Genomic DNA, 72089 nt, shown 5'->3' with positions numbered 1-72089 from the left:
GTGGATGATCCTTCCAGCATATGCAGAGGGCATGCTGCAAATGGTGGAAGGAGCCACCTCTTCCCGTACAGTGATGGGAAGGTCAGGCTTCGCAACCACCAACACCCTTGGACTCGCCTTGGGGATTTGTGATGCCATCTCTTTAGAAGGCAGAGTTGTTTGCTGTGTTGTTGATGACAGCTTAACTCTCTTAAATTTATTAGAGGGTTGGGGAGGAGGAGGGCTTAGATCTTTGGGTGAAGCTGAACCACTAGTAATGAACACGGGCCAGGGCCTAAGCCGTTCCTTGCCACTCTGTGTCGTAAATGGCATATTGGCAAGTTTACGTTTCTCCTCAGATGATTTTAATTTTCTTTTTTTGCTAATTTTAGTGAACTTTGGCTTTTTGGATTTTACATGCCCTCTTCTAGGAGATTGGACATCGGCCTTGGAAGACGACGTTGATGGCATTTCATCGTCTATGTCATGACTAGTGGCAGCAGCTTCAGCATTAGGAGGAAGTGGTTCTTGATCTTTCCCTACTTTATCCTCCAAATCTTTGTACTCCATTATAGTTTAATCTCTGGTACTAATATTTCTGGACTGCAGGAACAGTGAACGTAGTTTAATCTCTGTTACTAATATTTCTGGACTGCAGGAACAGAGAACGTATTTATATATTGCAGTACTAATATTTCTGGACTGCAGGAACAGTGAACGTATTTATATATTGCAGTACTAATATTTCTGGACTGCAGGAACAGTGAACGTATTTATACATTGCAGTACTAATATCTCTGGACTGTAGGAACAGTGAACGTATTTATATATTGCAGTACTAATATTTATGGACTGCAGGATTTTTTTTATAGTTTTGTTATAATTTTTTAATAATTTGTTTTTATTATTATTGTATAATTTTTTTACAATTTTTTTTTTTTTTTATATATTTTTTTTTATAAATTTTTAATAACAATGGACTTAGCAGGACAAAGCACAGGACACAGCACCACTGGACTCAGCAGGACAGAGCACAGGACAAAGCACCACAGGACACAGCAGGACAGAGCACAGGACAAAGCACCACAGGACACAGCAGGACAGAGCACAGGACAAAGCACCACAGGACACAGCAGCACTAAAAAAAAAACAACCTCCCTCTTCCCGGATCTGAGCCAGACTGAAGATGTGTCACTCACCAGACTGTGAGTGTTTCTTCCCGTGTATTTAGGAACCGTGGCCGTCCACCATCCTGAGGGTCTGCGCATGCGCAGCCCTTTCAAACCTTTAGTACCTGTTCCTTTTAGTTAATTGGCTGATCAGGCAACACTCCCTATTTAAAGCACCTGAGTTCCATACCTCGTTGCCTGATCTTGGAGTCTCATTCCCCATGAGCCTCTGAAGGTGTTCCTGTGTTTCCTCGTGTATTCAGCGCTGCTGATTCCTGTGGTTTCCAGACCACTTCAACTCTCCTGTGGTTTCCAGACCACTTCAACTCTCCGGTGTTTCATCGTGACTGTATTAGCTGATTCCTATCCGCTGCCTCCGTGCACTACAGTCTTCAGCTCACTTCAACTCTCCTGTGTTTCATCGTGACTGTATTAGCTGATTCCTATCCGCTGCCTCCGTGCACTACAGTCTTCAGACCACTTCAACTCTCCTGTGTTTCATCGTTACTGTATTAGCTGATTCCTATCCGCTGCCTCTGTGCACTATAGTCTTCAGCTCACTTCAACTCTCCTGTGTTTCATCGTGACTGTATTAGCCGATTCCTATCCGCTGTCTCCGTGCACTACAGTCTTCAGCTCAACTCAATTCTCCTGTGTTTCATCGAGACTGCACCAGCTGATTCCTATCTGCTGCTCTCCGTGTACCTGCAGAGTCCTGCTGGCTGCTACCCCTCAGTTCTACTCGTGTCTGCAGCAGCTGATCCGCTCTCCGTGCTTCTCAGTGTTCCTGCCTGTGTCAACTCGCCAGTCTGCATCGGATCTACGCCTCGCTGCTTTCATCTCGTCTAGACCATCTCTACTCTTCAGGGTTCTCCAGGAGTCCAGTTCTACATACTACTGCTTCCTGAGTATTTGTTGCTATCCCTGCTGGTCTACCTACCTGTGCGCTGCACCTACTTGATTACCGCTTCCACCCTCCTGGGACTTCGCATCCTGTCGGCCTCCAGCCGTTCAGGTATCTCTGCACTCCTGTCTGACAGCCTGCTCTCCTGAACCACGGTATGCATACTTCTCATTGACTGTGCTTGTGTATTGCATATCTTGCTGGACTGAGTTGTTCTCTTCTGGAGTTTACTATCCGCTGAGACTATTGCCATCATTGACTGTGTTATCTTTTGCCCGGATAGTTTCTGTGACTTTGTATTATTGTGCAGTGCTGTTCAGTCATTACTATATTGTGCATGTCATCGTGGGATCAAGTTCAGGGTGCCCGTGTATCCTCTGTATTGCAGTCTCTCCCCGTGCTAATCCTCACATATATATTCAGTGGTACAACTTGCTAGAGGCAGACCACTGATCCCTGTTTCCTGAGTCACCTGTTCCAGTATCCTTACACATAGCAGTGGTACAACTTGCTAACGCAGACCACTGACTCCCCGGATACCTCCACCTGGATTCCATTCCTTCACCTAGACAGCGGTACAACTTGCTAAACGCAGACTGCTGACTCTCATCACCTCCTCGTTGCTGCTGGACATTCCTCCTCACTATGGCAGTGGTACAACTTGCTACCGCAGACCACTGACTACCCTCACGTTTCCTTTGTCCATTCAGTTCCTCGTGTACTACTACTACATATATATTACCAGTGCTGCTAGTCATAGACTTTTCACGAGCATCTCTATCATCTGCTGTCTCCTGTTCCGCGATCACCCCGCTACCAGAGTACCATATTACCATCTATACTGCTCTGGTAAGCCCATCACCTGGTGATCCCTGGGTAAAGACTCCTAGTGCCCGTGAGAAGATGGCGGCGGCAAGCGGGGAATTTATAGAATCCGAGTCTCGCGAGATCCGACGGCGGGATTTGGAGCTCAGCCTCGCTTTCAGTGTTTCTCCCCGCCGGAAATACCCGAACAGTGTTCGGATCACCGTCGGATCCGCACTGTTCGGGTGGGCTCGGATTGCGATAATCCGAGCCCGCTCATCTCTAATATTAACTAATATGTGTATGTGTGCGTGTGTGTGTGTGTGTGTGTTCACATTTTAAAACAATACAACGAACAACAAAACAAAACATAGATTTGTCAGCTGTCACATAAAACCCTGCCGTCTATTTGACAGCTATGTTCACCCTGGTGTGACAGCCATGTATAGTCGTGTGTGTATAAGTGTGGATTTTGCTAGCAGCTACTTCAATTGGTAACTGTGTCACTGTATCAAGTCCTCTATGCAGTGTCCTACTCATGTGCTGGTATTGCTATAAAAAGATTTTTCAGCACCTCAATGTCGCCCCCTAGACTAGGAAAATGATTCTCCCTCTGCCAACTCACATGCCATTTTCAGTACCCCATGTTCAGCTACTTGGCTAAGTGGGAAGGGCAAAGGGGTCTCTCTCTATAACACTTTCTTCAAATATAACAGTATCCAGTACATGTCTGTCAAACAGTGAAAAAATATATTTCACATTATGTCATATCTTGTGGCAAAAATCCTACTCCAATGTTCTACACAGAGATGCATATCTGTATGTCTAACCTCCAGCAATCTCCTAACCACCCTTTGTGCATACATATAAAGGCACATTTTTGTACAGGAGGCACGAAACACAAAAAAACCCCCAAAAACAAAACAGATATGCAATCTATAAAACATGAATCATATTTCCACAACAAAATCTTTCTGCTTAAAAACCAGCATTTTCTATACACATAACACCAAATCCCTGTTTCTGTGACTTATGTCAATCTAGTGTGTATATCCCTGAGTCCGTCTTATGTCACAAATGTCATGAATGAGACCATGTCTACGTCTTTTTGTACCTCTATACAAGAGAAGAGTGAGATACTAACAGAGATGTAAAGAAATGAAGAATAGGAGAGCAATGAATAATAAGAATACAAAGATTTGAAAACAAACAGAAATGTAGAAAAGGAGATTTTTACAGTAAACATGACAGCTGGATTGGACACTATGGGAAAATGGCTCTATTTTATTCCACTAATCCCCTCAGCTATTCGCTAAACTATGACCCCTCCCCATACTTAACTAGGGGGTCTTACGTCAACCGTGCAATCCAGTGTCATCTGTCGTTAGCTCATATGGAACTCAGTATGTCATGACTATAATGGAGAAGTGCAAAGTTTACCCATTGTGACACATACTTTATATCTCTCATGCGTGTCCTCTTCAAATACATAAAACAACATTAGAGCACAATTCATTTTAAATAATGAATCTAAACTAAATATATTATCGTAATTTGTCTTTCAAGGGAAAGCTTTGTACTTCTTCCGTAATCCCCATAACTAAGTATATATACACTTCTTTCTTTGTCCTTACCTACAAAAGTAAAAACAAAATAAAGTCAGTTTCAAATAACAAAAAAAAAACCAAACATGATATTTCTTTTTGCTTTCAATCCTTATCATCGATCTGTGACAGGAACCTGAACACAAGACAACATAAAACAAACAAACCAAAAAACAAAACTCTCTGTCTCTTCATTTATTGCAGAAAAACTCCTTAGCAACGCTATCTCCAGTCTTTTGTGTATTGTTCTAAGGCTATATAGCCTCATTACAGTCAGGGTCAATTAACTAAGACCATTTGTCTGGAGACAATGGATATCTCTCACCTACATGTGAAACCTGATTATTTTTTTTTCTAGGATGCCTGAATCTAATCCATTTGCATAGATACAACAAATTTATTTTGTTACACTTCTTTTTCCTGGCTGTACTTTATGCATGGAATAAAAAGAAAAAAGTTTCTTCAGACTGTTTGAAAAACCTGGTCTTTTTTTTTTTTGTTTCTCTATTTTCCTAAATTCAATCACACCCACCATAAAAAAATAAAAATAAAAAAAAATAAAATAAATATACATTTAAGTTACTCAGCTTTTAAACCTGAATAGTTACACAGATAGTTACATTTGCTATTTTTATAAAAGTTGTTTTTTTTTAAAATTATATTCGGTTTTATACTTTCCTGCTTTGCGCTTGCATCTCTTCACTTGACAACGCTTACTTCCGCTATGCGCGCACTTTTCGCCATGCCTACTTTCGCTGTGCACGCGCTGCCTTGCCATGTGTTCCCCTCTAGTTGCCACAATTTCAAACAATCATCATGTTCGATTCTCGTTTTTGTTGATTTAATCAACCGCACTTTATCTCGAACATTATTTAACATACGGAACCTCGCCGAACCAATTGGTCCTTCCTTAGGCAGCACAACATCAACCATCTCTAGCGTTTACTTCACACCCATTGTGAAAACAACCTATTTCCCAATGCTACGCAAAAAGGGCCTCTTTAACTGTTCTCTTTTCAAACAAAGCCTATTTGTGGACCGTTTCACAGGCTACATCCCACACACACCTCCTAACACAGAAATATCACTATGAACAACTGAAATATCAGCTCCTTGAAATCCTGGCTCTCCACAAAATCTGTTGATCTGTCGACTATATTACTGAACTGGTAGCATTGGAGTTTACCCGCCTTGCCAGCGTAATTGCTCCCGCAGCTTAACCCAAGTCACAATCACGGTTGCACAATAAACCATGCGGTCCGATCGCACCGCTTAGCGATACTAGCTAATCGCTAAACTTTGCTACTACTATTAGGGAGTACGTTTCAAAAGCCTCTTTAACTGTTCTCCTTTCAATCAGAGCTTTTGCTGCCAGTATACCTGCCGTATATACCTAACCTCGGTTGTCCAGCCCGCCTCGTCAGATGGCAACAGGTATCCCTGTATTTTTCAACAGTAAATCAACTTTCACTTCAAAATCATACAATCATCATCATCATCAACATTTATTTATATAGCGCCAGCAAATTCCGTAGCGCTTTACAATTGGGAACAAACATTAATAAGACAATACTGGGTAATACATACAGACAGAGAGGTAAGAGAACCCTGCTCGAAAGCTTACAATCTATAGGACAATGGGAGTTAGAAACACAAGGGCATGTGCTACATCATATTGCACAATGGACCAGCCAGACTGCAAAGGTAAAAGTACTGAGTGGGCTATGTGTGTTGCAATGTTGGTCAGAAGGTTGTTGACTTGCGTTAGCAGTGCGAAGGATGGTAATAGGGTAATCTAGGGAAATTAAGATGATGGTTGAGGAATATCATAACCTTGTCTGAAGAGGATGGTTTTCAGTGAACGCTTGAAGGTTTGAAGACTAGAGGAAAGTCTTACTGTGCGTGGGAGGGAATTCCACAAAGTAGGTGCAGCCCGGAAAAAATCCTGTAACCGAGAATGGGAGGATGTGATGAGAGTGGAGGAGAGACCTAGATCTTGTGCAGAACGGAGGTGTCGAGTAGGGAGATATTTTGAGACAAGTGAGGAAATGTATGTCGGTGCAAATTTGTTGATGGCCTTGTATGTTAGTAGAAGAATTTTATATTGGATTCATTGAAATACAGGCAGCCAATGTAGAGACTGACAGAGTGGCTCAGCAGAGGAATAACGGTTTGTAAGGAAAATCAGTCTAGCCGCTGCGTGCAAAATAGATTGTAGGGGTTCAAGTCTGACTTTGGGAAGACCAGTAAGGAGGGCATTGCAATAGTCGATGCGGGAGATGATGAGTGCATGAATTAATGTTTTTGCGGTGTCTTGTGTCAGATATGTGCGTATTCTGGAAATGTTCTTTAGGTGTATGTAACATGATTTAGATATAGAGTTGATGTGGGGAATAAACGACAGTTGTGAATCAAGGATTACACCTAGGCAACAAGCTTGCGGGGTGGGATTTATGGTCATGTTATCAACAAAAATAGAAATGTCAGGCAGGAAGCTTCTGTTTTTGGGTGGGAATATTATTAATTCAGTTTTTGAAAGATTGAGTTTGAGTTGGTGAGAAGACATCCAAGATGAAATGGCAGAAAGACAGTCAGTAACGCGAGACAACACAGATGGTGAAAGATCAGGAGAGGATAGATAAATTTGTTTATCATCCGCATAGAGATGATACTGAAATCCAAAGGAGCTTATTAGTTTTCCAAGAGAAGTGGTGTAGATAGAGAATAGCAGAGGACCTAGGACTGAGCCTTGTGGAACTCCAACTGTTAAAGGAAGCGGAGCAGAGGTGGATCCAGAGAAATTAACACTGAAAGAGCGATTAGATAGATAGGATGAGAACCAAGATAGGACAGTGCCTTCAAGACCTAGGGATTGTAGCGTTTGTATGAGGAGAGAGTGGTCAACAGTGTTAAATGCAACAGAGAGATCCAGGAGAATTAGAAGAGAGTATTGGTTATTATTTTTTGCTGTGATCAAATCATTGACAGCTTTGGTCAGCGCAGTCTCTGTGGAGTGTTGAGAGCGAAAGCCTGACTGAAGAGGATCCAATAGGTTTTCTGTAAGAAAGTGTTTAAGGCGTGTGTAGGCAATTCTCTTGAGAAGCTTGGAGGGGCATGGGAGCTGGGAGATGGGGCGGTAATTTATCAACAAACACATACACCTTAGTTTTCTGTGCAGAAAATAGATTTCCCAAACAATGGTAATATATTTTTCAGAGGCTTTAGCAAGTCATTATACTATACATATATAGCAGACTATGAACACTATTGTTTACACATGTGGCAATAATACCGGAAGTAGACATACACTAAGCAATGCAATACATTTAAATCGCAAAATGACATGAAAAAGACACAGGTTTTTTTCTTGTCCCTAGATTCTCACTAGCACCCCATAGATTGCACAAAGCGGATATTCGATTTAGCAACACTAGATGATATAAAAGGCATACGTTCTCATCCCACCCTTTGTTGGTAAACCGAAATCCGGCAGTTTTGTGAATCTTTGAGCAATGTAGTGCTTTTCGAGCCCCCAAAATGGTAAAGTAATTTTATCGTTTTCCAATAAGCATTGTCTAAGCGATTTGTGTGGTTCCGAAGCACAAGCAATTTATTTAGCAAAAGCAATTTGTTTAGCAGTTCAATAAATAAGTACAATACAGTACAATATAGCCGATACATGATACCTATTAAAGATGTTACATTAAAGCAGGAAAGTATGAAAACACTGAATACATTACATCTTCCTTATAGGGTTCACTCAGGTTCAATGAATGCAGCCATGCGGTCACATTTCCAGCTTCAAAGAGAGAGAGAACAAAAACCAGCGTGCTTGTATATACTTGTCCAGCTAACACTTAGTAGGGTCTTCATTGGTCCAGGGGTTAATGGCATTCCAGTTCCTTGCAAGTTATAGGTCAGTTCATTTAATCCTTGAACTTCCCCCACCCTATTGTTCCCATGATTTGACTCTGAATGACCAGTTCAAACTCACCCTCACAAAAGTATTTTTTTAGCATTAATCTCATCTTGCTTGTATATTGCGATCGCTAGATGCCATCGCTATTCCGTCCACACCTGGTTCATGCTGGTGAAATAAGCTTTAATATGAGACCAAACTCTTTATCTTTTAATACACCTGAACCATAAAAACCTTTACTACAGTACTATATATGAATAAATATATAATCTAATATATTTTACTAATAAATTAATGTGGATTGGAACCTTAATAAATATGAAATATATAAATAACTGAGTATGAGAGTGCGAGTGTGTGCGTGCGTATTTTACCGCGTGATCACACCATGCCACGTGTTACGTGGCATACTGATCGCAATCGCACGGTAAAACAATATTAACCAATATATTTTCGTTCATCCAATTATACGACTTCGACAGATCTCCCCAAACCTACAAGTACACAATTGGCTACTCTTAATTCAGAGATCACCTCAGTAGAGATCACTGAAGCCATTAAAGCGTTGAAAATTCAATCTGCTCCTGGTCTTGATGGTTTCACCTCACCATGTTACAAAACATTTATTGGACTGCTGACCCCCATGCTCGCAGGTACGTTTAACTCAATATTAGCAGGAGGGAAAATTGACAGGGCCACCATTGGAACAGGGTTAGTCGTTATCCCCAAGCCTGATCGGGACCCAATAGAGGCATGTAACTATAGACCCATATCTCTACTTAATGTTCGTCTAAAGCTCTTTGCAAAAATCGTAGCAAATAGATTGGGCTTGGGCTTGTCCTGCTAGTACACACAGATCAATTGGCTTTGTCCCTGATAGGCAAGACTCTGACAACACCTGGAAAATAATTAACCTAATCCTTGTTGCAAATACCATGGATCTCCCTGCTCTGGTAGTCGCATTGGATGCCGAAAAGGCCTTCGATAGAGTTGCCTGGCCTTTTATGCAGCATACTCATTTAAGCATGGGTATCTAAGGTGCCTTCTGTAGGGATCTCTGCACTATATCATAACCCGATGGCTACAGTGTTATCCAATGGTTTTGCTTCCATCTGCTTCAACCTATGTAATGGTACTCAGCAAGGGTGTTCTCTGTCACCATTACTTTTTGCCCTTATTAGGGAACCCCTAGCAGCATAAATAAAAAATAACCCGGATATCACAGGTATCCCCACTAACAGAGGCTACAAAATTGTCTTTTTTGCCGATGATGTCACTTTAACTATTACAAAACTTCATATTACATTACCTAATCTCCTAAAAGTAAGAGCGAAAGTACTGAATTAATGCGGATAAGTTAGAAATACTAGATATAAAAGTTCCACACAATGAGATCCAGACCCTACAAACTAACTATAATTTCCACTGGCAAGACAGAAAAAATAAATACCTTGGAATTCACTTAACCAAATCTTACTTGCAGCTCTACATGGCCAACTTTCCCCGACTTATTAGCACAAATAAATCTGATCCAACAGAGTGGATTAAGCTTATTATGTCCTGGTTTGGCAGAATAGAGGCAGCTAAAATAAATGTTTTACCCAGACTTTTGTACTTGTGACAGACCCTTCCAAGTCACATACCCACACATGGTCTCAAACACTTGAAACAAACTCTCTCCAAACTTATCTTGACAGGCCACAAACCTAGAGTATGGATGCATATTCTTTTTAAATATCAGACAAAAGGGGGCCTAGGCCTACCAAATTTAATAAAATATTATCAAGCCACTCACATTGCACAATGTGTTCTTTCAGAGCCGTAACTAGGCAGGTGCGGAAGGTGGCGTCGCCCAGGGCGCAAGCCCAAAGGGGCGCTGCAGCCGCCCACTACCTGGCTCTATGTCTACAGCCATTGAATTCCGCATGTGCGTTCCACAGACAGGAAGTCCGGCATTTGGAACGCAAACTTGCATTCCAAATGCCAAACTTCCTGTCTGTGGAACGCACATGCGTTCCACTGCGGAAGTCAAAGAGTGTGTCTCTAAATATAAAGTATTTTCATTTGAATCACCCTGACGGTTGGGGGTGAGGATGTGAGGCAGCTCTAACTATTGCAAATAGAAGTCACGGGATGATGGCTTAATCGCTGTATTAACTGAAAGGCTCCGCTGCCATCCATTTCTATTTCGTGTCTGTACTCTCCCCTATTTCTGATGTTTGACCCGTCCCTGTCTGCAGGACCTCATATGGAGGGTAAATAATTCTAAAACCTGACTTAATTTTTTTGTTGTGGCCAATTTTGTAAACCTGACCCTGGTTATCTACCTGGAAAGTTTCTCCTCAGGTGTAAAGTTATGCAGGCTGTTTCTCTCCCTCTGCGACCTCCAAGACAGTTATCAGGCACTGCATGAGCCACTATTATAAGAAGCCGCCGAGTAGGAGTGGGATGTCATCCGTCACACACCCCCCTCGCCTCTCCGACTTTCCTTCCCGCTGCCGCCTTTGCCGTTTAAATGGGCCAAGTTGGAGAAGCGGCGGAGAAGGCAAATCTTGTTTGGTCAGAGAGTCTGTGAACTCTAGTGTGTGACATGTACAATTAAGAGGGATCCCCCAGCAGACCCCATACACCCGAGCAGAATCACGGCTGGGGAGAGAGCAAGAGCAGAGGAAGGAGGCAGGACATGCAGCTTGTCTCTCCTCTATCACACTGGGAATAGTCAGATAATAAGTAATAATTATTATCCTCATTAATACAAAAGACAAGCGGAAAGGGAGCCTGGCAGGTGGATGACGGGGTGCCACACAGAGTACCTTTAAAAGTTACCTCTGCTGCCCACTTCGTTCAGTAGTGGATTAACGGACAGAGGGTCTACAAGAGGACAGCAAGGAAGAAATATCACCTTGCCTAATCTAGTGTGTGTGTGTGTATATATATATATATATATATATATATATATATATATATAATGTATCTGCAAATATGTGTAACAGAATTCTTTCAGTAAAGTGCTAGCCACACCACCACATTAGGTTGGCCACACCCACTTGGCAACTGTCACTCCCACTTAGATGGGGTACCGGTGCCCTGTCTCGCCCCGGGCACTAAAATGTCTAGTTACAGCACTGGCCCGCAGCACAAGTATGCTGCAATATAGTGGAAGCCTTTCCTAATTGTAAACCATGGAATACTACCACTATTAACACCTGTAAAAATTACAAACACCACCTAGGCGCTACAGCAGGGGTTGGCAACCTTTTTCTATCAGAGTGCCACCTAAAATCTAGTGAAGCCCAGGTGTGCCAGTTGGGTGTGGGATATATATATATATATCTATATACACACACACATACATACTTACATACATACAGGGCTGCCTAGAGAAATACATGGCCCCAGTATAGCAACTTCATGTGTCCCCCTTTATAGTCAAGCATGGTAAAAAAAAATGTTGTGCCGGCGCAACATTTTTTTTGCCATGCAAGTGGTCGTACAATTGGGGGCGTGGCAGTGCATCATTGGGGGCGTGTCTAGCAGGTGAAAAGCACCAGGCCACCCTCTTACAGAAAAATGCATTACTCACACATGCCCCCTTGCTCAGCAGCTTTGCTCACATATGTCCCCTCTGCCCACATGCTTTAATCACACTTGCCCCCCCTCTGCCCAGCCCCTTTAGTCACACATGCCCCCTCTCCAGCACACCTTCTTACCTTATTCTCCACTGCACAGCATGAGAAGATATCCAGCAGTTCGCCGAGTACCATGTGACCACTGCAGTCACATGACCTGGCGTCTGAAGATACCTGAGCTGAAGGGGATTCAGCCATTACTGATCATTACCGATTATTGCACTCAATATAAAAAAAAAAAAAAAAGTACTTTTAAAATAAAAAATGTATTTTCAAAGATAGGTCTCCAGTGGTGACTCGGGCCACCAAGCAGGCCCAGCCAATTTGTAGCCGCCCCCTTCCCTCTCGGCTATATATACATTATATATATATATATATATATATATATATATATAATCTCTCATTTCATGAGGCTAATATCATATTAACAGTAAGGGACCAGCAAAAAAACGTTATGCCGCACAGTAGTGCCCCAGTTCACATCATACCACATAATTGTGTCCCCAATTCATCTTATGCCTCATAGTTGTGCCCACAATTCATACTTTGCCACAGTTACCCCCACAAATACATAGTATGCCACAGTTGCCCCCAGAAACACATAGTATGCCACAGTTGCCCCCACAAATACATAGTATGCCACAGTTGCCCCCAGAAACATATAGTATGCCACAGTTGCCCCCACAAATACATAGTATGCCACAGTTGCCCCCACAAATACATAGTATGCCACAGTTTCCCCCAGAAACATATAGTATGCCACAGTTGCCCCCCACAAATATATAGTATGCCACAGTTGCCCCCACAAATATATAGCATGCCACAGTTGCCCCCACAAATACATAGTATGCCACAGTTGCCCCCAGAAACATATAGTATGCCACAGTTGCCCCCACAAATACATAGTATGCCACAGTTGCCCCCACAAATACATAGTATGCCACAGTTGCCCCCTTAAATATATAGCATGCCACAGTTGCCCCCACAAATGCAAAGTATGCCAAGTATATGTGCCCCTCAATTTGCTGCCCTTACTTACCTTTGTAGACTCGTCTTTCTGGAGAAACCTGGGAGCTGCTTCAGCGTCGGCGTGCCAGACAAAAGTGGTCAGCGTGCCACGTCTGCCACGCATGCCGGGGGTTGCCGACCCCTGCGCTACAGGCTATATCAATAAACATTTGTGTATATTAATAAAATCTTTTCAGGTTTTCTATATTGCTACTTTAATTGACGCTTCTTATTGTGTTATTCAGTCTGTGTTTGTACTAAGGGAGGTGGCACTCCCTTATTTAAGGAGAATTTTTTAATATACACATTTCTATAGGGATATTTATGGATATAGCCTGTAGTGCCTAGGCGTTTGTGGCTTTTCACTATGAACACCTGTGACTTTTAGATTTATATTTTTATTACTAAAGTTTGAATTTATATTTTTTTATATAGGTTTTATGGTTTTCTTTAATATGTGAATGTTATTTTAAAATTTTAATTAAAAAGGTAATTTATGTTTACAACCTTCATATATTATATTTAGGGCACCAAGCACCGCTTCAACTGTATATGTTAACATGTTCAGTTTCTATTTTAATTAAAAGAATTCTGTTTATAATCAGACTCTCTCTATCACTAACCTTCATATATTTTCCCTGGAGAACTTGGATGATAGCGTCAGAGGTCTCAGGTATGATCAATCCCAGAGCTTGCAGTCAAACAGTTGTGCTGTACTTCAGATCAACCAGTGTCATTCGTGTGGCCAAAAAGTGTAGGGTAGCAACCAGTGTCTGTTCTGCAGATATGGGTGTCCTTAAATTAGTGTTCACCTTCTGGGTGAGGGGGGTACCAAGCTGGAGCAGCTCCTGGAATGTAGGATTATTCATCCGCAGAAAATTCCTGACATTATCAGGTTTGTTGTTCTGTATCTCCTGTAGCAGTTGCATATGTTAAAAGGAGTCTGTCCTCTGGAACCACTCCTTGGGCCAACAAGTTCGATTCTTTCTCTTGAGTGTTTGTAGCTTTCATGACAATGCGATAAGCAACAAGGCTCAAGCGTTTTGTTTATTTGAAGGGGTGATAGTTATATTTCAACAAATCGTAACAAGTGTACAGTTGTGAACAGGGTTGAGTGTACACTATACACAAAACTGAACAATTAAATGAATGACGATGACTGTAGTTCCTCTTTCTGGATGTATGTGGGTGTTTTGTGCGCTGAGGTTGAGTCCTATATTTACAATAATTTAGCATATTGCTGCTGGGAAGGTATTTATCTGTACAATGTGTACGGAGTCACAATCTTTTGAGGCAATGGTTATCACAGATGAAAATCAGATAGTAAATCGTGTATACGTATGAATCTGCATGCTGATTAGGACTTTGTCGTTGGTAAAATCGTTAACCATATTGCATCGGGAGAAGTTTTCTGTAGTGTGTACCCAGCTTTACCCTCCAAAATCCCGCCCTGCAAGCTCGCTGCCTCGGTGTAATCCTCGACTCCCAACTATCCTGTGTTCCCCACATTGACTCTATATCTAAATAATGTTACATACATCTAAAAAAACCATTTCCAAAATATGCACACATCTCACAGAAGACACTGCAAAAACTAAATTCATGTACTTCTCTCCCACATTGACTATTGCAATTCCCTCCTTACTGGTCTTACCAAAATCAGACACAAATCCTTACAATCTATTTTGCATGGAGCAGCTCGATGGATTTTCCTTGCAAACGGTTTTTCTTCTGCTGAGTCACTGTCAGTCTCTACATTGGCTGCCTGTTTTTCAACAAATCCAATCCAAAATTCTTCTACTAACATATGAGGCCATCAACAAAATTGCACCAACATACATCTCCTCACTTGTCTCCAAATATCTCCAAACTCAGCACCTCTGTTCCGCAAAAGATCTGCGTCTCTTCCACTCTTATCACATTCTCCCATTCCCGGTTACAGGACTTTTTGGGGGGCTGCACCCACTTTGTGGAATTCCCCCCTTTACACTATCAAATTGGGGTATTGAAGAGGATGGCAAATAATGTTCTTCTCCTAGTTTTGTCCCATAAATAATCTGTCCAGGATTTGAGCACTTAACCACTGTATATCTTCTTCTTTCATACAGGAGTGAAGATAAAACAAAAATGGGTTTAGTTTCCAAAGCTTTTTCACCCTATGGCAAAGAAAGATTCAAAGCTAAATTCAGGGAAGTATGAACAGAGATATCTCTTGATACTACACCTCACTAACCAATGGGGCTAGCTTTCTAGATAAAAGTGTGACATCTATATGAGAAAAGAAATGATGCGTAGTAGGAAACCAAGAAAATCGTTCAGCTGTATGACTTCTAACACACCAAACATCTCATGAACCAATTGTGAAATTCTGAATCACCAATAAAGATTATAGAGTTGTCTGGGAACGGAGCCATAAAGGTAGAATGGCACAATTATAATGAAGGATGACTATTAATATGCCAATATTAAACAAGGGAAACCTCTTCCAAATATGCATAAAAATGTAGCAGCTTAAAGGATAAATGAATGGAGCCTGATAAGTCCATCCAACCCATGGTTTAGAAACGTTCAGAGATTTGCTAAAATAAGCGAGTCTCTGATAAAGCAGTTTAAACCTGAAATAGCTTGTTTAATTATTTGACATTCCAAGAAAGAATGTGGAGATCTAACCTCTTACTTAGCCTAGAAATCATACATTTAAAAAAAAAACAAAAAAAAAAACACAGACATCCAGCTCCATACAAATCACGCTCAAAGAAATTCATAAAGTAAAATTACACAAAAGTAATACAAAAGACCTCTATAGTCGCATCTAACAAACCACTAATCTAACTGAATACAAATAGTCCCAAATACCCCCCTCCTCTCTATACCCAACCCCAGTCTTTCAGGTGCAAGGTGACATAAAAGCCATTTTACTATACACAAACATTATACATATATAACAATAACATCTACAAGTAGTAAAAATCACAAATATATGCATGGAAGAAATTTGGACCTAAAAACACAGACACGTCTGTAAAACGCCTGTACTGCCTCAAAGGATTATAGATCAGACCAAGGGGCCACTTTAATCAAAAGAGGGCCTAGACTAGAGGACACATTCACACAAAGTTTATGAAAAGCCATGTTTAAGTAATGTAATTACAAAAAGGTTATTTCATCTTTTGCCCTTTTTATTTTTTAAGCTTTATCCCCATCCCCTCCTACTTTTTTGAGTCGTGGGGATCTCCCTTTTTACAGAATCTTGGGGTGACTGATATAATTGGGTGGATTCCTGAGTAGGCCAGAGCAGAGACTGTCAGCCCCTACCTCATTACACAGCTTCTTGCCATTGAAGTTCACAGGAACTGAACAAGGGAACTTAACGACCGAACAGGGTTCTACTGTGTATGCCCAGAAGGGCAAGGGGTACCTACAGAGCAGTAAATACGACTTGGTGCTCCTGATATGCATCTCTGGGCCCCTGCAGCAGCTATATGGACTGCTATTTCTAGTTATGCCCCCTGGGAATGGGGTGTTTAAGTCTTTCCCAAAGTATAATTGGCGTTTAAAACACTGCATCCAATTAAGACAGTTATTAAGTCAGCTCATCTGCTAAATGCAGACTTGAGACTATTGTGTGTGTTCTAGTTTCTCTAAGGCTTATTAATTATTCCCCTTACACAATTATTGAGAATGGAAATTGATTCAAGTTGGTTTCAATTCTGACATTTTATTCATTATAGATATTGGTCTTACTAAACAGATTTTCATTTTTACAGTTTTTATTGTAGTTTTAACTGAAATAAATTAAAGTACTGAATTTTCATATAGGTCTCTCCTAGCACTGCAAAACATTAACACGATAATTAATACAAGCATTATTTGGCCTGCCGGGAATATAAATAGTGAACTAGTAACATGCAGAAACAGAATTCAAGTCAAACATAATTGTAAGGTCCGTAAAGTCCAACTTGTGGACATACTTTGGCTTTAAATATCTCAAATGCTTTACTTGTAGTTTCTATGAAGGATTTAGACTGTATGCAACACACCAATTGTACCAAACCAAGAATGTATAACATTAATGACATTAAAAGGTTTCTCATTTTATTCCATATTTATGTTAATGGAACAATACTTCAACGTTAAAGCAGTTGGGTGGAGGAGTATACAAATGTACATATCAATTAAAAAATTACATATAATGTACAATTTTTTTACCCTCTTCAAATTTTAGCAGCTCTTTGTGTACAACAATTACATTTTACAGTCTTCAACAAAAGGAGGATAGTAAATAAGGGTATCTGTAGCTATTGCAACACAGAATACATCCATTTTTGGCCCCTTCACTGCTTTAACAGGCAAGTCATGCATTGCAGGGTTTTTTGGCAGTGAAGATATTAAACACTCAATAACATTAAGTTTAAGTATAAGCCTTCAAACCGGCTGCATGTGTAGTCGTTAAGCTGAAAGAGATTGCTGTGTAATTGCAATAGAATTAGGCTGGTCTGCACAGTGATTGAGATGCAGCATTTTTTATCACTTTTACACTGACGCAAAGTAAAGGTGTATGTTCGCTAGGTCTAAAAGTCCATTTATTACTAGGTGTTAATAGTATTATGTGCAACATTTAAAATAGGGAAATATTAAATCGACTGCCTGACACTAAGCAACTCAGACTAACTGACCTGTACCCAAAATGATGGATGAATGAAGTTTGCAGATTCCCTCACTTGTGCTCAAGCAGGACTTCAGAGAGGAGCACTCTTACCCATACCAAATACAGGATATAGTACTTTTCATTTATATAAAAAAAACCAAACAAAACATAAAATAAAAAAAACGGAAACAAAACCCCCAACAAAAATGGACTCATAAAATAAAAGTGAGATACATTCATATGTGGATTGTAGAGGAGTTACCAAATAATATATTTCATCACAATGCTAAGTTTTTCTACATTAAAAAAAAATTAAAAAAAATCTGCTGGGTCTCATGGTTTCTTCCATGTGCTGGTGGAAATTAAATGTTCAAATCCACTTCTTTAAAACCTTGTTGAATCCACTGCAATTTGCTGATAAGTCATGTGTAAATTTTTCTCTGCATAATTTTGGCTGTGTAATTTTCCAAAAGCACTAGACCACAGCATGGAGTGTTGAACAAAGTGTAATGGTAAATTCATTTTTCAATGGATAGTCATCAGCTGTTCACACTGGTTTGGTGGTCCGGTTATATACAAGGTGCTCAGTGTCTTCAGTTGTGGAGAGGACAGTGTTATTAACAGGTGTTTGCCGCTTGCGGCTAGCTTTTCTCTTTTTCAAAAAACAGTATCCGATTACAGCAAGAATAACCAGTATACAGATGCCAAGAAACACTGCGACCGCCACTTCAGCGGAGCCTGCACAAGGCAAACACAGAAAGATTTGTAAACAGATGCACAATTATGATTCATCTCCATATCCCACTGATATTATACAGTACTTTCCATTTTGGCCCCTCTCCTTAGTTGTACATTTTCAGGGGGGAGTTTCTAGTTTGTTTTTTAATCACGGAAAGCTAACAATTAGTAATACCATGGACAAATTCACAAAATTGGTAATATATAAAGAAGTACATGGACATAGAATTCAACTGATAACATAGGAGTGTTAATCGACTGTTTAAGAGTAGATAAGAGCATAGGCTGAAATAGTGTTGTCTGGCAACATGCAGAGTGAACAGTTAATGAAGTCTATGTAGTATGCACCCACAACCTTGAGGGTTTGGGAAATTAACCACATTGCTGCCTCACTCACACTCCCAAATGCCAACTCTGGGGATTTATGCATCATACGGACAAACACTTCATGGCTATTTAAGTGGATATCTTTTATGCCAAACTTGCTAGTAGCCAAACAAGAGGCATCTACATACATAGGTTTTCTAAATTAATTAGAAAAAGAAAAAAAACAAAAAAAAAAAAAACAACTTGGTTTGTGTAATGTCTAAACAGTGGATTGTGCCATACTCCCCTTTTCTGACTGAAATTGTGTCCATAATCCTAAGCCCAACCAGATTCTGGGAGCCGTGATCTAAACTACAAACCTTTGAATACTAGCCAAGGACAACAGTGCACATATTAGCATGTTTCTCCTGTTCCTAATTTATAAGATCAAGCAGAGTTTAATGGAGGATGCCATGATGTACATACCAGACAAAGCATCCATTTCATTAATGCAATAGGTAGAATCCCTTTCCAATTTAGGTAGACACAGGCTACCTCACCCCCCAGATGTTATAAGGCAGCTTCTCCTTTTCCCCTGTGTCCGAGAGACTTCCCAAGTTTAATTGAAAAAAAAAAACCCAAATATATATATATATATATATATATATATATATATATATATATATATATATATATATATATATATATATATATATATATATATATATATATATATATATACATACACTTGGCTGCATAATTTATATTTTTCTTCAATCGTCCATGGCAGCCATTACAATGGGCTGTAGCCAAGCAATACAGTAGGGAGGGCCACCAGAAACATACAAGCCATATTTGCAGCAAAATTATGAACTTATTTAGTGGCGGAGCTGAGAACATGTACACCAAACTAAGAATGGGCGGAAGTATATCCCCGTGGCAATGACTAGCGAAGGCATGGATAGACATCCATGCAGCTGTTCTGCAAAGCAGTTATTGAAGCCTGCACCTTTCTTGTCAAAATGTTGATACTGCCCGTGAGGAGTGGACCCTCAGGAACTTGACATTTTATGCCCATTTCTCTTGTATGCCTGTACAATTACTTAATTGATCCATCTAGATATGGCTTGTTTATGCAGGAACCACGGTCATGCAGGAACCATGAAGAGTTGGTTCTGTGTTTATGAATCCCTCAGTTCTGGAAAAGGATATGGGAATTGTTCTTATCAAATTCGATGAATGCAGTTTTCGCCCTTGTTCATCATTAGCTTCTGGAAAAAATAATGGTAGTACAACCTCCTGGTTAATGTGAGATGTAGAAACTACATTAGACAGAAATGCTGGATTGGCTCCAAGCATTACCTTATTTGCATAGAGATTCAGAAAGGACTCCTTACACCACAAAGCTGGTAATTCGCCAACTCTGCAAAGCAGAAGTGATTGCCACCAAGACCACCACATTCAGTGCTAGCAACAAAATTTGCAGTGGTTAAAAAGGGGATAACCACTGATACAGCTGATGCCGGTATCCCCCGGGATGGAGACAGGGTTCCTGCCTTGTTGCTGAAGGCCCTCTAATCTGGGAGCATCTCACCATCCACTGCAAGCTTAGTTGAGAAGACCTTTTGTTTCAGGCAGCCGGCAGCTATGGAAAGTACTCCAGAGTGAAATATGTGGACACTGGTATTGGAGAGAAAAGGATTAAAGTGGAATTAATTGCGAGAGTCCGGATATCGGGAGGAGCTTCTCTTATGTTCGATATGCCTATCTAACCCATAATTCTGGTAGGAATCCATCTTTTATTAATACCACGAAGGTGATGGGAAAGTGCACATCAATTTGAAGCAGTATATCTTTGATGTGGAATAAGCTATCTTCTATACTTCACAAGAGTGGAACTTTCACTGTTTGATACACATGTCCATTTGAATATTTCTGTTTATTTATGAGAACCTATAAGTGCTGAATGTCCTGATGTAATATTGTTGCAGTGGTTAAAAAGGGTAAGACATGAAGTTCTGCACTTATTTTAAGTCCCATGGAACCACAAAGGGTCTGATAGAAAGGTAGATCCTCTTTACTGCTTGGTAAGAGAAGAGAATAAATCAAATCTTTGGAAGCCAACTTGGTATCCAAGACGGCACTCAGTAGACAATTGTACCTTGAGTGTAGAAAAATTAAGACCTTTTCTTCTTTCTTGCCCGTAACATCCTGCCGATTACTTCCCCAGACTCCCTTACTCCTGAGCATCTTCTGCTTAATCTCCATCCAAATCCAGAGCAGCTAGCTTTGAAGGCATGAAGAATTTGACCTTGGTGTAGGAAATCTGACCTTGGTTCCTCCTACGGGATCGCCAAGGCTACAGGAAACTACAGACTGTGGGGCCAAAATGGAAAGAGTGCTATTACTTCTACCTTCTCTTTTCAGATCTTTTTTTTTAGAATGTGAGCGATGAGGGAAAACATAATCCAGGTGAAAAGTCCTTGAAACTGTCAAAGCATCTATTGCCTTTGTCACTGGAACATTGTGCGGAGACCAGAACTTGGGTACCTTGCATTTTTGCTTGTTACCATAATGTCCAATTAAGGAAGCCCGAATTTTCATATCAGTAGCTGGAACACCTCCTAATGTAGAAAACATTATCCTGGATGAATTGGTTTTCGACTGAAGTGATTGGCTATTACATTCTGCTACCAATGTCTTGTCGTTTGAGAATATTCTGATATTCATCAATTTTAGATGAAGATGAAGGTGATGAATTTCATTCTACAATGCTGTCAGTTCTGTGAAGGCTTTTCTTGCTTTGTGACCACATGCCTTACAACTGACATCTGTTGCAAGTATTATCCATTTTGACTCCAAGAGAGATATTTCTTAGACTTTGGGCTTAGCCACCACCTGAAAGACTACATGGTGGCTTTTGACTGGATAATGTCTTGATTTGGAGAAGTCTGCTTGAGATCCCACGGTTTTAAAAGTTCCCACTGGAGATTCTGCATGTTCCATCTTGCCCAAGGAAAGATCCTTATGGCTCTGGGAAACTTAACCAACAATTGAAGTCTCTTTCTTATAGACATTTGATGAGGAGTCTGTAGTCGACGTTACAGAGATGGGATATTGACATATCTTTTTTTTTTCTACAGAAACACGTAGTTTTGTATGGTGTTTATCTGTACCTCCAGAAACAAATTTGTTGTGATGTACGAGGACTTTTCGACTTCATCATAATCCCAGCCATGTTCTTGTATAAAGGCCATCACCTGAGCTTTTCTGTAGCCAACAATGCATTCTGAGTACCCCACCCTAATAATTTTGTCACAAATTCTTATTTCCACCACCAGAGTAACTAGCACTTTGGTAAAAGTTCCCAGAAATGTTGATACCCCTAAAGGGCAGGCAGGTAAACTGAAAGTGTTGGCCCAATGCCCAGAACTTGAGAAATTTTCGGTGATGAACTGCAACAAGGATATGTACATAGGCATCCTGAAGGTCTATGAATGCAAGAAAATCTCCTTGACGATAGTCACAAAAATCGAATTCACAGACTCCATTCAGAGATTTCTGGTGTCGACAAACTTGTTTAATCTCTACAAATCCAGAACCATGTAAACAACTCCTAATGGCTTTCTAACAAGGAAGAGCTTAGAATAGAAACCTTTGCCTTGTTAACCTCCAGGAACAAGACCAATTGCACAAGTCTCTCAAGGATTATAGACTGTTTTGCAAGGCTACCACTACTATTCGATCCGATATAGTCCTGGGGATAAATTTATTAAGCTGTGGGCTTGAAAAAGGAGATGTTGCCTATAGCAACCAATCAGATTCTAGATATTTAGTACATTCTACAAAATGACAGCTAGAATCTAATTAGTTGCCATTTTCTCCTACTGGTGTTAATAGCGGCTGATCAAGATAATAGTTATTATGGAGTCTTCTGACTTGACCTCCCTTCTTTAGGTCTGAATGTCATGTTTAAAGACAGGGGTGTAGTCTTCAAATGGAAGGCTATACTATTCTTTGGCCAAGTGTCTGCTGTACAAGGGTGCAACGAGAGAGCTCTCCTAGCCACTGATGCAATTATACTTGCAGAGAAACAAATAGTGGACAAAGATGCTTCACACAAACTCATGCATAACCTCAATACTTTTCAACCTGTTTTGAATGCTCACTTTCTCTGGAACATCTTTATGCAGTGTCTCTCCCCACAATCTGAACTCTGTCTTGGTTATCCCCTCATTGACCAGACACTTAAAGTGGTGACAGATGAAATATGAGGCATCTTAAAACAACCGTCCATCTTCCTGTCCATAGGCTCCATCAGGGGATCTTCAATAGAGTTATTAGTTATGGATGACATACTAGCCACAGGTGCATCTACTTTTGGGACCAACCTCCATTTCGGAGCCTCCTCATAAATAGATGGATACATACACTCCCATCTCTAAGTTAGACTGACACTTGTCCGCCTGTGCCCATTCCTTACGAATAAGCTCTTTCACCACATATACAAGGAAACCGCTACCCTTCCTAATGCAATCATCAATCAGGTGTTTAGGAGTCTCGCTGCTCTCTGGCAGTTGATTCTTCCTCCGCACCTATAGTTTTGTGTGTAATTATATATATATATATATATATATATATATATATATATATATATATATATATATATATATATATAAAATTTAAGATGACAATGTGGAGATATTTTTAATCTCGGTACTAGAGTAATATTCCAATTTCCCTGGAGAGTCCCATTTTGACTGCAAATATATTTCCACTAAAGTCTTAGGAACTTCAATTCTTCTACAGCGTTCAAATCATCCTTTGTCACAAAACATTCCTTCATCTATTCCATGAATTCTTTAAATAACTGAGAGGGTTGCATTTTTACCTTGGTTTGAGAACTACTCCTCACCCTCACCTTTAAAGCTCTTAGTCAATCTTCCCCTCCCTACATCTCCAATCACATCTCTACCTACACTCCTACCCGCCCCCTCCGCTCTGCCTCTGACCGCCGCCTCACTACTTCACTGATCACCTCCTCTCACTCTCGTCTTCAGGACTTTGCCCGGGCTGCTCCCCTGCTGTGGAACGATCTTCCACGTTCCATCAGGTTAGCATCTACTCTCAAAGGCTTCAAGCGTGCCCTTAAGACTCATTTCTTTATTCAAGTCTATCAGTCTTCCTAACTTCCTTGTCCTGGCTCTCTCTCCCAGTTAGTACCACCCTTTTTGTGTCTCCCCCTTCCCTTTAGGTTGTAAGCTCTCATGAGCAGGGCCCTCTTTCCTTGTGTGCTCCTTCTACTGTTCCTTCACCCTCTGTACCTCTTGGCCTGCTTCTACCATCCCTTTCACTATCTGTCAGATATAATCTGATTTGCTTTACCCCGTCACCTGTGTTTGTATATATTTGTGTTTCATGTTGTGTCTTGGTTCTGTTTTCTGTATATGTAATGTACGGCGCTGCAGACCCTTTGTGGCGCCTTATAAGTCAAAGTTATTAATAATAATATTATATTATTAATTCCTTCAGATTAAATGAGTTAAAAAGCTTATGACTGGCTCCACAAACTATGCTGTTGTAGCTTTCCATTTTTCTTCCTCTCTACAAAAGTGCTTAAATGACAGGCCATTACTATACAAACTAAAATGAATATGTATAAAGAATTTAGCACCTCTAACTTAGGGGGCCCACATAACCGGTGGGCACCTGTATTGTTTGCGGTTTAACTCGGGATCCATTTTGCTTCCAACTCTGGTCACTGTGCACAAAATGGAATGTAGCAAAACGTTTCCCAGTGAATACTTCATAGCAGTTCCAAGTCATCTTTAAGCTTGGTCTCTATCTCGGCACTCTGTGACCCATGATGCAGTACATGCAGAACTCAGAGCAGTCCGAAAATCTGTGTCAAATTCTAATTTCCTTTACCAGGACTGCTCCCGGAGGTAGTAGGACTGGCGATTCCCAGGTAGGCAGTACAGAGACAGGAAAAGACACAGAGACCTGCTTTATAACCTATCTAAACGGAAAGGGAATTCTACCCATTGTAATAGCTGCCATGGAGAATTGAAGAAGAAATCCAGCTATTTTACTTAAAATTTAAAATACCACTTGACAGTGTATCAAGTATAAGTGTTCAGGAACAATGGATTAGTGATCTCCATCTTCTCAATAATGATCATTAATAATGTTTAAAAGGACTCAGTAATATCTCCTTTGTTAGGTACAGCAAAAACCAACTGCTCTTCCTCCTCTGTCCAATACAATTTTTTATATGCAGATGATAACCTATTATGACAATCCAAACCTTAAGTAGCAAAACTAATCTTTTGAGAATATTGACCACTTGCTACATTTCCTCCAATTCCATGGATTGTTGGTTGATCATTGAAATGTCAATTATAAATTACAAATGTGACCTTTAAATGGCCTTGCTTCCTCTTATCTTTATTCCTTTAAGCTCGTCTCACCTTCTTAGACAGAACTTTATATTATCAATGGAGAAAGCCAAGTCTGACTTTATTTTGAAAGCAAAGTGCACAGATGACAGCCTAATATTATAACACATGCTACAAAAATAAGGGATCTGGATATGCCAAACAGCCTTTCTGACCTCATATCAGTCCTGTGCTACAATGTATCCCTTCTACAGGCTGCTTCATGCTGTACATTTTGGATAGCTGTAAATTTGATCTGTTTTCTACGAAACATTAAATAAAAATCAGTGTTGCTCCTGCAAAATATATACTTTTCCCATCGACATAAACACATGCTAATTTGACAACAGATGTTGTACAGTTCAAAGTACCCAAAATGTCATTGCTGTTCTTAGTGATAGAAGCTTAGAGCCATATTTAATTTATCAATTATTATATACAGTTAATTCTTCCAAACTTCAGAGTGGCCTTGTCTGGGAATCATTCTGGCCCAATGAATTTATAGACTCCGCTTGTTAGAATATTTTTAAAGGAGGCCTCCTCCAATAATATCCACTAGCAGTCTATTAAAAAGCAACACCACTGACCAACTGCACTCTAGTAGTCTTTCTCCATAGTTGCCTACCTCTGGTCCAGAGTAGGAAGGGTGTGACCAGATGGGCTTACTTCACCACCCAATCTGTAGGGAGGGGGCTGTAGGTCAGAGGAACAGAGGGATGTTCTTCTTGCACAGTTTATCTTGGTTTCCTTCCCACTGTCAGTTACTGAAAACTCCTACTGGTGTCACCTTGCCACCAGACACTCACCGACTGCAAGTGTCAACTGCGCAATATTTGTAGGAGAATTCGTCTGCCACCACTGGGTTCCTCTGCGACACACAGATCTGCGTATTTCTGGGATAGCTGCTGTAATGCGTATTTGCTATGGTCTGGCTGGTACCTCCTGACTGTTTACTATGGATCAGGACTGCTATGTAGCGGGCAGAGCGTTCACACAGACGCTGGGTTCAACACTTGACACCGGGCAATGGATTAGAGTAAGCGTTTCTCTGTTGGTCACAGGATACAGCAGGTAATAGTCACAGGCAGAATCTTCAAGCAGTGATGGTTTATTGCTCAAGAGTCCTGACAAGGACTTTTACAGAACAGTTTGTGGTACTGGTGATCATCCAGAAGTCAGATGGGAAATGGTGATACATGGTCAAACAGAGTTCTTATTATACACACACTGACAAACGTTAGCAGGGGGTAACACCACCCCCTGATCCTAGATGGCTCCAAAAAGTCCAAAATGTTTCATTTAAAAACTAACACCAGGATGTAATACATTCTCCAGACTTGGGGTCAATGCAAGTTTAAGCTTTAACAAAATTCACACCAATCTGTGCTTTCCTGCATCCTGTCTTAGAGACATAGGAAGCCTACCAAGTTTAATTACCATCTCCTGAGCTTTCAGGCTAAGGGATGTGTTGGACACTCACATTAAAAGATCTAATTAACATGGAGGATTTTCTTTAGAAAAGTGTCAAAAATTCAATTTTCTCCCCTGGTATACTGTCTCAGAAATCAATACGCTGTCCAATACAGAAATATAAGACTGTATCAAAAATCAGTACATTTGCAATTATATAAAATGGCACACTGTGCTATTAATTTAAAAACATTTATACATTAAGTTATTTATAAGTGATCTAGTCACAAAGGGAAGCTGACATTATTATTACCCTTTATCTAGAAAGCACAAATATATTGCTCCAGTGTTGTTCAAGATAAAAATAAACCCAGAATGACATACAATTCAAGAGGTGTGGAGAACAATTGATGCAAGAAAATGTAAATGAATAACAAAATGTAGCTAGTGGTGGGGAAGTGGGTGTGGCTTCTGTAAGGCAGAAGCATCATTAGCCAACAATATTAAAGCCATACTTGCTGACTCTTTTCCTCTGCCATTTGGAAGTTCCCAGAGGGGATATGAAGTGAAAGTATGGAGGGGAGCAGGGCGGGTCCAAAATGACACAATCCACTGCAAATCATCTCACCCACTTCACTAGGAAGTGGGCAGGATGCAGGAGAATGGCATGCGCTCTTGGGAGTCCTAACCAGAATTCCAGGAGAGTTGGAAAGCACGATTAAAACAGTAATTGGAAATTGGCATTTCTGTGTATTAATCTGAGGTGTGGTACTAGTGAAACGAGGAGAGACAGTGGAAGGTGGAGACATGAAACATGATCTAGTCACTGTAGAAACCTTAAGACAGTTAGCTGCTGGCAACCAGAACGCTCCTTCATAACTGAACCTTCTTCCCTCTGCTGGTTCACTTTTATGGACTCTTGGGGATATCTGCCAGCTTGGAGTAGCTCAGTCCAGCTCACCATATGTTTGCTTGGCTTTCATGTCCAAAACAAAATCGCCTACTCCAGTGTTTAGGGCAGGCCTGTCCAACCTGCGGCCCTCCAGATGTTGAGAAACTACAAGCCCCAGCATGCTTTGCCAGTAGACAGTAGACAACCTGTTGATAGCTGGAAGGGCATTTATTATTATTATTATTATCATCTTTTGACTTATAAGGGCATGCTGGGACTTGTAGTTTCACAACATCTGGAGGGCCGCAGGTTGGACAGGCCTGGTTTAGGGGTTAGGCTGCACATAGCATTGCAGTGAGAAACATACTATTAACTTACTCATTTTTGTGTCGACTTAAAGTGGAACAGTAGTTTATATGGAGCTTCTCTCCGGTAGAGCTACACTATCAATTGAGACAATGAGATCAATTGCACAGTGAATCAATTATATCCAATCCAATTAACTGCACAAGCACGATACAGGTCTGTCTCCCAGGCAACATGTTACATCACAGGCTATCTTTGAATGTTCCTTTACCAAGGGTTAAAGGTCACTAAAATGTACAATATTTATTTTTTTTTGTTTGAAAGTACATCACACATTGCAGAGTTCTGTTGGCTGTTTGCCATGCTCCTTTTGCAATGTGCCTCTATTTTTTATTTTTATTTTTTATTTTTTTTACACACCACAATATGATACATATACTAAAAAAGGGCATAGAACTTAGAGATATGGATATTTGGCTTGTAATGGGTATATGCAAATTACTGTAGCTCACCTGAACTCTCTTGAGGACTTGTGTCGCCTACATCTGCTCCAAAAACATCTCTCTCTGTAAGCAAAAGATGTTTTAATTATATTAAAAGGTTTCTCCAGACAGGAGGCTATTTGAAACCTTTTTTTTTTCCCAATCAATAATACATGCTCCATTTAACAGCTTAAAAAAAATGTACTATTTGCTTTGAGTAAGTCAATGCCAAAAAACAAATAATGATCCTAAAATCTATTAAAGATAAACTCACCAGAAATCCCTGAACAAAATGTGCTACATTGTGTTTCATGAAGAAAGTTATTCTGGTTTCCCAGACAGCCCCCATAAGTAAAGGCCATGCACTTCATGGATACCGGATCATAGTACCAGCGGCTAAAGCTGGCACGACATGGACCAATATCTGGCAAATCCACACATCGGACTAAAACAAACAAACAAAGAAGAAAAAAAATAATAGTGGTGACTTTGAGGAATCATATTAGCTATAGAAAAACCAGTGATACACTAATCAATTAATAAACATTAATTGTGTGTGTAATGTGTGCATGTGAGTGTTCTGTATTTACTTTCGCTACCAATAAATATTGCACAATGCGATTAAAGTGGTTCCAATGCACAAAGATTTAAAAGCAGAATATAGCATAATTACAGCAAACTATGATGAAGTATAAAAGGTATAACAAAATACAAGAAAGTATGACCCAATACATTATGCAGGCGGCAATTGGCACCAACTCAAGCTTCAAATCAGAAAACTCTGTTGGGAGTGTGGGAGGGTCACCCGGAGGAAACGCATGCAAACACCGGGAGAACATACAAACTCCACACAGATATGGCCATGGTCGGGAATCAAACTCATGACCCCAGTGCTGTGATGCAGAAGTGCTAACCACTACGCCTACCAAAGCAAGTAGACACAGCTACCAGTATGCCCCCTCCCCCACCTTCTTTATTTAAAGCTCACCTTCTGAGACTCTATTTATACTTTCTATAATCAACCTAATTTTTACCCTACCCTAGATTTTTTAATCTAGGGCTACTTCTCCATGCTGACTTGTCTAAATGTTATAAAGTCTAATAATTACCTTGCTTGGACTACTCTTGTGATGGTTATCTTTTTACAGTGAAATTTCTTAGCCAGTTCGCGCATCTGCTTCAAAAATATACTGCATGAATAAATGTGTCATCTGAAAATATCCTGTTATGGGTTGTTAGATAACATGGCTGATATTAGTTGATGTTTGTTTGTGAAAAAGCAATACAGCTTAGTACAGGTTTCAAGAAGCAGATTTTCTCACACTGTACAGTTTTGACAAAGGCCCTACAGCACCAGAACACCAAAGACGTCCTTATGAATGCTCATTCTAGAAAAATTAAGTCACACAGAAGTTCACAAGGGGGGGGAAGTTTGAGATTTTTTAATTTTGTTTTTTTTCTCAATTCATTAAAGGTTGGTGCGAAAATATTAAAACGTGCATATTTTACATACACAGTAAAAATTTGGAGATAGGAGTAAAGCTGGGAACACACTACAGAAAATTACTGGAGATGTGATTTCTGTAATTATTTTACCAACGTCAGAATGTCCCAATGAGCATGTAAATTTATGTGTACAGACCAACACGATTTACCTTCAGATCTGTGCTCCTTATCTCAAAACCATCTGCTAAAAAGATCGTGACTCAGACACTCTATATAGAGCTGCATACACAGCTGGTCTAGAGTGCGTACATACTTCCACATTTGCCCAACATCATACATCCAATTATGTAATTTTGCTTAGGTAAAAAACATGCCCATGGTAGTGTACACACTAATGCAACATCTGACCAAACAGTCGTTAATCGTGTGATCTGCGCAATAATTGGATGAAAAACCTGTAGTGTGTACCCAGCTTGAAGCTAGAATGTCAAATTTTGCACCTTTACAAAACCGTGTTTTGCTAGGGGGTGAATAGAATTAGAATATGGAGGGGGCTCACCCTAGCTCAACTCTAAATTCCAATGTAAAAATAAAGCTGCCCAGTATTCACTCTAATGAGCCCCTCACATGGTTCACCATTGCATATATGAGACCTTGCTGTCTGACTGGCTGTATAGAAAATACCTTTACTGTTTGGAGTGTCAAGTTCCTGAAGCTTCTTAAATCCTTTATCATCTAGAAAAACAGGAAAGAATATAGCATGAATATGCAAATGGTTCATTTATAAGTCAAATATATGAAGTATATCTGCTAGGTAAGCTGGATACAGAATATATTGAAAGTAATCAACTTATTTCAGCCATCACACTACCTTGGAATTTTTTTTTTTCCCACCCAACACAAGGTTTCGTCAGGGGCAGTACTTAGTACATTAATGACACTTCAAACTATCTTGTTTTTTAAATGTCCCTTTGCTTATGTCCAATAGAAAGAAAGGAGCTGGCTTACACATCTCATCATTATTTTCCCTCTCTCCCACACACAAAAAAAAAATTCCTCAATACCACCCTACTTCAACAAAGTCCAGAAGGGGAACACTCACATTTATCACAAGAAGATTCATCAGAATGATCACTGCAGTCTGGCGTATTATCACATTCTAAATCAGCCTCAATGCAGCATCCATCGGTACAGTGGAACTGTGTAGGAAGGCAGTGCCCGTCACAAACTAGATAGACAGATAGGAAGGTAAGTATACAACCATCAAAAATGTGTTCCACCTTGTTTGGAGTGTAATAAGGTTATAGTTTGTAACTGTACAGAATTGCAAAGAAAATGTAGTGTGTGCCCTTTAACCTATAAAATAAGTCTAAATTCAGGATTTGGGGGGGGGAGGTAATAAAAAAAACAAAAAAAAAAACACTACGATGGGACATCATTTAAGAGTAATGAACAAACTTGTACCACTCATGTTGTCCCTGAAAGGGGCAATCTGGCCCACAGATTTGCGCCTCAAAAATATTTTGCAGGACTTATCAATATAACACAACCTCCACCCGTACACAAGATATCATTGTTTTACAAATATCCCTAATTAGTTCAGTTATAGCATTGAGACGAAAAGTAAACGGCATTTTACCTGGCTGCAATCTCCTTCCCTTATTGGAATGGTCTGAAAAAGATGAAATTATAACCATATGACAGAAATTCTCACTTTTGCTGAAGGTGTTTAAAATGGCTCCTAAACTTCTCACTTGTTTCAAAGCATGAAAAGCTTTTGCAATTTGTAAGAGAAAACTTTTGTGAGACTCAATTCAAAGTTTAACTTAGAAGTAAATCGATAAAAAACAAAAACAAAAAAACAAAATAGAATGGATATTATGTAAAACCTTTAAAAGACAAACATGCATATACATTGAAGGAAGTTCTGAAAGCATGCCTAAGGGGGTACATGATAGAAACTAGACCAAACAATGATTTTAAGACCACATTAGACAATTCTGGATCAGTTTCCTTTACGAGAGAATTATTTTGTTGTTAAATTTGACATGAAAACACAAAGTCTGTAAACTAACCAGACAAGTTCATGCAGGTTTGCCTACAATCCTCTTTCTTGACATAATTGTTCTTGTTTGGATTGCAGCCTCCAAATGTAAATTCCTCGCAGTCATTCACATCCGAGTTATAGTACCATCGACGGAAGGAGCCGCGGCATCGCCCTACTTTCATAGGAGCAAGGCAGTACTCTGAAACAAAAGTGGGGTATTTGAGAAACCACTGGATTTAGTAGAGGACAGAGGAAGAAGGAAAAACAGGCTTGGGTGTATGGTCCAGCACTCAACACAACCAATCCCTCCGCTTCAGAGAAGAGTTGGAGAACTCACTGTAAAATGTAAGGCTGGGTACGCACTACAGAACATTTCTCCAAAGACAAAGTCCCGACCAGCTTCTTCTATACACACTTTGCAAGATTTACCTTCAAATCTGTGCTCGTCTGTCATAACCATCGACTGAAAAGATCGCGACTCTGTAAACTATATGGAGATCTGCCTACACTGCAGGCTGTGAGTGCAAACACTGTTCAGAATGTGCCCGATATTGTTCCATTGTTTATAGAGATTTTTAGTCAGTTTATAAAATCAAACGATAGTGTGTTTTGGTACGATAAAGCATGATCGGTGGAGCACACACACTAATGTGATATTGGACCCAACAGTCATTTATCGTGTAATCGGCCCGTTAATGGGGTGAAAAACCTGCAGTATGTACCCAGCCTAAAAAGCTCTACTCCTTGCAATTATAAGCAACATTAGTGTGTCACTTTTTTTTTTATTTCTCGGTCAACATAAGTGAAGTAATATCACATTAATATTATTAGTATCAAACCACTTACCCTCAGTTTGTTCCTTTGTTAGCACAGTGACAGTGACAGTGGCTGAACTCTGATGATCTGTAGTGTCAGTAACTATCAGCTGGAAAATGTACTCTCCATCCATAAGGTTAGAGACTTTTAGGAATGCTGGCTGATCCGGGAATTGCTGTAGACACAGTACACTTTTCAAGTTATACAAAAGCAGCAATTGAAAGCTCAATAACAAAACTTAAACATGGCACAATTTTTTTTTTTATTATTAACAAGATCATAAATGAAGAACAACTAAAGCTTTCATTGGGCTGAGATTCTAAATTTATTTATAATAAAGAAAGGATTAGGCAGAACTCCTTCGCCCAGATCGGCAGTGCCCAGTATGCTATCCCCCACAAACTCTGCCACGATACCTCAACTTTCTTATGATAAGTTTACCCCTACCCACACAATCCGTTTGTTCTCTTCCTCTTATTCATAAGAATGCAGCCTATCTATTCACTTGGAACTAAAGACATCACTGAGGCATGTCAAGAGAACATCTTATGCTGCACCCTCCCTTATCAAGCCTAGTAATCCATAAAATAAATTATTTTGAGACCATACATATTCCAATGTCATATTCTCAATTTTAGAAACTGACCAAAACTCAGACATTCTCTCCTTCCTCTACCAACATGCCCTCTCCCCTCCCTTATTAAGTATTATTTTTGCTCCCTACTTTTATATATTTATAAATATGTTAACCAAATTAATTTATCAGTCATCTTTAATCATACTTGGCCACTTTCCCGGAATGTCTGGGAGACTCCCGAATTCCGGGTACATCTCTCGGGAGAGCAGGCCTTTGTCCCACATCCCTCCCATTTCCTAGTGGTGTGCGCAGGATGGGAGCCTCATGACACGATCTCTGGTGAATAGTGTCGTTCTGGTCCCGCCACCAGCGTAAAAATTACACTTTCACTTGACTACGCTGCAGGGCAGAGACCAAAATTACGTCATTCGCTGCAACCCCCACCCCACCCCCCCCTCCCCCCTCACCTCCTCTCTGGGATCTTGCGAAGTGTAAGAGTAAAAAAGTTAGTAACTATGTCTAACTACTTAAAAATAAATAGGAATGCACTTCCAATGCATTTATTAACTGGTTTAGTAAAAGATCCACTGCACCCAGTGCAGGATGTATACAGCTAGAAACACACCCATTTACATGTAGCCGTTCGTCTTTACTTGTGTATTACACTTCTCAGTAATTAAATTAGAACCATATTATTTTAAAATTATATGGGGCATAGTTTATGAAATTACATATATACATCATAGTGCAAGGAAAATTAACCTACCATAAAGGTCACTAAAATAATTTTGACCTAGTAGATATGTAATTTTTCACAAAAACAAAAAAAGTGTAGATAGAGATACCAGGGCCCCAAATAAGTTGTGCACTTCAAAGGCCGGAGAAAAGTAGAATACAGCAACACAGACTACAATTTCCTCTCCTCCAATAAATCTTGGAAATTGAACAGAGTATGGTATAAGCCAGTGACATACCCACCATGAATGTGAACACGGTTTTAAATAAAGGGGGTCCCATGCCAGTACCTTCACTTATGATATCACCTTGAACCCACAGTTGTACTGATATGGGAAAAGGAGGGTCCGGGGCTCATCAGGGAGAGCCCTGGCGGTTTCTTTCCAGGTGGCTGGCCAGTACGCCAGGATCAGCCAATATTATTAAGAGACCTGCTGGTTAAAATGAAGGGAGAGGGCGAGGAACATTGGGTGTAATGGATGTAAGGTGCGTTTTTGTGGTGGAAGGGTATTAATACAAAGTGTGTGTGTGAGTGAGGGTATTAAGGTTATTAAATTGGGCTTTAATGCAGTTAGGGAATTGGTGATTGCCATTTATGTAATGTGGTAAGGGGGTATTAATGTAATGCAGTTGGGATATTCGTGTAATGTGGCTGCTGGCTTGCAAAGGTTGTCATAGCTAGGAGCTGGATGGGGTTGGACCCCCCTAATATCCTCAATTGGACCAACCTGGTAAAGGAAGTGAGGAAACATGAGCGGGTTATATACGAAAGCCCATGCATAAATATCAAAAGTTTTGGCACCACTAGTACGAGTCACTATGTTTTTCATCCCCATCAGGATCATCTGTTTGGGTTGGGAAGTCACTAATGATGTATTTAGCTCCCAGCCCTGCGTAGCAATGTATGCAGAACTGTTTGCTGGGACTCACCTACTTGTCTTGTTGACAATTTGTAAAACAACAGATTACAATTTGATAGGTTCCAATGCTTTGGTTCACCAGATATGTATTGTGCTTGATTACAATGGTACACACAATCTTGCTTTGTACTGGTACATTTGACATGATTAGACAGATGGGGTAGTTCGTTAGGGTGTTGTGAAAATCTCAATAAAATAAAAAAATAAAATAATGTGTGGGCAATTAATATATTGTAGGGACTAATAATGCAATATGGGTTCCATAATTTAAATGTGTTGGCCAACAGGACTACAGTTCAGGATGTAGGCAATCTTTTATAGCAAGTTGGACAACACTTGATTGAAAGGATTATACATTCATTACTGCTTTTGAGAGAGAGACCTGCCGGGAGAAGTTTGAAAATGGGGGAACACTTTATAGAGCTGCATCTGTCCTACATTATACTGTCTCTTATTGCAACTGTACCCACTCTAGCAAGCTAAACGGCACTAGAAAAATAATAGACTCCATGTGAACCGATTCCTGTAGTTGACAACCATTTTTATTTGTACCAGTTTTCATGATTATACCCAAATGTGTTCAACATTATAATTCTATATAGATCTACAGTATATCTTAGTAGAACATGCGAGTGGTTAAAGTCATTATTAATCCCATGTATAACCATCTGGGTAAATCAGAGACCTGCAGCGACTGGCCACAAATATTTCCAGAATTCCTATGGGCAGATAGAGTTGTTCGAGAATTATACTCAATAGTCGAAGTGGGTCAATATGCCGTACAATCATTTGCTTTGATTGTAAAACTATCAAATTCAATTCACTTACATTTTCCATACCGCCACTTCTAAAGTTTCACTCCCACCACTGATTAAACAAATGTCAGATGTTAACTCTATAGAAGTATAATTAGTGTACTATACTTTTCTCTTGAGGTTCCTATATTTTACCTGTATGAGAACAGAAGCGTCCCCATGGAGGAGGCTCCATTCATAATTTGCAATCCCCTCTTGATCCCAGCTTTCAATGCCACTCAAGGTCACATCTTGGAAAGGCTGAGTTTTGACATCTTTGTTTACTCTGGCTATCGGAGGATCATCATCCCCTAAAGAAAAATTGTATATATATTATTTTTAATGTTCATAACAATAGCATTTATCGGGGTATACACACTTATACATAGGACTTCCAAAGGCCCAGATGTACAGTGGTCATGAGTATCAGCAGTAAAATCTAACAGAGTTTTTATTCATCATAAATATCTTACCATAGAAGCAGCCCAAAACTTACAGTTTATTCATAAGTGCTCAGTGTTGTTTTTCAATATCGCAAACTTGTGTCAAACTGGTAATACACCAGACCATTAACTGGTTAATATTGCTAGCGTTTTGCAAATTCATATATGGATCATGGTTTAAGATTCTTCCAGGACTGCTAATGGACCACATTAATACAAAAGTCAAGTCAAAGTGGAAGTGGGGAGGTTGAGCAAAAGGAGGTGGAGCAGGACAAGAGGCAGAAATGGGAAAAGGGTTGGTGGGATGAGCAAGATGAATAGTATACCGCTCAGATGACTTTGCTTTTTGGTCAAAACCTTTGTGCTGAGCCAGCAGAATGCAAAAGGGTTGATACTTAAGCAGGTGAAGTTTGACCATTTGGGGGTAGAGTGGGGCTTAGTTTGTCCCGATTTTGTGATTCTAAATGTTTTGAGGTATGATCAAAGAGGTGGTGGAAACACTTGATACATAAAGTAGAGGAATAACAATTGTAGCCGTTAGTGAACATACATGTTCATGGATACAGCCACTGTGCTGTGCAATTCATGGCACCGGGCAGTTGGTGGATACAGGTACTGTACAAGGTACTTCAATTTTGAAAGCATCTGGAAGACCAATTTCTGGTGAGTGGCACCAATTATTTGTGCAGAAGTTACACCGTATCAGTTTCCACTACTACAAATGTAATGTACTTATCTTTCTGAGCTCTTCACCATGGTAACTTTGGAATACTGAAATATTGGAGTAAGATTTAATGTGACCGTTTTCACCTGGTTAAGGTGAGCTATAATTCAATCTTCCTAATCCAAAAATGTATACACAGTGTACACTATTTTTCTTTCTTCTTTATTACACGCTGAATAGATGTCCTTTGAACATGGCAAGAAGGAAATTTTGTTGGCTCCAATGTGTTATTGATCCTGGCAGCAATTTATAATCTACAGGACTAAAGAAACAACAAAAGTTCTGATTTTTCAGTTAACCAGTGGCCCAAGTTATTCAACATTTCCAATTTCAGGTACAGCATTAGTTCCTCTGGCCAGTTTACAATTACAGGCACTGTGCAAACTCCTGGCTCCAGGCAGCTGGTAACCACAGGCAGAGCCTATCGCCGCATATTAATAAATAGACCCCTGTCACTGGAAACTCCACTGTGACAGGGACTGATGTGAGGGATATATAAAGTGTAAAGTAATATGTTGGTGATATATAAATATTTGATAATACCAACAGGTGGAAAAAGGAAAAGGAAAAAAAAACCCTAAAAAAAACTGCATTAATGGCATACATGGGGAGAGGCGATCATAGCTTCATATTTCTGTTTAAAAGGCATTAATTGCGTTGGGGATGTCCCAAATCTGCATTTTCTGAATGAAAGGGGGGGGGGGGGTGGGGGGAGAGAGAGGTGGTCTCCATGTACCTTGGTTAGCAGGGCTTATTCTATATTTAAGAGAAGGAAACAGTTTGAGAAATGCGTTTTGATAACATGCAGCAGAGTAATAATGGTCATACTGAGAGCGGGCAAGGAAACTCATACAGTGTCGATTACCTTGTTTATGTTTGTAGATGTATGCTATGTTCTATATTCTCCTGGACCTCTGCTGCTTTTGATACTATTGATCACCCTTCTCTCCTACACACCCTTCCCTCCATTGGGCAGCACGGTGGCTTAGTGGTTAGCACTTCTGCCTCACAGCGCTGGGGTCGCGAGTTCAATTCCCAACCATGGCCTTATCTGTGTGGAGTTTGTATGTTCTACCTGTGTTTGCATGGGTTTCCACTGGGTGCTCCGGTTTCCTCCCACACTCTAAAAATATACTAGTAGGTTAATTGGCTGCCATCAAATTGACGTGTGTGTGTGTGTCTCTATGTTAAGGAAGTTAGACTGTAAGCGCCAATGGGGCAGGGACTGATGCGAGTTCTCTGTACAGTGCTGCGGAATTAGTAGCGCTATATAAATAAATGGTGATGAGTCTTCGTGACACAGTTCTTTCCTGGTTCACTTCCAACTTATCAAACTGCTCCTTCAGTGTTCAGTGCTCTGGCAAATCCTGCCCTCCACTAAAACTATCTTTTGGGGTCCCACAAGGCTCTGTTTTTGGCCCTTTACTTTTTTCACTACACACCTCTTCTCTTGGGGCACTAATTCGGCCTCCAATACCACCTGACACGCAAATCTATATCTCTTCCTCTGACCTCTCTTCCCCTCGTGTAATCAACTGACTTTCTGCTATCTCCACTTGGATGTCCCAACGCTACATAAAGCTCAACATATCCAAAACTGAGCTTACTATATTTCCCTCCTGTCAGAGTCACCACCTGCCCTCAAATCTCCCTCACTGTCAATAACACCACAATTTCCTCAGTCTCCCAAGCCCGCTGCCTTGGTGTCACACTTGACACAGCTTTCTGCTTTATTCCTCACATCCAGACTCTCTCAATCCCGTCGACTCCACCTTAAAAACATTGCCAGAATACGCCCTTTTCTTATTCAACATGCTACCAGAACTCTTATCCATTCTCTCATCTCCTGTCTTGACTATTGCAACCTCCTGCTATATCCACACTTCAATCCATCCTAAATGCTGCTGCAAAGCTGATCTTTCTCTCTCTCAGCCATGTTCAGTTCTCAGTATATACCACACAGTAAAGACATGTCCTCACAGTTCTCTAGCATCTTCTTCTTGATTTGAATTTAAACAGTTCTACAATGTTCAAGAAACTTCATAGCAGTTTGCATCTACCTCTGTATAACATGGCTATATACCTTACTTGCCAACCTATTAATGGTTACATCTAGGAGTTCCCAGAGGGGAGTAGGAGTGAATCTTGGGAGTGGGGCTTGGCAAATCACGTTATTATTTAGACCACCCGTTACATAATGCTGGGTACGTGTCATTTTACAGTGGGGGCGGGACCGAAATGATGCAATTCCCTGAGAATTGCATCATTGTAGCTCTAATTCTGCCCACGGGCAGATGTGGAAGAGTGCCCTACTCTCCCAGGAGTCCAGGAAACCTACCTGGAATTTGCGAGTCTCCCGGACATTCTGGGAGATTTGGCAAGTATGCTATGTACAGTCTATTGTAATAAAGCTAGAGGCAAATACGAGATGCTTAAAAGGGAACTCCACACTGTTTATTTTCCCCAATTCATAATATTTTAACATATCTACTTATGAGCTGAAGATTTCACCTGACATGTATTAATACAGTTTGTAAATGTAGTCCTAGTAGCTTCTCTGTCTCCCGCAATATCTATGACTACTACTTTCTGATGCCACAATGGTGCAGTGCTCTTGTAAACAGCCAACAGCAGTGCTGCAAATAAGCTGATAATTTCGCACCTTGTTTTTAACCACGATGGAGTAAATAGTTAACAAACATGCATAATGAGAGCCACCAATTATTCACCCATAGAACAGAACCACTAAAGCCTTTACATTTTAGACACATCTCAGTCAGTTATCCAGCAATCTCTGATTTGTCAAATGTAACATACATGGAGCAATCAGATTGGGCAATTCAGTAGTCTAATTACACAGCTTATTTGGCAACGCATGTGTGTAGCCAGCATAAGGCTACATACCCTATGGGGTTAAATTATGTGAACATAAAAGGATGTGAAATATATAAAAAAAAAAAAAAATTATAATAAATGAGACCGTGAATATTTCAAGCACCAGTGGGTATGTAGCCCTAGTCAGTGGACGACTAAATGGAAGCACATTTCATTCTAGTCTTTCCCATGTGCCCATTATCTCTTCCCACTCACCATGAGTCACCACATCAGCTTTTCAAACTTTTTCCCCTGAAAGTACCCAACCCTTCCATAGCCATGTTCCGGTCGGCTTTCTAGTCACTTAAACTAAAGAGTGGGATTTGGAATTTGAATAGATTGCACAGCAATTCAGAGAATAAAGTAATCATTTCCTGAATTATGTTTGACAAATAAAATATTATGAAAGGCTGCTGCAACTATTTTTGAGATCCACTAAAGATGTAACATTGAAGTCCTAGTTGAATAAAACAGTCCTAGTCGAAAAAAAGTTTGTTTTGGTAACTTGTCACAATGTACGCCAGCTTCAGCTGTCAGCGAAGAGCAGAGCATGTGTGGAGGGATCACATGATCCCTCCCTGTCACTCACCGCTCGCTCTCTGCAACGATAGTTGCAGAGACAGAGCGGAGATGTCTGTGCGCATGTGCAGCTCTTTGAACTGCACATGCGCAATTACAGTGTAAAGAAAAATGAAGAGGACCAGGGGGAGAGCCGTAGACATAGCGTTCCGAAGAGGTGGGGTAAGTGTGATTTTTTATCACAGAAACAGCAGTTTATCGGAACTGCAGTTTCTCATAACTGTGAGAAATAGTTCAATTCTTATAAATGCGGTAAGGATTGAAAACTATTTTTCACTTTATGATAAGATCGATAAATGTGCCCCTATGAATGTTATTTTTATTTAAGATTTTTTTTTGGGGGGGCGGGGTGGAACATTTTATAAAACCCACCCCCACTTGCAAAGGCATATGTGTTACTTTTACCATAATTTATATAGTCCCACCATTATTATTTAAATAAATCACTTTTTCACGAGAATTCTTTAAAAAAAAAAAAAAAAAAGTTTTCCCTTAATATTTTCACAAAGTGTCTTTAAAGTTATTTTCAGTTCCATTGTGCATGTGTGAACTGAATAGCTGGGTCACGCATGCACAGACTGCCCTTGAGAAGCAGCAAGTTAACGCTTACCGCCAGAAATGCTGAGGAAGCCGAATATCGTTCAGATTAGGGATGAGCGCACTCGGATTTATGAAATCCGAGCCCACCCGAACGTTGCGGATCCGAGTCGGATCCGAGACAGATCCGGGTATTGGCGCCAAATTCAAAAGTGAAATTGAGGCTCTGACTCATAATCCCGTTGTCGGATCTCGCGATACTCGGATCCTATAAATTCCCCGCTAGTCGCCGCCATCTTCACTCGGGCATTGATCAGGGTAGAGGGGGGGTGTGTTAGGTGGTCCTCTGTGCTGTTTAGTTCTGTGCTGTTTAGTTCTGTGCTGTGCTGTGCTGTGTTCTGCAGTATCAGTCCAGTGGTGCTGTGTGCTGTGCTCTGTCCTTCTGAGGTCAGTGGTGCTGCTGGGTCCTGTGCTGTGTCCTGTTCAGTCCAGTGGTGCTGTGTCCTGTGCTCTGTGCTTCTAAGGGCATAGTTATTTCCCCACTATTCCCAAGTTTTTTAAAAAAAAAAAAAAAGTAAAAAAAAAAAAAAAAAATTTAAAAAAAAAAAAAATATATAATAATTATAACCAAATTTGCAAAACCAATCCAGCATTATAATTTATAAGTCCATTGGTACTGCAATATTACCAAGTTCATACATTCTGCAGTATCTTGTGCTACATATAATGGAGACCAAAAATTTGGAGGATAAAGTAGGGAAAGATCAAGACCCACTTCCTCCTAATGCTGAAGCTGCTGCCACTAGTCATGACATAGATGATGAAATGCCATCAACGTCGTCTTCCAAGCCCGATGCCCAATCTCGTAGTACCGGGCATGTAAAATCCAAAAAGCCCAAGTTAAGAAAAAGTAGCAAAAAGAGAAACTTAAAATCATCTGAGGAGAAACGTAAAGTTGCCAATATGCCATTTACGACACGGAGTGGCAAGGAACGGCTTAGGCCCTGGCCCGTGTTCATGACTAGTGGTTCAGCTTCACCCACGGATCTTAGCCCTCCTCCTCCTCCCCCCCCTACAAAAAATTGAAGAGAGTTATGCTGTCAGCAACAAAACAGCAAACAACTCTGCCTTCTAAAGAGAAATTATCACAAATCCCCTAGGCGAGTCCAAGGGTGTTGGTGGTTGTCAAGCCTGACCTTCCCATCACTGTACGGGAAGAGGTGGCTCGGGAGGAGCCTATTGATGATGTAGCTGGCGCTGTGGAGGAACTTGATGATGAGGATGGTGATGTGGTTATTGTAAATGAGGCACCAGGGGGGGAAACAGCTGATGTCCATGGGATGAAAAAGCCCATCGTCATGCCTGGTCAGAAGACCAAAAAATGCACCTCTTCGGTCTGGAGTTATTTTTATCCAAATCCAGACAACCAATGTATGGCAATATGTAGCTTATGTAAAGCTCAAATAAGCAGGGGTAAGGATCTTGCCCACCTAGGAACATCCTCCCTTATACGTCACCTGAATAACCTTCATAGTTCAGTGGTTAGTTCAGGAACTGGGGCTAGGACCCTCATCGGTACAGGGACACCTAAATCCCGTGGTCCAGTTGGAGACACACCAGCAACACCCTCCTCGTCAACTTCCTCCACAATCTCCATCAGATTCAGTCCTGCAGCCCAAGTCAGCAGCCAGACTGAGTCCTCCTCAATACGGGATTCATCCGAGGAATCCTGCAGCGGTACGCCTACTACTGCCACTGCTGCTGTTGCTGCTGTTAGTCGGTCATCTTCCCAGAGGGGAAGTCGTAAGACCGCTAAGTCTTTCACAAAACAATTGACCGTCCAACAGTCGTTTGCTATGACCACAAAATACGATAGTAGTCACCCTATTGCAAAGCGTATAACTGCGGCTGTAACTGCAATGTTGGTGTTAGACGTGCGCCCGGTGTCCGCCATCAGTGGAGTGGGATTTAGAGGGTTGATGGAGGTATTGTGTCCCCGGTACCAAATCCCCTCGAGATTCCACTTCACTAGGCAGGCGATACCAAAAATGTACAGAGAAGTACGATCAAGTGTCCTCAGTGCTCTTAAAAATGCGGTTGTACCCACTGTCCACTTAACCACGGACATGTGGACAAGTGGTTCTGGGCAAACGAAGGACTATATGACTGAGTCAGGTCATTCCCCTGATCAGGCTGTTGCAGAAGCAGCTGGAGAAAGTGAGGGAGGAGCTGGTAAGCCATTGCGATTACACCAAGCATGTAGCTCTTGTGGATGTAGCCCTTCGTACGCTTTGCCAGGATCCGAGGGTGGTCACTCTTTTAAAGTCAGAGGAATACATTCTGGCCACCGTGCTCGATCCTCGGTTTAAAGCGTATGTTGTGTCTCTGTTTCCGGCGGACACAAGTCTACAGCGGTGCAAAGACCTGCTGGTCAGGAGATTGTCCTCTGAAGAGGACCGTGACATGCCAACAGCTCCACCCTCATTTTCTTCCACATCTATGGCTGCGAGGAAAAAGCTCAGTTTTCCCAAAAGAGGCACTGGCGGGGATGCTGATAACATCTGGTCCGGACTGAAGGACCTGCCAACCATTGCAGACATGTCTACTGTCGCTGCATTGGATGCTGTCACAATAGAAAAAATTGTGGATGATTACTTTGCTGACACCATCCAAGTAGACATGTCAGACAGTCCATATTGTTACTGGCAGGAAAAAAAGGCAGTTTGGAAGCCCCTGTACAAACTGGCTCTATTTTACCTGAGTTGTCCCCCCTCCAGTGTGTACTCGGAAAGAGTTTTTAGTGCAGCGGGGAACCTGGTCAGTGAGCGGCGAAGGAGGTTGCTTCCTTACAACGTTGAAAAAATGATGTTTATAAAAATGAATAATCAATTCCTCAATGAAGTACAGCACTGCCCTCCAGATACTACAGAGGGACCTGTGGTTGTGGAGTCCAGCGGGGACGAATTGATAATGTGTGATGAGGAGGAAGTACACACTGTAGGGGGAGAGGAATCAGAGGTTGAGGATGAGGACGACATCTTGCCTCAGTAGAGCCTGTTTAGTCTGTACAGGGAGAGATGAATAGCTTTTTTGGTGTGGGGGCCCAAACAAACCAATCATTTCAGCCAAAGTTGTTTGGTAGGCCCTGTCGCTGAAATGATTGGTTTGTTAAAGTGTGCATGTCCTATTTCAACAACATAAGGGTGGGTGTGAGGGCCCAAGGACAATTCCATCTTGGAACTTTTTTTTTTGCATTATATGACCAAGCAACAGTCGTTTGCCATGTTCAAAAAGTAAAACCAAATGTAAAAAAATTCAAGAAATTAAACCAAAAGTAAAATGCCGTGTCATAATTTAAAACAAGAGGTATTGACGTGCTCTAAAACTACTGTATTGTTGTTTATATTTTATAAACACTACACTTGAAAGCTTGAGTCTTTCAATAGAAAAGTAACTGTCCATTGCACGAATATTTGCAACAGGGACAATTTTAGGGTTAAGAAAGTCAACTAATAATAACACTTCGACACTGTGTGTTTTTATAAACACTACACTTGGAAGTTGGAGGAGGTATTGTGGCCCCGGCACCAAATTTACTACCGGGGCCACTCCACTGTGCAGTCCATATTTAGGTGTATCAGATATTAAACAACGGTGACAGTTGATGCCCAATTTTTTAATTATATTGTGGCCTCGGTACCAAATTGTGTACCGGGGCCACCCCACTACGCAGTCCAGATACTTGTTTGGTGGAATTCAGACCAGTTGAGGGTTTTATTATTATATTGTGTGGACCACTCTATCTATACCACACTACAACTCTATACCACTCTATTTCCTACTTTAATTCTATTTCATACTTTAATTCTATTTCCTACTTTAATTCTATTACTAATTAATTACCATAAAGAGGAACAAAATAAACCAATTTTACCAAAAGTATAATATGACTTAGACTTACAAACACTACACTTTAAAGATCGTGCCTTTAAATGAAAAAGTCAGTCTTCATTGCACGACTATGTGCAACAGGGACATTTTTTTGGGTTTACAAAGTCAAACAATAACACTTCGACCCTGTCTGTCTGGGATCTCAATGACGAATTGTCTGTACCATGTTTGGAGGAGGTATTGTGGCCCTGGTATCAAATTGTGTACCGGGGCCACCACACTACGCAGTCAAGATAGATAGATGCGTATTGCGTATCATAGATAAAGTACATTCAGTGGTGTGGGGCAAATTGAAAAATATTCAAAATGCACTGACATTATCAAAAACAAGAGGTTGTCACACGCTAAAACTCCAACATGTATATGATGGAGAGGATGGAGGAGCAGCCGTATGTGTAGTGTAATGCAGATCTGTTGAAGGTTTTTTATATATTTTATTGTGGTGCCCAGTGCCCACTCCTCTACGCAGTCCAGGTACAATTATTGGTGCGAATCATAAAAGTTCAGGGTTTTTAAGATATTGTGGTGACCCACTCCTCTACGCAGTCCAGGTACAATTATTGGTGCGAATCATAAAAGTTCAGGGTTTTTAAGATATTGTGGTGACCCACTCCTCTACGCAGTCCAGGTACAATTATTGGTGCGAATCATAAAAGTTCAGGGTTTTTAAGATATTGTGGTGACCCACTCCTCTACGCAGTCCAGGTACAATTATTGGTGCGAATCATAAAAGTTCAGGGTTTTTAAGATATTGTGGTGACCCACTCCTCTACGCAGTCCAGGTACAATTATTGGTGCGAATCATAAAAGTTCAGGGTTTTTAAGATATTGTGGTGACCCACTCCTCTACGCAGTCCAGGTACAATTATTGGTGCGAATCATAAAAGTTCAGGGTTTTTAAGATATTGTGGTGACCCACTCCTCTACGCAGTCCAGGTACAATTATTGGTGCGAATCATAAAAGTTCAGGGTTTTTAAGATATTGTGGTGACCCACTCCTCTACGCAGTCCAGGTACAATTATTGGTGCGAATCATACAAGTTCAGGGTTTTTAATATATTGTGGTGACCCACTCCTCTACGCAGTCCAGGTACATTTATTGGTGCGATTCATAAAAGTTGATGGTTTTCTTATTATATATATTGTGGTGACCCACTCCTCTACGCAGTCCAGGTACATTTATTGGTGCGAATCATAAAAGTTCAGGGTTTTTAAGATATTGTGGTGACCCACTCCTCTACGCAGTCCAGGTACAATTATTGGTGCGAATCATAAAAGTTCAGGGTTTTTAATATATATTGTGGTGACCCACTCCTCTACGCAGTCCAGGTACAATTATTGGTGCGAATCATAAAAGTTCAGGGTTTATAATATATTGTGGTGACCCACTCCTCTACGCAGTCCAGAAAGATACCTTGTTGCAACGTTTTGGACTAATAACTATATTGTGAGGTGTTCAGAATACACTGTAAATTAGTGGAAATGCTTGTTATTGAATGTTATTGAGGTTAATAATAGCCTAGGAGGGAAAATAAGCCCAAAAACTTGATTTTTAAACTTTTTATGTTTTTTTCAAAAAAAATCCGAATCCAATACCTTAAATCCGAACCGAGACCTTTCGTCAAGTGTTTTGCGAGACAAATCCGAACCTCAAAAATAACGAAAATCCGGATCCAAAACACAAAACCTCAAAAGTCGCCGGTGCACATCCCTAGTTCAGATGCACTGGAGATATTTTATTGATAAAGCATGGTGATCGGAGAACAAAAAAGAAACAAGAAAAAACCTTTAGGTTTAATCACAGCAATAGAAAGACAGCCTTATAAGAGAAAAGAAACTTAATTGTTCACTTGATAGTAGTCAAGTTTACCAACTGTTCCAGTTACAAACAAATATGAGGTCATAAATAAACCTTACATGAGTCATTTCTTCCACTCACCTTCATCCCCCTACCAACCATACAGCCATTTCCTCTACGGTGTGGCCAGTGCAGAGCAACATCTGCTGTAATTAGGAATCATTTTATTTGGCACAAAACAGACTAATTGATTCTTTATGGAAGAGCTGTTATATCCTTTTGTGTTTTTACCAACAATGTTCAGGGGTGTTCTGTGCATATTCACATGAAAATACAATAAAAACAATGGTTTTTACAAGATAGTTGACAAATGGGTAATGTGTACAATATAGGTGTCCGTTTTAGGACTTGTTTAGTATGGAAAACGGTTTGCTAGGAAACATAGAAGACTAATAAATTAGCCAGTTATTTTAGGAAAATTATGATAAAAGCAGGTCATCCAACAATAGCTTTTTTAAGCTGCACAAATAGGACAACTTAAATATTATACTAATCGCGATATCCTTTATGTGTGAAATACTTCTCTTATTTGCCGGATAAACTTTAAGGGGATCTATTTATTAAAGGGAAATCAGCCCTAAATCCTGTGAAAATGAATTTTCACAGGATTTAGGTCCTTCTCCATATACCAAAGCCCTCTGTCAGTAAATGCGATAGTCAACAGGCAGCCATCACAGGGGCCTCCTATTTCTCAAGGGCAGTGGCGATAAAAGCTTTCCTCCGATTGAAAACACCATCTCAGGATGGAGTTAGCCGGAGGACCTAGAAGTCCAAGTCTGGGCTTCCAGATTCAAGGTGCATGCCCAAGCCGGCATACCACCTCAAGCACACACAGAGGGCCCCAGGACTTGCTTGGCCAGCGGAAAGACCAGGAAAGAGAGCATCTCTCAGCTGCCCAGAGACATTGTCTTAATGCAGTAGTTCCCAAACCTTTTCAGTTCACGGCACCCTTAGACTCCATAATTATTTCAAGGCACCCCTCCAAAATAAATTACCGAGCAGTCCCGTTTTATAAGTAGTTGGGTCAATATAACGTAATAAGTATTTAGGTCAGGACAGAAATACTTAGTAAGTTGTTTGCAAAAATAATACACATAAAACCAAGGGAAAAGAATATTTTTATATATTTTTTTCAATTATATTTCTGTCAAAGAATAATTTACAGCTACCATTAAGAGGAATACGATCAAACAAAATAAAACATTGTACAAATATCATCACACTGAACCCCCCCCCTCCATTCTTTTGCCCCTCTATTGCTGTTTCCTATCACCATTTCTTTACTTACCATACTTGGCCTTCTTTCTTCTTACCAATCCGGCGGTGCCTGGGACCCAGCATCCTCCTTTCTCCAGCCGCTGCTCACTGAATATGTCGAACGTGATGTTATGCCCCGACATTCAGTGAGAAGCGAGGAGGATGCTTTTGGGAGGAGGGTCCCAGGCGCCGCCAAATTGGTACGTTTTTTCCCCCTGGCCACGGCACCCCTGTGACAATTTTCACTATACGGTGTAGAAAAATAGATTTGTTGAAAGGGTCTTGGCTTCAGAATTGCAGAGGCAGCAAGCTGAGCCTTGTTTTCGCACACCTTTTTATCCTACTATGCACGTCTGCCTAAGGAATAGTCAATCAACTTATTGACCAAAAGTATGTTGACATCCTTTCTAATTGGTGTGTTTAGCCATTTCAGCTGCAGCCATTTGCAACAGAATGGGACCACAGAGCACTGACTAGGGTAAAGATAGTCTGTCCTCAGTTACAACACTCTGTACCAAGTGCCAAACTGCCTCCGGAAGCAACGTCACCACAAGTACTGTTCATCGAAAGCATCATGGATTGGGCCCTTTCCCATTTCAGCTAGACAATGTCCCTGTACACAAGCAAGGTCCATCACAATATGGCTTCCAGAGTTTGCCGTGAAAGAACTTGACTGACCTGCACATAGTCCCGGCCTCCATCCCAAAGGTGTTCCATTTGTTTAAGTGGAACACTGACTGTGTGCAATACCTCAATAATGCTCTTGGGGTTGAATGGACGCAAATTCCTGCAACCATGTTAGTACCGCATATGTAGGTAGCGGTCTCCCGAGTCACATACCACAAGGAGGCCAGTCAAGGACTTTTCACCAAGGGAGGAATATTGCACAATAGAACTAATCATCTACACCATGAGAAATATCTAAAATGGCGTCATTTTGGACCCGTCGATTCACCGGGAATCGCGGCGTTTGGGACTTAATTCTGCCCACTTCACTAGGAAGTGGGCAGAATTATCTAGATGCGGGAGATTGCCACACTCGCCCGGGAGTCTCCCGGACATTCCGGGAGAGTTGGCAAGTATGATAAATACATAATAAAAGCATTTTAAAAGGGTTAAAATGCCTATACAATTAAGAACCAAGCATATATAAAAGTAGTCCAAATTATCAAAAGGAACAAAAAACAAATATAAAAAATGTAATTAAAATTGAACAAATTGTTAAACTATAAAAACCATCAATCCGTAAACTATTAAACATAGCTGTACTGCACATTGAAGGATGTTAATTATTAAGACCATAAACAGCATCAAATACCAAAACAGACTGAATATAGACGTTTAGGATAAATGGTAGTAATCATAAAAAAGAAGCAATTTCGTATCCTTCATTAAAGCCATTGTGGGGTTGAAAGTATTCAATTGGAAAATCCAAACCATCTCCTTTTGGAATAATTTGAATTGAATATCGCCACCTCTTGGGTCAAGGAGGCCAATGGCCTTAAATGTAATATGGCTTGGGTCTGAGTTATGTTTGCTAATAAAGTGCTTTGAGACTGAACGGCTTCCACTTTTTCTTCCTTATAGTGTGGATATGCTCCCGAATATGAGTGCTTGCATTGTCTTGCCCACATATTTATAACCACAAGTGCATTCCAGCAGGTATATCACCTAGGATGTCTGGCAAGTCATTGTTTTATATCAAATTTAAAACTATTAGAATTATAAAAAGTTTCTTTTAGCTTACAAATTTACAAATATTGCAATAAATTACACTTATTGAACCCATTTAAATCCCAAAAAGGTTTTATGGCTCAAATATGGTAACATGCTTGGGACTAAAGTGTCATTTAGATTTTTGTTTTTTCGAAAGATGTTTTCTGGTTTTTCTGGTATAATATTAACGAATATCGGGTCCATCCTCAAAATGTGCCAATGTTTGGCAATTGCAGATCTAATTCTATGTTCACAACAGTTGTAATTTGTAATGAAGGGGACAATGTCCTTTTCCTTATCTGTATATTGTAGTAAATCTGCTCTTCTTACCCCCTTCAATTTTATTTACAGTATCTGTGATAAGCTTATCAGGATAGCCCCTGCCTTTAAAGTGGTGCGCATAGGTGGATAGTTGTTCCTTACATTGGGATTCACTACTGCAATTATTCTTTATCCTGTAGAATTGAGAATACGGCATGTTACTTTTCCAGAATTTTTTTTATTTTTAACTTGTCCACTATTCTAGTGGAGGTAACTATTATTATCTACTGATTTTATGAAATTTTTAGTTTCTACCTTGTTATTTCCACCCGATAAAATCAGGGCTAGGTACGCTATACTATGGAGATTACGGTTAGCAGCAAAATTCAAATTAAAATCATTAATACTAATACAAGATAATGCTGTTTTGAAGGCAAAGGGTGGTCACACCAAATATTGATTTGATTTAGATTTCTCTTCATTCGCTTTGCATTTTGTTAACTGATCAAAATAAACTATTAAACACTTCTATTTTTGAAAGCATTCTTACTTTGCAGCATTTTTTCCACACTAAAACGTTTGTCACTAGTCCTCTTCCTAGTAAAGTGGGCAAGACGGGGGACTCGCACCCCTCCTCAGTCGCACTTCACCTCCCCTCCTGGATCTCCCAGAGGGAGAACAGAGTCGGTAAGTAAGATATATACACAAATATAAAAGGCAAATGTATCAAACCTTGGTTTTTTTTTTCTCTTTCCTGAACTGCAAACAAATTTGTGAAGTGCAAAAACAGAAATGAAATCCTGCATTCACTGACATACAATAGGCAATAGTCTATAAATAGCCATAAAGATCATACCATGTGCTAAACAGATGAGTGAATCAATTGCAGAACTGTAAATTGGCGACAGCTGGCACCTGGTAAAATAATGTTGCCTTGTTAGGACCTCCCTGTTTACATATACATCACATAATGTGTACAGACACAATGCACACGCTAACATTTTTTGTTTTGTAACCTCTCATGACAATGCTGGCAGTGCCACTCTACAGTACGACTAGACAATACACTTTAGCATGACTTTTACATGTTAACATCTGCAGGTCTCCAATTTCATTAACTTTTGCATTTGGTTCCAAATTCTCGATCACAGCACACTGAATGAATGCGCTAGAGGCGCTAGCTGACACTTTTAAAGGGCAGTAAATTTACTTTCACTCTGCAGCTTGACCTCTGTATCCAATTTGCTTCATATTTAAAAACAACATTTTGAAACATAAAAGGCTATAAAATGGAGCATGGACTTAAGCATATAGCTGACAAATAAATGTGTAATATATTGAATGTGTTCATAAAGAGGGAACATTATTGAAAGCCATTTAAAAAAAATGTAATAAAACAAGTTTAAAAGTACTACAATGTTTAAAAGATACTTTGGTGTTGCTATGCAATATATTTAGAACAAACATATGCTTGTATTTGTTTTGATATTTTGGCAACCAAGGCACTGTTTCATAGGAGTTTATAACTGCAATTTATTTAATCTCAGTGGTGCCACTAAAAAGTGAACTGGAACATTAGACTATCTAGCTAAATGTACTAAATGATCAAAAAATAAAAGTGCAAATTCAAGAAAAACTAGGGTGCTCTGCTCCATTCAGCTGCAGTAGGTAGTTTTGCACGCTACCTTCTCCAATCCAACCACTGCAGGTGTAAGGAGAGCCCAATGACCAGAGCAAAAGGGCAGACAAGGAAAAGAATGTTGGGTCCAGGAGACAATAACTTCTTCTGTGAAGCCCCTAGGGATGGTGGCACCAGAAACAAGCTTCTCACCTCATTGGAGAAACAGCCCTGAAAATGATAGCGATAGGCATATATTTGTATCCGCCACCATACAGATCTGTCTCTGGTGTTCTCTTATAGCACATTTCTATTGAGCTCTCTGTGGGACTATGAGGGTATTTAACCCTCAATTGACACAAAGCAGCTCTCTCGTTACAGCTTTATCCAGCAGAGTCCAGCCACCAACTGATTTGATTGGTGCTTAAAAATGAAAATTTAAACATGTGAAATAGCATGTCCGGTAGTGTTTTTACTTGCATTTGGGAGGTCACTATATGGAGCAAGTAGTGTTTTGTTTTTTTTATAAAAAACAAAAACACAATGGTGACCAGAGTAAGAAAAACACAATACGTTGGTACAAAGGGTTCCATTGTATTGTAGGCATTTAATGCTAGTGGGTAAGAGGCCTTAACACAAGAAAACAAAAACAAACCTGTTACTGTTTATTTAACTGCAACGCCTGCAACTTCTGAATGTCACTCTCATTGCACACCTCCTACATTGCATTCTTAGACCAGGGCTGTACAATAAACCACAGAACTCCAGAAAAAAAAAAAAAAAAAAAAAGCAGCTTTAGGTTGTAACATAGCTTTACAACTCTGACTACACAAACGACATCAGAGTCAGGGGCGGACCTAGAGATTTGCCTGCAATGCTGCAGTGTGCAGAACAATCAGAGCAGCTGATACGGTCCTGTAAACGGCCGCAGGGGTGTGTGGCGAATCTGGGGAAGGGGGGGGGGGGAGGGGGGTGCTATAAGGACTAATACTGGGGGGCACATTTAAATTCATACCGATTCATTTATTTCTTGTCTTCCAAAAGCATATTTATGAACGGAGGCAAGATAGATAGATATATATATATATATATTACACATATATACACACACGCACACAGTTGCCAAAATTAGCTCTGATCAATGAAGATTGAGTAGCTGTGGAGCAACGATAGATTTATTCATTCTACACACAAAGTATTAAACTGGCTTATAGTTATAAAATAATGGATATAATAATCCCACAAATATCTTCTATAAGTTTAAGACTCGTATGTCTGTCATATCTAGATGTATTATGAAGTGTATGAATCACACGTACCCTATGAAGTGACAATCAAAAGTGCTGTCATTTACATCTCTATGACAACACTCATATACATACACACACACCCCAACATAAATTACAATACAGACAACATAAGTACATTATAATGGTATTTCAATTCTCATAACTGTAACTGAATCTTGTAATGTTAGAAGCCTTTTATATGGTGCAATTAAATAAATTTGACTATAAGAATATAATTTCCAAGACACAGGACCGAATTTGCTCCCATAACGGAACTGGAATTGCAAATGTCCTCTCAGCAACGAATCGCAAAACCAGTCTTAAATTAATTTCCCTGGGCAGGCAACTGCTTTCTAAAAAAAAAAAAAAAAAAAAAAAAAAAAAGCCACCAAAACCCTTCAGTGGCTACAGCAAAAATATTATGAGACGGGAAATCGGGTGTTTAGAATACTGGCACAGAAATTGAGAGATAAACGCACACGCGCGATCATATTTCCTGTATTAAAACCCCTTCTGGCGACCCAACATACAATCCTAAGGGTATATCTGATACCTTTAAGGATTTCTACTCTAAACTTTATAACCTTAAACCCCATATTACCAACCTGGAAGCTCTGCAATCCAAGATCTCGGATTTCCTGTCTTCCCCCACCATCTGCCCAAGGTCACCGCAGTACAATCCGATCTTCTGGAAAAAAAACCCATCACTACGGAAGAAATTGGCCAGACTATCAATTAACTGAGAAATGCCTCAGCCCCTGGTCCCAACGGCTTTACGGCAATTATAAAACTTTTGTGGCTCCCCTCATGCCCATGCTTCTAGAGCTTTTCAATTACATGCTTCTAAGCTCCAAATTAGACCCGGCCACTACCCGTGCAGACATTGTGGCGATTCCTTAGCCTAGTCAGGACCCTCAATCTTGTACTAACTATAGGCCTATATCACTTATAAATGTGGATCTTAAACTGTTCGCAAAAATCCTGGCTAACCGCCTAAACTGTGTAATTACCTCACTGGTCCATCCACATCCAGTGGTGTTTGTATGGTGCCACCATGCTTTGGATAACATACGTCATGCTATTGACCCAACTTACATTTTCAACCTGCGCGGCACTCCCACTCTGCTTTGGATGCCGAAAAGGTGTTTCACAGGGTGAGGTGGACATATATGTGACAGCCATGGGGGGTCCGTTTTGGCGTGCTGTAGCATCTCTGTATTTCAATCTCACTGCATCTCTTTTGGTCAATGACTTTCAAGCCTCCTCCTTCGCAATCTAAATCGACACCCACCAGGGATGCCCACTTTCCCCCCCATATTCGCCCTCATGATCCAACCCCTTGGCCCGCAAAATTAGGCTTAACCCTGACATATGAGCCATCAGACTTGGCCCCTCTAAATATAAGCTTTCCCTTACCAATACTCTCATATCTCTCCCTAACCTTACCCATCTTAGACCTCAATGTCCCTCTGGCTCAATTGCAAGGCCTTAAGTCTAGCTTTGACTTTCGCTGGCAATCCACTAAATTGTAATACCTAGGGATCTATCTGACTCATACGAATGAACGATTATCCGCTGCAAATTTTCTGCCTCTCTTTGCGACTATTAAATCCGAACTCCTCAAATGGGATAAACTCACAATCTCCTGGATAAGTCGCATAAATTCTCTTAAAATGAATGTCCTCCCGAGTCTTCTGTACTTATTCCAAACCCTTCCCCTTAAAGTCCCTGCAAACTCCTTTAAACTTAAACAACTGGCCACTAAATTCATCTAGTCATCAAGAAAGTCACGAATTTGCATGAACATCCTTCATAAGCCTTCACAGGACTGAGGACTCAGAGTCCCCCATTTTCTTAAATATTACTGAGCCACTCAGCTCACCGAGTGTTTTCTACAGCATTCACCTCCCGGCCACAGGGTCTGGGTAAACATTGAAGCCTCTCTCTCCAACACTTATTCTCCTGCGTCACTCCTGTGGCTGAAACCTCAGCACCCACCCCCATTTACAACTTCCCCCCTCCCTAGCATTCTTGATGACAAGCTAATTCCATAATATGATGTAATGTGATCTAGGTCCTAACTCCTGGTGCATAATTCCCATGTGGAATAATCCTTCCTCCCCACCCCCAGGCACTCACCCGACTCAATTTCCATTCTGGATAGGCACGACATTAAATTTCATAATGACATAGCCTCCATTCAACTATCTCCCACATTTGCCGACCTACACACACAATACCGTATCCCCTCGTTCGTGTTTTTTTTTTTACAGCTTCACCATTTTTATGACACCAGACGTACAGTGACGGACATTCACCAGACTTCATCCCCCTAGAGTCCCTCTGCTCTTCCTCTAGAGCAGCGTTTCTTAACTCAACCTCACTGAACTACAACAGCTCATGTTTTAGAGGATTTCTGTCTGTGGAACAGGTGGGATAATTACTGACCCAGCCAAGTAGACAGTCACCTGTGCATGATTAACAAAATCCTGAAAAACCATGAGCTGTTGGGGGTGCGTGAGGACTGAGGTTAAGAAACTCTGCTCTAGAGGTCTTATCTCCACTTTCTATCGGCTTAATTTGCAACACAAACGCCACTCCAAGGAGCCTCATGAACTCAAATGGAAGGAGAATATGGGGGATATACTCTCTCCGGAGGACTGAGACAAAATTCACCTAAATATAGCTAAAACCGTGATAGGTGTTAATATATTTTCTCTGCATTTTTGCTAATTTTATCTGGTCCCCCATAGATTACACGCAATCTACCCGGATGTCTCCCTGTTGTGTTGGCGCTTGTGAGATACCCTGTCCCACATTTGGTGATGCTGTCTGAAATAAACCCCTCTGGGATTCTAGTCATCCACCTCATCTCCAATATTACTCACGTTTCTCTTTCTGCCTCTGTCCTCTTCCTTACTACCTCATCCCATGTCCCTAAACACACTTAAAAACTAATCACACACATACTCAATGGGGTGAAAAGTCAGCTTGCATTATTTTAGAAAGACCCAGAACCCTCTCCTCTTTCTTCCATTATCAACCACAAGAGATTCCTAAAAATAACACAGATAACTCATGTAAATTATTGAGATATTAGAGGGCACTAAGAATTTTGAAAGCACAAGGAAGATGTTTTTGTCATACAATGTATATGTATACCATATTCGCTCTAGACACTCGTGAATTAAATTATATTCATGCAAGAAATATGTATTAAACATTTCAAAGCAACATCACAGGTCACATACTTAGGGGCAAATTTATTAATTAATGGGGTTTTGCCCCGTTAATGATCATCTGTCATGGCAAAAGATGACAGATGATTTTTCAGGCCCATTTAACAAAAAATCATCCAGGGGGAGCGTTTACGATAGGAGGCTGTCCCGACGATTTTACTTATCTTAAAACACTGCTTACTATTGCAAAGGTGGCTCTGCACATGACCCAAGGTCACGCATGTGCATTGTAAATGGAGGGAAGAGCAGGTAACCTGCGGTGAGGGATACGAAAAGCCCTCTACTGCAATGCTCTCCCTTGGAGGCTTCAATGGCCATTACCAAATATTTAATTTTCAGAACTTGGTAAATCGCACAAAATAGCAGTCACCATAGAAACCTATCTCTTGTGTATGAAGCCAGTGAGACCGCAGCAGATATCAGAGGCTGCAATCCGATTTAATAGAAAGCAGCGTTACCCAATAACATTTTTTGCAGCTCTTAGGAGATTCTTAAGTAGGCCCCTTAAACCTGTGTTTAAGATGGCAGCACAATGAAAGTAAAGTATTAATGTGGACATATTACCATTACTGATGATTCCCAACGGAGAAGTACTTCATAAAGTATGCCAGCATTTGTTCCAGAATAGATTTGCACAAATGCACCGAACTGGCCGCTTTGCACAAAACAAGTAACATGTCTACACGGCTTTTGGCATCATCACCATGAAAACTTTCAGTGCACTCTTACAGGTCAAGCTCAAAATATACATGGTGGAAAGTCACTGTATGGTCCTGCCTGTAAACATATTAGAACCACACCTTTCATCTTTTTCCATTTTTCTCCTTTAGGGGTCTATTTATGACCCTTCGTTTTTTTCAGTTGATACTTTTCAATCCTTATCTCCTTGATAATGTATTAAAAACCTGGGACAGCAGTGCCGATAACCTGCTGTCCCTGAGAAGTGACTCACCTGATCATCGCAGTCTTTTCTCAATTTTGAAAGCTGCTGTGATCTTCTCTTTTTTTTCTTCTTTTTGTTAGTGTGCATGTGCCGACCGAAAATTTGATGCATGCGCAGTAACATCCTGGAAGACAAAAGGTACGATATGCGACAGGGAGGGATCACAGGATCCCTCCACACATGTGCTGTCCAGTTCTGCTCTTCAGAGCAGAGCTGACAGCTGCGATAGATTTCAGATATGTTAATGTATGCCAGCTTCAGATGGCGCCAGCTTCAGATGGCGTACATTAACATGTAGAAAAAGAGAAACATTTCTATAGCTAGATTTTAATACATAGCGTTACTGAGCACTTCCCATACACTGTTATGTGGAGTGCTCAGTAAAACGAAGAGAAATGCAAAGCAGCAGATAGCTGAGATATCTGCTGCGATGCTCCAATAATACATAGTAATTTAGCAGTTGATCCCCGAAAACTACGGTTTTCTGGGATTTACCTCTAAATTAGGAGGAAGATCTTTGATAAATAGGCCCCTTAGTGAGCTGGGGGCTCTGTGAATGCCCATGAATAAAGGGGGCTGTCATCTGACCAGTAATTTCCCATCTTAGCTGGTAAACAGAAGATACAGTGTAATTATTTTTAACAAGACAAACATAACAGAAAAGAGGAATACCAGTGTTCCCAAAAAGATGGCAATCCTACCCGCTAACCAGGGATCGCCACCATAAGTGTGCCATCCCCACCTTCTTAACTTACATAGCTTGCTCTGGAAAATTAAGTTTGATTTTTGAATGTGGACTTAAAATTAGGCACATAAGTGCACCTAGCTGGCATTTAATTGCCACTGATCCATTTTGCTCCTCCCAGGATGACACACAAAGTTTGCCCTCCTGCATTGCCCCACCATTCTTACATGCAAATGCCAAGCTTATGGAATCAAAACCAAATGCATTGATTTAAAAACAAAAAACATCTGCACAACAACAGGGCAAAAATAACATTTGCACTAAAGGAGACAACTGGTTTACACTTTCTCAAATGACCTCAAGTGTTTAATGGTGGTATTACTTAGGCATAATCTGCAACAGTAAGTAGATTGTTACCTTCATGGTCTTCCCTCCGATGCAAAAACTTGTTGTGGACGTCCAATGTAACATAGTTGACAAATCCCGTCTTCCTAACGAACTTGCAGACAAATTCCTGCTTATAGACGCAGTTGAGTAGGAAACAAGATTTGATAAGGTCATCATGCCCCTGTACCAAATCAACCAGAGCCAGATTACATCCTTGTACTCTGCAGCAAGCAGACATACAGTGTCTACCCCGGTCTAGGTTGGGGGAGCCAAGGAATGTTGCTCCACTACTCATAGAGTCGTTCAGTTCCAGCACAAAGTTGGGCATGCCCTTCGTGAAGTTGTCCAGACAGGTCTGTTCATTGAAATCAGACCAACCCAGTTGTAAGACTCCTAGAAGAGCCACAATACTACACAGGACACGCATTCTGCTGGGGAAAGGACACTGATCCACCAGTGACCACAGTCCTGATGGCGGCTGCTTCTATCCTTTAGAACCAACGCACGGTCTAAATGAGCGACATGTAACGTGAAAAAAACATATTCACTAAGAAGTAACCACAGGGAACAGGAACTTCTGACACTGATCAGGGTTTGTTTGTTTGTTTGTTTGTTTTAAATTAAACCCTTCAGATTCCTTTCGATTATGGTCTCGAAATACTTTCTATTCAAGAAACTCCCGATTTTAAAGGCGATTCCCGATTTTTCTGTATCAGATGATTATATCCTATGGTTCTCGTGAAAGGAGGCCCCTCCGGTAGTCTTTGCCTTTCTTCGGTTTAGGTGTGGACGTTTCTACACGGGAAATCACGCAGCATTCCGGTGGGGGCAAAATATACTTCCGATCAGCAGAATTTACCCTTATGAGCTTCCAAGTTTATCTTTGTACCCCCTAAGTAATCACTTCCCCTTTGTCCGTGTCCTCTGTAAGTTTCAGAAGAAACTGCGATGGGTGTTGACTATCGCCAGGTATCCACCTTTAACCAGTCACCTGCCAGCCAGGTGTATCGCGTATCTGACTGAAGCTTCCAGCCAAGGAGGAGCCGGGAGATAAGCAGGAAGTGAAACTATACACCTGAGCCCCCTCCCCCTATACCTGAGTCACAGAGAATGGGGAGTTGAGTAATCTCTTTCACTTGTAGAGACACTGTCATCTCAGGAAAACATAGTATGACGTAGACACGAAGATAAACTGGCTAAGACCAAACCCAGACTGGTAGGAAACTATTGTTATCACGTGTTTCTATCAGGTGGCTGAACCTATCGTTAATTATCACCTCTGAACCCAACTTATACAGTACTTTTTATTTACAGTACTCTTTATTTAGTATTAACAGCTTAAGGGGCACATTTATAAATGTTCGGCAAAAAGGAAAAATAGTTATCAATCCTTATCGCATGGATAAGGATTGAACTATTTCTCAAATTTATAAAAAAAAAACGGATCACAGAAACAGCAGTTGCGATAAACTGCTGTTTCTGTGCTAAAAAAAATCACACTTACCCCACCTCTTCGGAACGCGATGTTCACGGATCTCCTCCTGGCCCTCTTCATTTTCTCTATACACTGGAATTGCGCATGTGCAGTTCGAAAAACTGCACATGCGCAAAAAACATCCCCACTCTGTATTGTTGCAGAGAGAGCGGTGGAGAGCCGTGAGTGACAGGGAGGGATCATGTGATCCCTCCACACATGCGCTCTCCAGCTCTGCTCTTCGGAGCAGAGCTGACAGCACTGAAATCTGACAATTATGATAATGTACGCCAGCTTCAGCTGCTCCCAAAAACGAAAAGGAATGCAAAGCAGCAGATATCCACGATATCTGCTGCGATGCACCCTTCTTAAATATGTGGGATACACTCTGGGACCTGGATTTCACAGTAAGTGCACTATAGTGCACTATCACTATTTCTTAAATATGCCCCTAAAGCTTAAACTGAGGAAGTGTGTTCTCTGTTATGTCCCGAGTTATTTAGGAAGTCTAGTGCATAAGAATAGAGATGTGGATGTCTGTCTTTGACCTTTTAGTACATGTGGGATACATATATTTTCTTCTTGTTTATATTCCTGTTTCTTTTATTATGTATCTGTCCTGCATTAAAATTACATGACATTCATTTACCACTTTTAAAATCATTGGAATGTCATTGTCCTAGCTGCTATACTGAGCAATTACTAGTAATTTTGCAAAGAGAGTGCGAGTATACTGGGTTTTAGTTTTTGTCCACTTAACACAGGTTATTATCATCATCAGCTATTTATGTAACAGCACTAATTCCGCAGCGCTGTACAGAGAACTCATCCAATTGGAGCTTACAGTCTGAATTCCCTAACATACACACACACACACACACACACACACACAGAGATAAAGGTCAATTTTCAATACCAGCCATTTAACCTAATAGTATGTTTTTGGAGTGTGGGAGAAAACCAGAGCACCAAAGGAAGCCAATGCAAGTACAGGGAGAACATACAAACTCCACACAGATATGGCCATGGTCAGGAAACAAACTCATGATTCCAGTGCTGTGAGGCAGAAGTGCTAACCACTAAGCCACCATGCTGCCCAATGCCTCTTAGCTGGCATAACCACTGGAGGTCATTATTTTTACATTTGCTTTAGGGCCGCTCTGCTCTCCTTCCATGGGAACCTCTGGTTCTCTTTCTTGTGATATATTTCCCTTAAAGCCTTAAAAGCAAGTTCCAGGGAGTGTGGTAACTGACCTCTAGCACTAACTGTTTTACAGAGCCCTGGAACACATCATGATGCTGTTAATCTGCAGCTCTAGGCAGGTCAAACCTGGGACTGAGTGATCCCAATGTGAGGATACCGGGTTTAATTTTGGCCCACTTGTGCCCATTTAACACTGGCTGGCTACCAGGAGGTACCATGTGATGGTACCTGGTACCTTATAGGAGTTCTAAGTCACTCAGACAATAGCAGTTAGAACATCTAAGTGGGAGTGACATTTGCCAAGTGGGTGTGGCCAATCTAAGGTGGGGGTGTGGGTAGCACTTTACTAAAATAATCCTGTTACACATATTTGCAAACGCATGATATAGATATATATATATATATATATAGAGAGAGAGAGAGAGAGAGAGATATAGAGATATATATATAAATATATTTATATATACAGTGGTGGGATTCAAATAAATTAACAACCGGTTTTCTGCCCTAATGACCATTTAAAGTATGCAAAAATATATACCTGACAAAAATCTGTTATTTAATATTATAATCATATTATGGCACAGTAATGCCCCCAGTTCATATTATGCCAGAGTAATGCCCCCAGTTCATATTATGCCATAGTAATGGCTCTCTTCATCACAATCTGCCATGCAGCCTTCCTTTGCCCCTCAAAACACTGCGATGCAGCTTCCTTTGCCCCTTAAAACAGTGCGATACAGCTTCCTTTGCCCCTCAAAACACTCTGCCATGCTGCCTTCCTTTGCCCCTCAAAACACTCTGCCATGCTGCCTTCCTTTGCTGCCCCTTGCTCCGTTCCTTCACTTACCTTTTCTATCGGCTTATTTCTTCTTTTTTCATCCCTACTTGTCGCTGACACCTGTCTGCGCTGCTCCTCACTGACGTCACGCCTGACATTCAGTGTGGGCGCCGGGCGGAGCAGGTGCCGCAGAGAGCTGATTGTTTTTTTCTTTTTTTTTTTCAAGGAGCCAATGGGGGGGAGAATTGTGGTAGGATTGGTCAGGACTGAAAAGAGGGGCTATGTGGGCACTTTAACCTCAATTTCGAGAGAGATCAAGAGAAAGAGAGAGATTCTTCAGCCTCTTACTTTTGCATGCGTTCCACTACGAAAGTAAGAGGCTGTAGATACAGAGCCAGGTGGCGGGTGGCTGCCGCGCCCCCTTGGGCGACGGCACTGCCCGCACCTGCCTAGTTACAGTTCTGGTCCCGTACTCCACTAACCCAAGGACTGCAGTCAGCTTATTTAACTTGTCCCGGACCCTTGTTCCAATATTCTCTCCTCTGCCAACCTGGTAGGAGTGAAGCTCAAGGTATCCCTGCACCAGCAGGCTCACCAATTAACAAGACTCACAGAGGCGCTGAGCTAAGTCGGTCTTAGATAGCAATCCTACAAGGTACGTACAGCTGTCATAAGTGGCTGTTACTGAGTGGACCTTTCACACATCCACAAGCCTACCTGCTGGTCTGAACACTAGGGCACCATTTAGGATAAGTAATGAGCTTGGCCTGGCTAGGTGACTCTCAATTTAACATCTTCCATTCCTTTCCAGCAAAATCTGTCTGCCAGCTAATCGGGACTTTCTGTCTCCTGGTGGGACATGGTGCTGCGACACCTCTGTGGGGCATGTGACCAGGGCCCTCCTGATAATTACCTAGCCACTTGGCAACTTTTAAGAATAAAAAATATCAATGTCATAATATAATACATGTATCAAGATAGAAAAGGTAGCATATGGGTTAAGTTCAACACATATATACATACAATGCCCCCATTACAAACCTGTGTGAGAGTGGTTGTCTAGTGGGTATGACGTTTTATTTGCGCAGCCATACACCACAAAGTGTATAAACACATATAGAGCGGGTGAAATAAGTATTGAACACATCAACATTTTTCTCAGTAAATATATATTTAATGTGGCTATTGTTATGAAATTTACACCAAATGTCAGCTACAACCCTTGCAATCCACACATGCAAAGAAATCAAACCATAGATGTCCATAACTTAAGTTTTGTGTAATAATGTGAAATGTCACAGGGAAAAAGTATTGAACACATAAAGAAAGGGAGGTGCAAAAAGGCATGGAAAGCCAAGACACCAGCTGAAATCTATCAGTAATTATCAGTAATTAGAAAGCAATCCTGCCAGCTGGTTCAGCCACAATTGATGGCCTATAAAAAGGTGTCTTATTACGAAGGTGTCACACAAGAAACATCTCATGATGGGTAAAAGACCTTCGCTACCTTATTGTTGCAAAACATACTGATGGCATTGGTTACAGAAGGATCTCTAAACTGCTGAATGGTCCAGTGAGCACTGTTGGGGCCATAATTCGGAAGTGGAAAGAACATCATTTCACCATAAACTGGCCCCGACCAGGTGCACCTCGCAAAATTTCTGACAGAGGAGTGAAAAATTATCAGAAAAGTTGTCCAAGGACTACTTGTGGAGAGTTTCAGAAAGACCTGGAATTAGCAGGTACAATTGTTTTAAAGTAAACAATAAGTAATGCACTCAACCGCCTTAGCCTGTATGCACGTAAGACTCCTTTGCTAAAAAAAAACAAAACATGTTGAAGCTTGTTTAAAGTTTGCTGCATAACATTCGGACAAGCCTGTGAAATACTGCAGAATATAGTGTGGTCAGATGAGAGCAAAATTGAACTCTTTGGATGCCATAATATACACCATGTTTGGAGGAGTAATGGCACTGCACACCACCCCCCAAAACACCATACCAACAGTGGAGGTTGGAACATAGTGGGGGGCTGTTTTTCTGCACACGGTACTGGCATACTGTATATAATTGAATGGAAAAATGTACCGAGACATTCTTGCTGCCAAGTACCAGGATGCTGCAGATGAAACGAAGGTGGACATTTCAGTAAGACAATGATCCCAAACACACAGCCAAGGACACTCTCAATTGGTTTCAGAGAAAGAAAATAAAGCTGCTAGAATGGGCTAGCCAATCACCTGACTTGAATGGAAAGAACTAAAGATCAGAGTTCATAGAAGAAGCCCACGTAACCCAGTGCCGTAACTAGACATTTCAGTGCCCTGGGCGAGACAGCGCACTGGCGCCCCTCATCGAAGTGGGAGTGACATTTGCCAAGTGAGTGTGGCCAACCTAATGTGGGGGTGTGGCTAGCACTTTACTGAAAGAATTCTGCTACACATATTTGCAAATGCATGATATATATATATCTATATACATATAGCTATCTCAATATATATAATATATAAACTAGTGTTGTCCTTTTTGCAAAGCAGTTGAGTTCCGTACAGCAGACCACGTGTAGTGTATTTCATGAACCTCTCTTGTGCACGTCCTGAGAGAAAAGTGGTCTGGAAAAATACACCCTTCTCTATCCGTGCTTCGGGTATATTCAACTACATGCTTTGAGCATCTCATTCTCATCTGTCATGTTCCTGGTAAATTGTATGCTAGATAACAAGATCTCTGTTTTACTGTTCCCCATACAATGTAATGTATACAACTCAGGATGCTCCCTTGGAGAGTGCTCAGCACTTATGGCTCAGAATTGTATTGTGCCAACCTACCCTTTGTCTGTGATATGTTGTCTCAATGAAAATAATAATCTCAACTGAAAAACTTGCCTGTACTTTTCACCCCCAAGCAGATTACCTGTTCGAACAGAAGTGCCACCTCTTCTGCTTTGTTTACATCGGAACGTTTGCAAGGGAAAATTGATATTTTAAAATAAATACTGTGTATTTGAAATGATTGGATAGTAGTACATGGAATCGGGATATCCATGTGTAGTTATTTTGAGAGGTGACTGCAATGCACAAGGTAGAGAGCTGCAGTTTTCATAGAGAAGGCGTTTTCTAATATAAATGCATAACAAATACTTACCAATTTCCACAGCAACATTTCTGGTTCTCAAATACTACACCTACTGTACACTACTTTACATAGCATGGGGAGGCAGTGGGAGCGAGGAGACTGCCGGGAGCCGCAGCGAGATCAGCACTTTTTTTTTTTACTGTGCCAGTGGTCTGTGCCACAGAGGAAAAGGTAGCGGGTGGCTGCTGCGCCCCCTTGGGCTTACGCCCTGGGCGTGGCACCGCCCGCACCACCCTAGTTACGCCTCTGACGGACCCTTCATGATTTGAAGTCTATTTGCGTTGAAGAATGGGGCAAAATCACACATCAGCAATGCATGTGACTAGTTTCTCCAGGCATCTTGAAGCTGTCATAACCAACAAAGGCTTTTGTACAAAGTATTAAATGAATTTCAGGAAGCTTGTTCAATACTTTTTCCCTGTGTCATTTCACATTATTAAACAACGCTTAATGTATGGACATCTATGGTTTGATTTCTTTGCATGTGTGGATTGCAAGGGTTGTTGCTGACATTTGGTGTACATTTCATTACAATAGACACATTGGGGCATATTCAATTAGCTTTTGGATTCGCGGTAATGCGCCGGAGCAGCCGCGAAACGTAATACACGGTACCGCAATAACGTGGATTTTCGTTCGCAGCCCATAGGGTTGCGAACGAAAATCCGCGTTAATGCGGTACCGTAATACCCGCAAGAACGCGCACTTTTCGCGGCAACGCGCGTTACCGCGAATCCAAAAGCTAATTGAATATATATTTACTGAGAAAATAGTGATGTGTTCAATACTTATTTCACCCGCTGTATTTCCATCAAATTAACATTGTAGCAGTCAATAGACCTATGTATATGTGTAGACAAAAGAAAGTATAGAACATTACAAAGTAGTAACATAGAAAAAAGAAAAAAAATTTAAATTGTGTTTGTAAATTTCCGATCACCAGCTCATGTATTAAGGAATTCCACACGCTTAGGTTCCCCACTGATGGTTAACAGTATGGTTTTTACTAGTCTATGTTAAAGCATGCAAACAGATAATGGGAATAGAGCCTACTGGTTCAACTAGACCCCTCCATACTGCATCACATTTTTCTTTAACACCAGTGTGTAACCGGCATTACTGCACAAAACACATTTCTGCGTGGATGCAGAAACATTAGTCCATTGCACACTCCTACTCCTCCTTCATGATCATTGGTATGAAAAGTTCATTAGACAAATATTTGTATTGACCTTGGATATAATTATTCATATTATTATTCATATTAATAAGATTACCCCTAAGGCATCTTTTTTCCAAAGAAAATAAACCTTGTTTCTCTAATCACTCTTGATTATTTAACCATTTTATTCCTTTTATCCATAAGGTTGCCCACATCTCAAATTCTCCAAGGTCCTTACAGTGGTACAGTGTGCCACATATACAACATGTGGGGGTAAATGTATTATGGTCCATTTTTTTCAACTCGCCGAAAATCGGCGAGTTTACAGCTAAACTTTAAAGCGGCGCTGGCTTGTAAAGGCAAGTTTGCCTTTACAAGCCAGCGCCGCTTTAAATTTTAGCTGTAAACTCCCCAATTTCCGACGAGTTGAAAAAAACGGACCATAATACATTTACCCCGTGGTCTTAAAATATATGACTTACACTATACAATGGTAACAGTATGTTGACTTCATGTGCATTTATCCCCTGTTTTTAAAATCTCAGGATTTTATTAGGTTGTGCAGCCAGTGCCTAGCATTGTGACTGCTACTCAGCTTTCTGTCAGCTTGTATTGTTGAGTCCTTTAATATCTGAGCTTTCCCCAACTGGATTCATTTTCATTTTACTTTGTGAGTAGGACAGTTATTGCCAAAGCACATGACCTTACTGATACATCTACAAGGTCATTAGTAAAGATATTTACAAGGGCAACACCCAATACTGATCCATATGGCCAGGGCCGGTGGAACACGTTAAGTGGGGTAAGCAAGGCGGGGGGGCGCCAAGACTAAGGGGCTCTCCACTCCATCTGCTATCCCCACTTGTCTACCGGCATAAAAAAGGAACAAAAAAAGCAAAACAAAAACAAAACCCGTATGCGGCACCCTCCTCCCCCTCCACTCTGCTTCGTTCACACTTAATGTCGGGCATGATATCTTCACGCCCGACACTCAGTGTGAGAAGTGGCACAGAGAGGATCCAGCACACTGACAGAATAGACGAGAAGAAGAAAAGACTGAAGAGAAGAAGACAGAAGAAGAGAAGGAAATAAGGTCAGAAAGGATAAAAAAAACGCAACAGTACAGGCAGGGAGTTTGGTAATCTGTCATTGTCAAATACTATTCTGCAAATATATATTTTAATTGCATTGAAATCAGCTTTGCCACACTAGTGTCCTTCACAGTATTGTGTTCATATCTTAAGCGTACCTTTTGCTTTCCAAACACCACATCTTACACCTTTCCCCTCACTCACTATTAAATATAACATACTGACTTGCCCCACACAAACGAATGTCACTAAGACAACTGGACAAGGCAGACAGGTGTCGAAGTCAGCAAATTGGATAAAGTCATTTCAATTAAAATCGAGCAAACTTGGTTGTCTTTGTCTGAAAAGATGCGTATGGTACGCTACGGCGTACAAGGGCACGCTACAGGGTGAAAGGGCGTACGCAGCTACTACACGTGGCAGCAACAGTATTTGGTCTTTTACCATACATTCGCACAAACATGCATACTTGTAAAATAGTACACATTAATGGTAGTTGCAACACATAGTCAGTTATGTCGAAATATAGTAGTATTTATGTTTTATATTAAAGTTATATGCATATTAGTGAAATATATGGAACAGGTTGAAGGAATCATATCATATGTGGTATCATAATAAACCTCTTAACATTTGACACTGTTTGGGTCACTCTGCGAAGGAATCGCAGAGTGCATACGCAAGTTATGAATGATAGGGAATTATGGACTACTTAAGACTAAGGAATCTTGGCGGGAAGAGCCGAGCATACCCCCTGGAGAGATGACCCCCTCCTTTGGATTCCTTAGGATGAACTAGCCAATGATTGACAACCCCTTGGACCTTCCTGAAACCTGCACCAATAGAAGCAAGCTATACCATCTTCATTGTATTACTGTATTTCTGTGTGTATATAAGCAGCAGCTTCACATCTAGTGTTCAGACATCTTGTCCCCAGACTTCAGGATTGAATGACTGCACTGGATCCAGAGCGCCTGCGATAAGTAACGGCTGTATTTATTATCACTTCGCTTAAACATATTATACTACTTTTTGCGAATAAATCTTTGTGCGTTGGAAACACAAATCGAGGTTCGACAATCGTTATTGGTTAGCGACAAAACGCACTTAACACAGGTTTGCTTCACCAGCCAGGGGTCGACACTGGAGAAACCCAAACATGTAAAGAGTACAGCTCATACAGATCCAGATGGCAGCACTACAATACCATGTGGTTGAATGGAACTTCTAACACAATACAACACACCTGTCACAGGAGATTTATTTGTTTTTAAACTAGTATTGTAAAATCTCACCAATACTAAAAGGGGGACAAGCTTCTAGAACCACTACCACCTATGACTTCAAATTTTATGTTTTTTTTGCATTTAATATTTCCTTAAATCAGAATAAAATGAAGTTCATCTAAGAAAAACTGTTTTAAAGTTAGCCGAAGTTACACAGGCGCAACAACGGGCCTCTAAAATGTCACTTATTATCAAATGCTTAACGGGACATGTTAGGCGGATTAAGCAAGGTTTGGGGGGGGGGGGGCGCCAAGGCTGAGGCTCCACCTCCATCTGATATCCCCACTTGTCCCCGGCATAAAAAAAATCCCCCCCCCAAAATTTTTTGTATGCAGCACCCGGCGCCCTTCTCCCTCTCCCCTCTGCTCCATTTACACTCAGTGAGGAGCGGCTCAGAGAGGAGCCAGAAAATCCACAGAAGAGGACGAGAAGAAGAGAAGACTAAAGAGAAGAAGACAGAAGAAGAGGAGGAGGAAGAGGTCAGCAGCGGTGATGGAGGAGGAAGAGGGCAGCAGCAGTGATGGAGGAGGAAGAGAGCAGCAGCGGTGATGGAGGAGGAAAGTTCAGCTGCGGTGATGGAGGAGGAAGAGGGCAGCAGCGGTGATGGAGGAGGAAGAGGGCAGCAGCGGTGATGGAGGAGGAAGAGTTCAGCAGCAGTGATGGAGGAGGAAAAGGGCAACAGTGGTGATGGAGGAGGAAGAGGCCAGCAGTGGTGATGGAGGAGGAAGAGGGCAGCAGCGGTGATGGAGGAGGAAGAGGGCAGCAGCGGTGATGGAGGAGGATAGGACAACAGTGGTGATGGAGGAGGGAGAGGGCAGCAGCGGTGATGGAGGAGGAAGAGGGCAGCAGCGGTGATGGAGGAGGAAGAGGGCAACAGTGGTGATGGAGGAGGAAGAGGGAAACAGTGGTGATGGAAGAGGGAGAGGGCAACAGTGGTGATGGAGGAGGGAGAGGGCACAGTGGTGATGGAGAGGGCAACAGTGGTGATGGAGGAGGAGAGCGCACAGTGGTAATGGAGGAGGGAGAGGCCAGCAGTGGTGATGGAGGAGGAGAGCGCACAGTGGTGATGGAGGAGGGAGAGGGCAGCAGTGGAGATGGAGGAGGGAGAGGGCAACAGTGGTGATGGAGGAGGAGAGGCCAGCAGTGGTGATGGAGGAGGAGAGGACAACAGTGGTGATGGAGGAGGACAGAGCACAGTGGTGATGTATGTCTTTCAGATTTGTGTCAGTTACATTTATTGGGAAAAAAATTAAACAAGTTTAATCTAGGGTCTATTTATTATTGGTGGATAGTGGGCAGCAGCATATTTGTTTTTTATCGCATACCGCAGCAATACAATATGTACTGCGGCTTGAATTTATCAAGCCAGGGCTCATTGGAAATTCGCTAATAAGCTTTAATGCAACAATTAATGAATGCAATTGAATCACTTTAGAATACAAAATAATTACTCGTAAAGGCTGGATATATATTTTTCTTATTTTTTACTTTGCAGAAGTGAATTATATTTGCAATGCATATTAAGTATTTTCATTGTTGTGTTACTGGTCCTTTAATTTAAACTGAAACACACACATTTAAACTCAACATTGCAGGTATCTACAGTATTCATAGCTTGGAACTTTTAATAACTATGATCACAATTTACTGCATCTTAGACTCTAAACACTGTACTAACAACAATAAATCATCTATGACAATAAGGGAAAGCAAAGCTCTGATTAATGCAATTTGCACTATGCTGAGTGGCCTATGACTCACTGGCTGGTCAGCATGTCTGAACCTTGTTTCATTATTTTACTGACATCTTTAGGTGTGGAGGCTTATATGTCAGAGGACACATTTGTTGTTTCTTGCTCATGAAGGAGCATTGCTGATAAAGTATGCTGTAAGATCATGTTGCTTGCCTGCAGAGGAGAGAGATAAATGGGTGCTGCTCAATCGTAAATAGTAAACTTTTATACCATTTTACAGTCATTAAGAAAACATAGTATGTGGCTGTCACAAGAAATACCACAGCACGCAGAAAACTCACTAAAATTTCCTTGAACTCTCACAACGTCTACCAATAGAACTAAGCTAAAATATTTTTTGCTAGGAATTGTTACCACCTGTTTTAAATTATTAGAGAAGAAAGCAGCAGAGATTTACAGTTCCCCAATATTTTTTTCCCTTCAATCCTACATGTTATACCCCATTCATACTGCACCAAAAACCCGGGTGCAGTATGAATGGAGAGGCACGCTGAAAAACCCGGGTCTTGGCACAGTATGAATAGTCCAACCACAAAATCCCGGGTCTAAAATCCCGGGACTTAGACCCGGGATTTTGCGAGGGGTAATTCCCGGGTTGGACCCCGCTCGCCTGCAGTATGAATGGTGCAACCCGTGTAATTCCCGGGTCTCACCATTCATACTGTAAAAAAAAAAAAATGTGGAAGTAAAAAAAAAAGATTTTAATTAATAAAAAATACATAACAAATGTTTACTTAACTTATTTTCAGCCAGCGGTGTCTCCGGTGCGTTGCCGGCTGTAAGGGGGACCTCTGGGTACTAAAATGACGTCAATTCTAATGGACTAGAAATGACGTCATTTTAGTACCCAGAGGTCCCCCTGACAGCCGGCAACGCACCGGAGACACCGCTGGCTGAAAATAAGTTAAGTAAACATTTGTTATGTATTTTTTTTTAATGAAAATCTTTTTTAGATTTAGACAGGGGCCCCAATGATGTAACATGGTTATCATTCTAGACAAATTGTACACAATACCCAGGCAATATTGTGTGCACTACTGTTAGGTGCACACAGTTCTGCCTTCAAGAGCAGTACAGTGTGAAGTGGGACATACCTCCCAACTTTCCAAATCCTGACTAAGCGAGAATGTCACCCACATTCGGGACTGTCCCTCCAGATGCAGGACAGTTGGCACACTGTCCTGCTCTCTCCTACCTGTTCTTGTCACTTTCACCACTTGTGGCTGCTGGTGTCTTTAGATCAGTTGCTGCTTGTCTGCATTCTGGAATGTTGGATGCCCTATTTGAAAAAAAAATGGGTACATGAGATTTAGAACACTCCAACTAGCCCCAGTATTAAATCAGTAGCACACAAGTTTTAGAATTAGGCCTCCCTCCACCCCAACATTAAAATACTAATAGTCACATTTGTTAAATAGATCTATTTCCCTCCAAACAGCTACAACATTAAATTAATAGTATTCCCATTTATAAATGAAATAGCATTTACGTTTAATTTAACCTTTTCCCACAACTATAATTCATATTTACAATTACAATTAATAAATAGCCCTCCTCGCCAAAATCAGGCCCATATTCATTTAATAGCCCCAAACCACCTCACCTTAAATTAATAGGACCCAATATTAAATGAAATAGCCCCACCAATAAATTAAATTGCTTCACCATCACCCCACAAATAAAATAGCACTCTGTCACGGGCACTAGGAGTCTTTACCCAGGGATCACCAGGTGATGGACTTACCAGAGCAATATAGGTGGTAATATGGTACTCTGGTAGCGGGGTGATCACGGAACAGGAGACAGCAGATGGTAGAGAATGCTCGAGAAAAGTCTATGACTAGCAGCACTGGTAATATATAGGTAATAGTACACGAGGAACTGAATGGACAAAGGAAACGTGAGGGTAGTCAGTGGTCTGCGGATAGCAAGTTGTACCACTGCTATAGAGAGGAGGAATGTCCAGAAATAACGAGGAGGTGATGAGAGTCAGCGGTCTGCGTTAAGCAAGTTGTACCGCTGTTTAGGTGAAGAAATGGAATCCTAGGTGGAGGTATCCGGAGAGTCAGTGGTCTGCGTTAGCAAGTTGTACCACTGCTATGTGGAAGGATACTGGAAACAGGTGACACAGGGAACAGGAATCAGTGGTCTGCCTCTAGCAAGTTGTACCACTGAAATATATGTGAGGAGGAGCACGGGGAGATAAATGTAATACAGAGTATACACGGGCACACTGAACTTGATCCCACGATGATATGCACAAAGTATCAAT

General features: G+C 40.9%; 1 protein-coding gene across 1 annotated transcript; it reads right to left on the bottom strand.

The window, feature by feature from the left end:
• Window positions 1-17089: 17089 nt before the first annotated feature.
• SPINT1 (serine peptidase inhibitor, Kunitz type 1) lies at window positions 17090-58658 on the bottom strand. Its single transcript, XM_075192799.1, has 10 exons — window positions 57962-58658; window positions 35727-35881; window positions 32575-32719; window positions 31757-31927; window positions 31321-31353; window positions 30784-30909; window positions 30366-30416; window positions 28510-28680; window positions 28266-28319; window positions 17090-18402 (listed from the first exon to the last, which is right to left on the bottom strand). The coding sequence occupies exons 1-10, from the start codon at window positions 58356-58358 to the stop codon at window positions 18212-18214; spliced, it is 1494 nt and encodes a 497-aa protein (XP_075048900.1). The 5' UTR covers window positions 58359-58658; the 3' UTR covers window positions 17090-18211.
• Window positions 58659-72089: the final 13431 nt, after the last annotated feature.

The sequence above is a fragment of the Mixophyes fleayi genome, chromosome 12, assembly GCF_038048845.1.
Source record: "Mixophyes fleayi isolate aMixFle1 chromosome 12, aMixFle1.hap1, whole genome shotgun sequence".
NCBI lineage: Eukaryota > Metazoa > Chordata > Amphibia > Anura > Limnodynastidae > Mixophyes > Mixophyes fleayi.
This window is presented reverse-complemented; position numbering and strand designations above follow the sequence as displayed.

Bases quoted from the DNA above. Each gene is read 5' to 3' on its own strand.
- SPINT1 (XM_075192799.1), bottom strand. From the start codon at position 58,358: ATGCGTGTCCTGTGTAGTATTGTGGCTCTTCTAGGAGTCTTACAACTG. The intron at 35,882-57,961 runs GTAACAATCTAC...ATTTTTCTTTAG, and splicing joins TCGGAGGGAAGACCATGAAG to GGGATGATGATCCTCCGATA. The intron at 28,320-28,509 runs GTGAGTTTATCT...TTTTGCTTACAG, and splicing joins ATTTTGTTCAGGGATTTCTG to AGAGAGATGTTTTTGGAGCA.